This window comes from Argiope bruennichi, chromosome 7 (genome assembly GCF_947563725.1).
Source record: "Argiope bruennichi chromosome 7, qqArgBrue1.1, whole genome shotgun sequence".
Classification (NCBI taxonomy): Eukaryota; Metazoa; Arthropoda; class Arachnida; order Araneae; family Araneidae; genus Argiope; species Argiope bruennichi.
Window position 1 is genome coordinate 63,941,114 of NC_079157.1, and position 72,089 is coordinate 64,013,202.

The following is a 72,089-nucleotide window of genomic DNA, read 5'->3' on the forward strand; positions in this document are numbered from 1 at the left end:
CATCGAAAATCAAAATAAATGATTTCAATTAGTTTGGGCAAACGCCGAAGAACTAGATACTGGGGATTTGTTTTAGTGGGTTTGATATCAATGGGTTAAGTATAAGAAAAGGGCGTATCAAATAAAATGTGCAACGGAGGTTTAATGGAACACAAATCTGTAATAGCACAAAATGTCATGGATTAAAAAAAATATTGAAGAAACAATTGGAAGAAGCTCAAGTTTTCAAATTTATTTCCTTAATTCCTATGTTACATCCATTAAAACATTTAACTAAATAATAATTTTCCGAAACGCATACTGAGGTTCTTCACAATTCTACACAGCAATATATTTTGTTTGCAAAGATTACTGTAGCATATGAGTTAACACATGTCCAATAAAAATATTAAACATATTTTTTTTATGCAAATCATGGTAACTAAAATTAAAAATTATGAGAATCAGAAAAAAAAAAACCCCATTATTGTTGAAAAATTATTGATCAGAAAAGAGTAAAAAAATCGTTTTCTTTTGATAATACCTTCCAATATTACCAAAGAAAAACATCAAATTTACGAAATTCAAAAACGACTTTTAAGAATAAAAATAATCTTTTCATATTAACGGTGAAAAATAGTGAAAAAAATTGGATCAGAGAGTTATTCTCTGACTCCTGAAGGGAATCAAAATCGGAAGGCAGATCATACGGATATTTTATATGTTATATATGCAAGCTGGTCAAAATTAAAACCCCCCTTCTATGAGCTCTTCATACGAACTACTCAGTGTAAAAGCTCCAAAATTGTTGAACATTCGATTCAAAACTTGGGGAGACAGATTATAAGAATAAAAAAAAAGAACTAGTTCCAGAAACACCGATAGATGGCGCTGTACAACAGAAAATATGATAAAAAGACACAAATAATCACACACACACACACACACACACACACACACACACACACACACACACACACACACACACACACACACACACACACACACACACACACACACACACACACACACACACACATGGTATGAAATTTTTACTTTCTAATTTCTATTGCTGATATGAAAAAAGATAAAAAAGTGAATAAATTTAAATTCTTATTGTAACTACAATTTCGCACTATAAGCACAAAAATTTGCCTAAACCCTTGACTTGCTGTTACTGTTCTAAGCATAAAAGGGATAAAGCTAGGCAAATGTCGTTCTTGTCAGCAATAGCTTCGCGCTTTGCTTGTGAAGTTGTTTTATGAAAACAAAGGAAATGCTGCAGCTACACTTCGAAAGTTTCGTCGACTTGGGAATTTACTCAAAGTACCAGGAGGTACCAAAACATGCTCGAAAATTTTGTTGTACCCCAAATTCAACAGCTCCAATGTCTTGATTCAATTACTTTTATGCAGGATGCAGAGCTGCCACACATTAGATTCTCTGTACAGCAGTTTTTTCAGCAACATTTTACTAATAATAGAATAATTAATCGTGTGTTGCCGGCAACCTAATCATCTCGTTTTATACATCTTAATCCCTGTGATTTTTGGCTTTGAGGATACTTAAAATATTTTGCTTATTGAGGACGCCTGGTAACATTGACAGATTTGAAAGACAGTATCACCCTGCATGTGAGAAGCATCTCAATCGACCGATTATGATCCACGGTTGAACAAGCTGTCCACAGAATGCAAACTTTACATCTAAACCATATTGTGCAATTTCCCTTGTATCGATAAGGTCTTTGTGACTGAATGTTTCATATTTTCGAATAAAATATATTACAAAGTGTATTTTGTGTCTTTTCAGCAAATTTTTTTTGTTGCAAAGCGCCATCTATCGGTGTTTCTAGAACTAATTTTTTTTTCTCGCGTAATCCTTTTCCCCATGTTCAATAATTTTGGAGCCTTTATACTGAGTAGTTCGCTGTATAGAGAGCTCAGAATAGGGATATTTTAATTTTGATCACCTTGTATATTATGTGAAAACATAATAGGATCAATAATTGACTGATACAGTTCCAGTTAAGCTATAAAATCAACTTTAGCAAATGAATTTTTTGGAAATTTTAATTTATGTGCTATATTTTTTCATTTTAATATTTCTCTTATTAATAAATAAAAATTATAAATTAAAAAAAAGAATTTTACTTTGAAAGTTCGCACAAATACAAATTGACAGACTTAATGCCTAATAAAGTAATAACTCGGAAACACAAGGAACTAGATGAATGAATGAGTCTTTTTAACCTTTAGATAACACCAAAAAATTATAAATTTTAATCTTTGTAAGTCAACGGAAGGAATCCAAAATGTTTAATTCTCCCCAATGTTTTAGGAAACTAAAATGTAGAAGCTGAGTTTACGAGAAAATCACGAACAAACTTCTGTTGGTTTTAAGTTACAGTATTAAATACAATATTAGATTCAAGGAATTTTAAGTACATCTTTAAATTAACACATTTATAATCTTCCCCACTGCTTTTAAAAGGGTAAAACCTTTTTCTTTAATAAGCTACGCACTTTGGGCGAATGGCTAACATATTTATGAAATTGTTTTCAAATAGAAAATCACCGAGGGCTATAATTTCATTGTTCTTTAACAGAAGGTCATAAAATTAACGTCAATTTGAGAATGGAATGTTCTATAAAGAAAGGAGGCACGCGCTTGAGCATGCTTTAAGAAAGCGTGACGAAAGATTTGCTCGAGAATTGTAGACTATATGAAGTCCGATCAATAATCATCTGGTGGTTATTGGGAGACAGCTGAGTGGTTTGACAAAGGTGAGTGTAAGCTTCCTGATTTTCTTTTTATGATTTCAGCGATAGAGTTTTTTAAAGGTGTATTTAGTAGAGAAGTTGAAGTTATTCGATTTCCTTTGTTGCAAAATTATAGAAATGTGCTTGGAATATTTGAAAAGAGAATAATTTAAGAAAGTCAGCGGGAACATTTCTTCTTCTGCTTGGTACAATATTTTCATAGATTAATCACCCAAGGGCTATTTTAGGAGGACCCTCGTTATTTCGAACAAACCCGGATGAAGAATAAGAGATTCTTTGACTATTGATTGATTTAGGTTGCACCAAGCCCATATATGACAATGATATTCCATGGTATCAAGTCTTGAAGACAGGAATCTGCAATCGTGAAACAAAGATTCGGATATTAGGTCATTATGGCCTTCGTATAATTTTATAATTCGTTCTATATTTTAACATATTCCTACATGGCATAAACTTTTTAACATATTCATATCAATACATGACAAACTTTTTAACATATTCATATCAATAGGTTGACATGCTATCTAAGAGAAGTAGATCACTTTATTTTTAATTACATTTATACAGGAGAATTTCATTTGAACAGACTTACAGATACCAACAAAGTTGCATGGTCTAAAATTTTAGTTAACTATAAATATAATTAAACTGAAAGAAATTTTTAGTGTTTCTTGTTGCGTTGGTAATGAACTCTCTGAATAAAAGAGGTTTTTATGGAAAAAAAATGTAGCCTTGCTTTTTTTAATACTAGTGGGTTGTTTTAAATTTTTTTCAGACTATAAAGCTTTTCATCTCTATTTTGAAAGATATTTCAGAATTTATGTTGACTAATCATTCCTGTTAAAAATGTTATATATTTTGATTTTTTTTTAACTTTTGAAAAATTTATGTTTTAATCTGATATTGTTACAAAATTTGTTATTTAGTCCTTGCTTTGGTTTTTGATTTCATTTCATTTTTGCTTAATCTTTGATGTCACTTTTTTCACTTTATTGAATTCATCATTGATGCAACAGTTTGTTAGTATTTGTTTTGTAATTTTGTTTTTATATTCAAATCCTTCGCCGTTTAAAGCGGTTGCCTTAAGTTCTCTTGGATTGGGTAAATATATCTCTAAACTGAAACATATATGATGGAAAAATGATTTAAAATGCTAGACAGGGCTATTTCGTCATAGATGTACAAAATGTAGCATTATTTAATTCTTGGATTGTAGTTATATATTAAATAGTTGCTTTTAAAATTTAAATTATATTTTCAATTAAAACTTGAAATTTGAATGTTTTCTCTCGATAACTTCTGAGAACAGTATCGCACATTTTACTAATCCTTTTTATGTTACTTTAAAATGAAATGAGAATAAAAAAAAACTGTTCAGGGAAAAAAACTTATCACTATATAATTTTTCTCTAATTCTAATGAACTTAAAAAATATTTTACAAGAATAATTTACATTTTGGTTATCAGATTTATACTAGTGTGTTTTGTGACGGTATATATTTAAGAGTAAATGTTAAAAATAAAATAAAGATAGACAAACAAAACCTAAAGCGTTATCGCGTTCAAATTTTCATACTAGAAGTTGTAAGTTCTAATCCTCCGCCCCCATTTAGAGGAGAAAATAAAATGCACATTTTGGACGTATGATTGGACGGATTTTTGAAACAGATATATAGTGTGGTTTAAAACTACATGCAAAGTTTAAACTATCTCTCTCATTTGGATTTTTTGAGTTGTGTTCGCAAAAAGACGGATAAACAGACTTCCTTTTTAGGATTTTTCTTTCGAAAATTTTATATAGATCCTCCATTTTAACGTTAAGTATTAAATGTCAAGTGTTTAGCTCTGTCCTTTTTGTGATTTATCACGCTTAGATAAAAGTAAAGCACACATCACGTATTTTCCCACCACAGCATACGAAAATTTTATTGCAGAAAAACGAATTTTACACCGTTTGAAAATTTAAAAAGATGTGTGTTTCATAATATCAATTTAATAGTCTTGCAAATTCTTCTTGAACCTTAGCAATTTTTAAAAATTATTTTTTTTCCCAATTTCCAACCATAAATTATATAGTTTCTCTGAAACTAAAATCGTTTTCATTATTCCATCATATATTTTCCATCACATAGTTTCCATTGTTGAAAGTTAGAAAGTTTTAATACCTGCTTAGTTTACAAAATGAATTAAAAAGGGAAGTTAAATTTGAAAGCTAGTTGAACTTACATTTGTCAGTTGAGAGTTATCGCGCAATTTAAAAGATAGTTGAACCGTACCTTTTATGCTTTTAATCATGCTATAATGTAATGGGATTAGTCTCTTTTAGAAAGTACTTAATAAGTAGAATCTATTTCATGGACACAATAAGTAGAATTTAAATAAGACAAATAAAATAGCATAACTTTCATGTCTGAATCATAGACAGGACATTATATTTAAACGATTTATTTGAAATAAGTATATCCAACATTTCCGGCGAGCCTGGTGGTCTTCAAAGGCTACTAGTTCAAAATAATTAGAAAAACTAAGAAACCAGCCCCTCTAGTGCATTTTTCACCACTAATTGAATTGAATTAATTTTTATTTCATATGGAAGCTCATGATTCCCTTGGCACATCAAGAATAATCATCTGCGCTCTTTGTTCGCCACTTTTTTAGACAAATTTCAAAGCCACTACTCACAGTGCATTTTCTATGGAGAAAAACTCTTTACAGAATCCCTTTCTCGAATGATTGTATTGATTTCGCCGATTTTTAATTCATTTGAAAGGGCATAACATCCTGATTAGGACTAGGTGAAAGTCGATCTTCATCATTTTTGAAATATTTCATATAAATCGAAATATTTCGATATTTCGGGATTTTGTTATTAATTTATTTATTGCGGTTATAAATTATAAATGATTTTTCTTAAAATGCTGACTAATCAGAACTTCTCCAAATGAAAAGAAACTATTTTGTTGAATATTCACTTTATTTACTTAAAATATTCATGTTTTATCTTCCAATAATATAATTAAAAAATTGTTTTAAAATCATTTCAGTAAAATATATTGATCTAAATAATGTCATCCTTTTACATTTTATCATAATATTTCATTTCCCAATAATGAAATAATTTATAAAATTATATATTTTTTTTACTGCTGATTTTAAAAAAAGTCAGTTTTTGTTATTGTTCACTCAACAACAACAAAAACAATATATTGATACCTTTCACAAGCAACATTAAGTGGTTTTAGAAAATTTCGAATACGAAATCTGAAGTCTATTGTCATGAAAATCATTACTTTTTGTATGATTTTTTTTTTACTTTAAAAGCATTAAACTAAGTTACTAACTAAATTACTTTAAAAGTAGATTTAAATTTAAACATGCAATTAGAATTTTAAGTCGATAGGTACATAAGATAATTAGAATTAAAATAATACTAATGTAATTTACAAGTTCAGAAAAAAAAAGAGACTCAGAATTGTAATCTTGAAATAATAAGTATTATGGAATATAAGCGCATTTATAGAAGAATAATGAATCAAAATCACAGAAAATGTTTTCCAGTATTCAGGTAATTAGGAAACAATCTAATAAATAAAAGAAAAACACGCCATTATACATTATCAACAATATAAACTCATTGAAAAAATAGTAACATAACTCAAACATCGCTTATTTCTCTGAAAATTAATAGTATATTCGTTATTCTATCTATAATAATTTAAATCTATTTAGGTGCATTATGGAATTTTAAATTTTAAATTAAATATAAAAAAGAGTAATGTAAAAGATAATTATAGATTGAAAATAATTTTTATCTTACAAATAAACAAAATTCAGAAGGTGTACGTACACAATAGAAGAATTTTTTTTAAAATTTTAACTTTAAAAATCCATTTTTTTACAGTAGGTCATTAATATATGTTTAAACTCATTTCGGTGCGAAAAGATCATATTACACTAATTATTAATTAATTAAATAATATTTAAGGAGCTAATTAGCCTATTTTTTGAAACGTGGTATCTTAAATTCTAATTTGTACAGACACATAATTCTAGTTGGAAATGATGCCTGATATTAGTCTTCAAGTTGTCTGCTTCAATCAAGTTATAAAAATATATAGTTTTTTAAAACAATTTTTTCGTCAACGATGAGTAGAAAAAGCGAGATTTTTTCTGCAATTTTAACTTTTAAATAGCTATTAAAAATTTATTTCTATAAATATAACTTTGATTGAGGCACAAAACATCCGCTATTTCATACAGATAATTTTGGTACATAAATAATTGTATTTGGTTCATTTCTTGTTGAGTCATGATTGTTTGAATGAAGCAACATAGTGGGAAAATATTCTTCATAAAATGAGTTTTAAAAAATCCGTAACTAGAGTTTTTAATGAAAATACCTCAAGAAAAATAATTATAACTTGAGAAATATTTCGAATATTGACAACATTTTGGTATCGTTTGAAAGCTAAAGGATCAAAGAATATTATTAACCAAAAAAAAAAAAAAAAAAAATTCGATATTTTGAACGATTTTCGAATTTTCAAGTGTGTACATACACCTTAAATAGGGGTATTTTTTAAAAAAATTCGAAATACAGGATGTTCGAAAAGAAAAAGAATTAAAATCTGTGAGAATAAAAAAATACAGTAACATACATTCCAATCGTATAAACAGAAATAAATCCGAGTGATAAATATTTATTATCCCGCCAACATATATCAACATCCTCATTTCATCAACATAAAACAGCTTCATTAGCAAGCTTCCAAATTTAACACTCCTCATATATTCCACTCGCATACAATATGAAATAAACCCGAATAATAGCGAGCTATTATTTCATGAACAAATTCGTCTTTTTCTAAGACTGTTCTAAACATATATTTTTAAATAAAATCTGAAGATGTTGATCAAGACTGACTCTCAATCATCTTGAAAACTCGGCTCAATAAGCATCAATAAGCATAAAGATCAATAAGCATTAGTAAGCATAAGGATCAAGCTCAATAAGCATCAGTAAGCATAAGGATCAAGCTCAATAAGCATCAGTAAGCATAAGGATCAAGGTCAAGCTCAATAAGCATCACTAAGCATAAGGATCAAGGTCAAGCTCAATAAGCATCACTAAGCATAAGGATCAAGCTCAATAAGCATCAGTAAGCATAAGGATCAAGCTCAATAAGCATCAAAAGTTCAGTCAGAATGATAATTTAGATATCTATCAAATGATGGATAAAATTTTCTATTATTAAAAGTAATCTTTATTTTAAATGTAAAATAAAATAATTTAATAAAAAATATAATATGAAATGGAAACGAAGAATTTTTTTTTTAAATTTATAAATTTCGAAAAATTATACATTTTTGAAAATATAATAGAATAATATTCTACAGAAAAGAATAAAAAGTAAAAAAAGAAAAAACATGCCACTTCACATTCCATTCATACACAGTCTGAAGTAAATCCGACTTAACAAAGAATTATCATTCCATCAACCAATTAGTCTTTTCCCGAAATTGTTCCAAATCGGAATGTTCGAATCTAATCGGAAGATAGAGCTAGGAATGATTATCGACGATCATGAGGATTCGATCAGAATTGAAAGTTCGACTACAATCGAAAGCTCGATCAGCATCGAACGTTCCATCTAGCTCTGAAAGGAAGTGAAATTTCTAAGAGTCACCAATAGTCAACGACTTAGGGGGTGTAATTATCTTAGGGATTGGTTTCTTTCTTATTGTTCATTACTGTATCTGTTCGTTCTAGTGATTATTTCCGTTCATTCAGTTGTCCAGTCCTATCTTCCATTCTCATTCTATTGTTCCTTTCATGTCCTTTAAAGTGACAGATGAGGATTTTCATTTACGAAAAGGGTATTTACACTAAGCTTCCGTTCGCATGTCTTGTTATTATTTATGCAGAAATCACATGCTAGAACAAGTATACAGCATGCGTTATCACATGTAGAAAAGATCTCATAGAAACCAATAAAATTTAAGCATTGTGATGGTATTTTAGGGTTAAAAGAACTGATGCCAATTTTAGCATATTCAAGCACCTGTCAAGACTTTCGATTTTGAATAGAAAATAGCGCTGCTAGTTATTGTCAGAAACTGGAAAGACTTCGAAGTCAGTTTCATTTTTTACCCCAGATTTTTTTTTACCATTATTTCGGGAAGATATTTCGTATGTTTAAAATAAATAGAACATAAAAAAAATTGAATTGTAAATATTTCTGAAAATAAAAGATATATAATTCTTTTATATTTAAATATTAGTTGCACACACTTTCAGTGTAGAAAACGGAACACAATTTATTCCAAAATGGCATGATTAAAAAGCAAGTGTTTTAATAAAATGTTATAGGAATTTTATAGATTCTAGAATTATAGATTATTTTTTTTCCCTTCACAAAAATTGTGTAGAAAAAATAATCCCCTCGCTTTTGAATACAATTAAATTTTTTTCAAGCAATCATTTAATATCTTTTTATACCATCTTTGTTTCGCTTTTCTCAAAACCTTCAAGTAATAATCTCTCAAAAATGAAGAGCAACAAAAATAAACATTCACATTTTTCAAAATTCCGTTGTACTTTAGTTTTCGGAAGGTGGGCAACTGCGTCCGTAATAGAAGTTTCGAGTAAATATCTCATGAGCATCAAAATTAAATTGTGTGTATCGATTCACAAATATTTGATTCATCTTCATAATATCGAGAGTCTAATTTTCTGAAAAATTAAAAAAAAAATAATTTAAGAATAAATTTTCTGAAATATCGTTCTTGTTCGTGTAAATTGGAAACTGGAACACTCTTACTCTAAATACGCGAATAATGGTCCCCTTTATCCTCTTTTTTTTTATAGACACCGCAAAATTAAGACTTGTCATAGCACAAATACTCAACAATTGAAAAATTTCCTCAGTTAATTTTCCCCTTAGTTTATATAACTAACCAATTATAACTTTATTTATTAAGAAACCAAATTTTATTATGATTATTTAAACTAATGTTTTCCTTTGGTTGTTAAAATGTAATTTATTAAAATTGGTTTTCATTGAAAAATTAATGCTATTAATATAATTGTCGAATAGCTGATTGCCAAAGGTTACTAATAATTACTTAATATCCGTTATTAATAAAGTTAAATGTATATGTCCCTGTGTGTGTTCACGCTCTACAAAACAGACCTTTTGACTTAGAATTATCAACTTTGGTATTATGCTTTAATAGATAGAAATATGAACAGTGGAGAGAATTTTTTTTGAAATTACAGTTAAAATTAAGAAAGATTTTGATATTATGCAACGTAGTTACAGAAATATTATACTAAAAATGATTTTTCCATCTTAAATTTCACAAATTTATCTTTTCATTTTGATGCTATTGATAGGTTGATGTAAATTTTGTTGCCGTACATTTTGTTATTAATTTATAATAATTTTTAAAAAATATTTTTAAGCTCATTTTACAGCAATATATTTCATTACTGACAAGAAATTTAAGTCGCTTTCATTGTTGCGACAAATATTTCTTCTTGGATTTTTCTGCCATTTTTTTTCATGAAATTTTATGTTATGTTATTATTTTTCATTGTCCCATGTTAGGTAAGTTTCTGTTAATATATGTTTTTAATAAATTTTTGAAATTTTGTTGTCTTTACAAATAAAACTTCAATTAATTATTGATAAATGATTAATTAAATAAACTTAACATCAAAAATAAGTGAAAGTCAGTTGTAAATCAAAATTGTATCTGATGACAGAAAAAACGTAATACTTTACCCTTTACCTTTACCCTTTTTTCATCTCAAGATCAGAGAAAGATTTCTTAAAGAGTCTATTAAAATCTGTCTATCAAAATTAGAAATACCCACAAAAATTTGAAAATTAAAAATACTTTGTTGTGGAAGTCATTAAGGCCTAGTTATATTAAATATTTAATTTGAAGTTTTTATTAAGGATTAATCTTAGTAAACCTACTGGCTGTTAAATGCGGCTAGTTTTTAAAAAAGTTATGAAAGGTTCCAATTTAAATGTATGTATATTATTAATGCAAAGGAAAATATAAGAATTTTATTAATATAATATAAAATATCAAACCAAATATGTTGAGTAAATAGCTTCAGAAATGCAATAAGTTTTGTGTCTCAATTATTCAAAAGCAACTTTGTACTTTTCTTTGATTTATCCTAATAGTAAACTTTAGTGACAAACAGGGAAGGATTAAATTTTCTAAGGATCATTAGGCAATCAATATAAAAGATCCTTTTTCTCTCTACAAACGTTCAAAGTTAAATATTTTTTAATAAATATTTAAATTTATTTTTATATACAAGTAGTTTTAAGAAGAAAATTTTGTCAAACTGAAACAGCAAAACGCTTATTTGCAGATCACTTTAAAAAAAAAATTATTTCAGCATAACGGGTATCAAAAAATATGAATGAATTTTATGAATGATGAAGAAATTTTAAAGTAATTTTAAACAAAATAGTAAAAAAAGCGGCGGAACGTTTTTTAATGTAATATAAATAAATTTAATAATAGAATCGTACGTTTTTTTAAATTATAAAGTACAGCATTTTTTAGAAATTTAAGGTAACATAATATGAAATTATCAAATGGGAATTAACTAGAATAATGTTTCAAAATTAAGTTAAACATTACCCGATTTTAATTTGAATAAATTTTGTTGTAAGGTCTTTATAGTTAAGTATATAAAGCGCAGAACTAAATAGCTTTCAAAGTACTACAAGACAGGCTTGAGGCCCCGTAAATTTGTGGCCAGTGCACTATTTCATTTATTTAATAATGTAACCCTGGTTTTAAAGCAAAAACCCCCTTGCTTCCTCCTTTGGCCTTTGATTTCAAATTATTTTCTTGATTCGAATTTGCAAATAAAATAACATAAGATGAAATTAAAATCATATGGATACCATAAGCAAGAAATTTCTGAACATTCATAAAAAATATCGTTTTCCTCAAATTTATTATCAGAAGGTGCCAAGTATATAGAATCAAAATTTTATTTAGATTATGAATTAAAATTAATATAATTAACTTGTAAATGAATTCTTAAAATATTATTTATAGTACATTTTATTGAGAAAATTTAAGAAATGTATTATATCAAAAATTGAGTGGAAAAATTTCGATTATGAACTTCCACCTTTACAAATATGAACAAATATAGCTAAACCAAAGAATATCTCCCCCCCCCCCCGAAATCAATGACAGGTTCTTAATTCACGTGATTTTTTTTTCCTTGAATGGAAAAGATTGAAGATGAACGCTAATTTCGAATACAAAGGAAATAGCTTTACAATGGATTGAACTTAATAAATAATTCAACACAACAGTAGACCGAGGTCATATAAATTTAGATCGGCAATCAGCGACAATTTTAAAGATATTTTTTAACAAATAAGGAATACATTTGCTTATTGTTATTACCTCATTAAATTAAGATATTACCTTTTACAAGTTCATTGTGGCCTTGAGAATTATTCGTAGTTTTTTAAAACCGTAATGCATTTTGAATGTATGAAAGGAAAAAAATTTGGACACAAATTCTGGGTCACACAATGGAGCTGGTATAATCTGGAAATTGGTGTAATTGGGTTCTAATTATAAGTAAATTTGCTGTTACATATATTTTTAGAGTAATAATGTTTCATCAGTTTCTAATAACTACCTTGCATTTAATAGAAGGTCTTTGTCCCAAATAAATATTAAATAGTTTTTTTTAAATACAGAAATGCCATTAAAGTAACTTTTCCTGTTTGAAGGCCTCTATAACTAAAACTAATGTATGAAATGAAACTAGATTTCATTTGTAGTCTTTGAGAAGCAATGGGGAAATGAATTCAGGACAAAAAAAAACTTGAAAAAAAAGAGAGAAGATATATTTTAGTTTTTATTTATTGTCGTGATCTAAATTACCTTTCATATCTTCTGTACAGATCAAAAATTTAGAAATATCCTCATCAGTGTAATAGTGGGCTTTATAAAGTGCTATATCACAGGCTATTGCCTTTAAACTCCCGCTGAAGCCATAAATGCACACATAATGTCCACATATGACAGAGAGTATAATGTCCATACTTTTTATCCTTGTAAATGAATAAAGGCCTATCTTATGATTGTTCTCTAAAAGTAACACTGAAGTGAAAATCAGCGGGAGTAGTCTCTACAAAACTTCCTCGATACTCTAATAAACTTGTCATACCAAAAAACGTCTTGCATGGCATTGGCATACAATAGCTACGAAATATTAACTTTCGACATGAATTTAACATTTTCACTGAATCTATAATGTAATCCTTGGCGAGTATTTTTTTTGGCGATTAATCCTTGACATGTGATTAATAGTATCTGAAAATCGAATTTAATTTTAAACGTATTTTTCACCAACGATTTAAACAAAAATTTGACATAAAACTGTACTTGATGTCACAAAATCCCATACCAAATTTGATATATTAAAGTCATTGCGTTTTTGAATTGTCATGTTTACATGTTTCTAAAAGTACAGATAGACAGTCAACCCATAATTGGATTTGGCTCCAAATTTGAAAAGTGTCTACACGATAGATGTTAAATCTGTGTACCTAATTTCATCTACTTAACTCTCTTCGTTTTGTAATTATCGTGTTAACTTATATTAGAACAGCCAGACAGACGGACGGACTTTCTCCGAAAAGAGTTTCCTCAAAATTTGATAGAAATCTGTAACTTTGGTGTAAAGACCGCACACTAAATTTCAACCGTCTCGCTCAAAGCATTTTTGAGATGTGTTTTTCAAACTCGGACAGATTCGTCAAAATCTCGAGTTCAAATTTCTTGACGATTACTATACTTTCTCTATTCTACGTATACAAGAAAGTAATTAACTCCAGCATGATTATTTCAATATAAGACTTAGTTTAGATCACAACTTTATGGACAATAGGAGTGACATATACACATTTAGTAAATAACGAACGTGGTTGCAACCATTGTTTTTGAAACGAACGACATTTCACGGTCTGCATCGGGATGATGATCGAACTTCACGTTCAACTCTGATGGTCATTAGATTGGAATTAGAAATGGATTCGTAGTTTGATGACCTTGCAAAACCGTTCTCTGGATCTGGATGCTGGATTTCAGGACATAGATCCTTGACTTTTTTGGTTGCGATGATTTCTCCATTCAATTCTTAAGGTTAAAGCTTGTTAATAAATCTTATCACAACTTCTGATTTAGTTGATTAGTTCGATACCATTCTTCCTAAAGGTTACTATATTATTCTAATTATTATTACTATATTCTTCTACTATATTAATTCCAGATTAAAGGAAAATACTTTATTTTAGAATTATAGATTTTGTTTCAAACTGCAGCTTAAATATTGTGTACGTACTTAAAGAATCAATTATATAATTGACTCAAATATTATTTGAAAAATCTGACTTGTAAATCAGACACCTGTCTTTTTTAATGCATAAGGCGTTTTTTAAATTTTTTTTCTTGTTAGTCCATCGTATCACTATAGCAAGTTTAGAATCTTCAATATTCAATAGATTTAAAGGTATATTTTGGTCCTCAGGTGGGATAAATGCAAACGAAAGAGTTATTCCTCGGAGTACGAATGACTACTGTGATTGAGAATCCAGAGGTAAAAGCATACAGTTTTCTTCAAAGAAGAACAAATAACCTTCAGGCAAAAAGTTTCTTTTAATTAATAAAAAAATCCAATTAAAAATTTGGAAACTTCTTATGATGAGCGTCTTCTATTCTAGTCGTAAATATGTACTAAACTTGGCAGATAATTTCAATAACTGAAATTTTGCATGAATTTCTTCTTACTATCTGTATGCCACATGTGGTTTATAGATAGTATAAAAACCTATAAACATTATCACATTAATATACAGCTTGTCAAGTGACATAAAGCTTACAGATTTATAATTAATATTCCCACATGATAGTCAATTCCCATTTTTATGAAAGAGGTGAAACTTTCTGAAATACAAATATATATATATTTTATTTTTGCATTTATTTTTCTTGCAACAGAAAGTTAAGAAAGTTAACATCAAACTAAATTTTAAAAAAATCCTTAATTAAAAAAAACCCAGCAGGAATGGTCGCTTTGAAATTCTAATAAAGATTATATCTCATTCCGATCACATATAGTTGTGAACCTTATGTGATGTCGCGAATGTCTTGCACGGTATTGACAAACGATAATTATGAAATATTCCTTTTTGGCATGAATTGGCATTTTTATTGAATCTATTGTACGAATATATATTTTAGATGTTTTTTTACCTACCGTTTGAAACTGAAATTTGTCACAAAACTAGAGTTTTATTCATAAAGTTCCATACCGAATAATGGGCTAAATACTGGGAAGAAAAAACTTTAGCTCCAACGATTTTCTATATAGATGTTGAATCAATTTTTAGACATATAGAGATAATCGAGACCCAATGCTTCTGAAATTTGAAGGCAAAAATTTCCATGAACTTGTGATAATACGACCTTTAACAAATATTTGCATAGCAAGTTTGAATATATTCCAGATTTTTTTTGTTTAGAATTATTCAATGGTGCTTATTATATAACTTTATTTGCAGATATTGTATAATTATTTCCTTCTTACATTGCTACTGATTTTCATTTCCTATGATTTCTTGAAATCACTCACTGAGAAAAAAATATTCCCCTAAATAAAAAAAAAAAAAAAATGAAAAAAAAAAATAGTATCAGTGAAAAAATGCATAGAAAAAATAATTAAAGTGTTTTCAAAATAAACTTGCCGGCGTTCTGGCATAGGGGTAGCGCGTCTTCCCCGTGATCTGGGCGTCCTGGGTTCGAGTCCCGGTTCCTGGCATGGTTGTTCATCTGTTCTATCTGTGAGATGTGTGAATGTGCCCCCCTGTAAAAAGGGGCTGTGCAAGCGAATGTGACGCGCGAGTAGCAAAATCGTACTCTTGGCCCTAGTTGGCGCTACTAAAACAAGAGACGCTCTCTCACGGCTTAAAATCGCTGACTTATTATCAGCGGGCTTGTCCATGGCAAGTCCCATCAGAAACAACAAAATAAACTTATATTTTCAAAAAAATTAGGGGAATTTTGTAGTCTGTATAAATTTAGAGCTTGTTAGCTGCATGTGCTAGTATTTCAATTTGAAACCTCTGTCGTAGAGAGACAAATTTATCGATTTTAGATAAACGAATTTTTTTTTTATTCTACATAATTTGATCTTGTGTAGATAAAAAAAACTGATATTATTAGGAAATTAGTGTTGCTCGACTCATTTTAATAACCAAATAATGTTTGTATCTAGCATATCAGTAAATTGCAAAATGTTTGATGTGAAACCTGTAGGAATGATCTCCACGAAACTTTCTCGCATAATTTCCAATGAAGATCCTATCCCCATCTTCTAAATGAGATCGCGGATCTTGGGTAAGACTGCAAATGACTTGCATGGTACCGACGATCAATAGTAATGGAATATAGATCTTTGACATGAATCCAGCGTTTTTATTGAATATATCATACGAATATGTATTTTAGATGCGTTTTCCCAACTGACTGAAATCAAGTTTTGACATGAAATTACAGTAATCATCTCAAGAAAACATACCGGATTTCATTGATTTCAGTCTTTGCGCTTATTGCTTGTACCTGGACGTGAAAGTAGAGACCAACTGATGATCGACCTTTTGAACGATTTGATTCAAAATTTGATACAACTGTATACATTTTAGTGATTAAACCTACGCGCGAAATTTTGCAATTTTTATAGTTATCTTTGTACTTACAGTTTTGTCGATTTGTTTGTCTATTTGTAGCTTGTACTAGAACAGCTCAAAAGAGACACTTTTTCGGTAGATTTTATTTAAAATTTAATAGAAATTTAAAAATTTGATTTTAAATCTTTATATCAAATTCCATCAGAGCGTCCTTGAGTTGTCTTCTTCACAGACAGTTAAATATTATTTCAAAAATGTGATTTTCTGACTTGGGGAAATCTAAAATTTGGAATTTCGTCAAAATCTCGATTTCGAAATTGTTGACGATTATAATAATTTCTCTATATTCCGTATATAAGAAAAAACATTTTCCACAACAAGTACAACGATCGCGTAATGCTTTGGATTAATTTGAAACTAATATTGAAGTCATTGATGCGAAGAACAAAAAGATTGCTCTTTGAGTCTCAGCACTAATGGATCGAACTTTCTATTATTATCCCATTCTATAAAATTATGTAATGTTTTCTACCAAACTGGCCAGCGTGGAATGCAACGACAAATGAGTAGTTGCGGATTCAGTCAAGAATAATATCTTTTCCTGAAATCATCACTGAACTTTCGAGAACATTCTTTTTCCTTGATAAAATGTCAAAAGTTATCTAATATTGACGTCGTTTTAAAAAATGGCAATTGAGCTCAAAAATACTCAATTTGGATCGTTTTCCTCTTCAAATTAGGAAGCGTCGAACACCAGCATTATTCCTCTCAGTCTCAATTCTCGTATGGAGATGAATAATGGAGAATTTCTGACCCCATATGATGATTTAGAAAAACGATCACAATAAAACATTATGAATAAAAGGAAAAATAAAGTAACTGAATTTAATTTGAAATTTAAAATAACACCTACGCAGTTATTTCCAGATTAGCCAATAAACAGAAATAAAAAATAAATAAAGTGCGTGACATGAAAACGAAAATAGCTTGATGCAATCAGTTTCAACGTGTCGCCACATTCTTATCGGAGGTAGACATCACAGTAAAAATAGAAAAAGGTTTCCTTTTTCATTTTTGTACTTTATCGTATATGTGGTATAGAGAAAATATTGAAGTCGTCAAAAAATTCGAACTCGAGATTTTGAAAAATCACCACTTTTTAGATCCTACCGAGTTCGAAAAACACATCTTTGGAAAATGTCCATCTGTCTGTCTGAGACAAAGATAAAAAGTCTTTGAGCTAGACGCATGAATTTTGGTATATAGTCTATACACCTCATTTGCGGATTTCTGTCAAATTTTGAGTAAAATCGATTAAGAGGATTCTATATAAGTTAACGCGATATAGTTCGACTGTTCGAATATAAGTTAACATGATAATTACAAAGCGAAGAGAGCTAGATAGATAAAATTCGGTTACTCAGATTTAACACCTACTCAGATTTAACACTTGTCAAATTTTGAGACAAATCCAACTATGGGTTGATTGTCAGTCGGTCTGCATTTTCAGAAACATGTAAAAGCGATAATTAAAAAAAATTCAATGATTTAAATCTATCAAATTTGGTACGGGATTTAGTGACTGCAAGTGCAGTTTTGTGTCGAATTTTGGTTTTCAATCGATTGACAGAAACATGTCTAAAACAGAAATACGACTTTCGGATACTATAAAAATGCATGCCAGGGTTTAATCGCCAAATAAGTCGCCAAGGATGACACGATGAATTCAGTATAAATGCTAAATTCATGTCAAAAGTTAATATTTCGTAATTATTGTACGCCAATAAGACATTATCTGGCATGGCAAGTTTATTAGAGATTATATTAGAAAGTTTCGAAACTTGTTTTGAAGAGTAAATCGAAGAAGGTATGTATATCCTGTATAACGTAGGTTTCAATTTTCAATTAATTTGCTTTCCTTGTTTCTAAGATTTGAAGCCTGACTGCCGCCTATTATACTGACAGACATATCAGTACTGGAATTTTTCTGTCAAATAGATTTATGTCTAATTTACATATTTAACCACTTGCGAGGGAAAGAAATGCCAATGCCACGCATACCGAGATGTTTTTGTTACAGAATCGCCAACAAAGCGCTACACACGTCAGCAGACAATTGCCCGAGAAGTAGAAATGATGTTCGCACCCCATCGCTCCCGTTAACTGGTGGAACACAGTTCACCGGAGCACAGTCCTCAGGCCGAAAATGAATTCATAGAGAAAATGTAAATCTTTTTCAAATTTCTATAAGGTATCGGATACTTTGTGTGGCCTTGCTGCGAGTTATAGAGGACTGTTTTGCCACTCATAATTCGGAATTTCTTTCCGCCGAAAGTGATTAAGTACCACTGTAACAAAAAAGAAAGAGATTTTACAGAGCTAGTCTGTCAATATTTTGATTCACCTACGAATAGACAAAATCGAAAGCAATATAAAAAAAAATTAAATAAAATCTACGATCGAAAATTTCAAGTTATCATGTGAGAACATTATTACTTTTTAAGTCATTATTTGTTTAAGTTATTAACCAGTTTAAACCGGTTTGAAACAATCACGAAACTTTTCTATCGGTCTCTACCTTCTCTCTCTCTCTCTCTCTCTCTCTCTCTAAACTTTCATTTTCACTGTTTCTAGCTGGCAAACAATTTTTAGTGCTCGGCCGATTTTGAGATGAAATAACAACTATGAAGTCATAGTTAAACATCAACCTTTCAAAAACTCATCTGCTTTCAAAGAAGCATACGTAATAATAATGCAATACTGGTAAAAGCAGGTAAAAAAAAATATATGCGATTAAAAGATGATGATGAAAATTGCCATTTATGCTTTATTCATTGCCTACGCGATTTCGAGCATCAAAACCCCTAACCAAAACAACATCATGTTCTCGCATGATAATATTGTTACAAAATATACTGAGTATTTTTTAAATATTTATTAAAATTAGAGAGCCAGCGGAAGTAGTCTTCTCAAAATTTTCTCTTTATTCTCAAATGAAGATGTTAGCCGCTCCCCCCGCATAAATTTGTAGACCATGGGTATGGGCGCGAATGCCTTACATGGTATTTATTTCTGATTTGATTGATTTTAATAGTATTTTGATTTGATGAGTGGAAATTAATGAATCTATCAATTTATTAAAATGGAAATAATGATGTTTAATTTGATCATATTGTGCTTGTAGTTACGCTTTAAGGTTTTATTACTCTCTTTGAATATATTATATTAAATATATATATATATATATTAATCGATTTTAATCATTTTAATGGACACCTCCAGGAAGATCCAACAATCAACGGTGGCCTTTTGCTCAAAGCGGTCTTTTATTCGCTTAGAACAATTAAATTCAATTCGATCAGAAGAGTGGGGCAGTTTAAAATGTTAGCGAATGAAGAAAAATTTTACTGAATGAAGTTATATGAGTGGGAAGCAATATTACAAATTAAATTTTTCTTCTTAACTAGAAAGCAACATTGCGCATAAAACATAACAACAATCAAACAGCATAAAATATTATTTTTTACTTCATTTAAAATATTTTCAAGCAAGTGGAAGTATATGCCTACTTGTAACTGTTAAGGAAAAAAAACTATTTTACCAATTAGTGTGGGTACTTTGTAGATCAACCCTTTTCTTCAGAAGAAGTCTATTTTGCAGGGGGAGGGGTGTTGCAAAAGCTTCTGTCTCATCAACAAGATACCTGAAATTCCCAAATGCAATGACATCAGAAAAATTTATGCTTCATAACATGAAACAAATTTAATTATTACACATCAACGACTGCCTTTTTAATAATTCTTAGATTTTGCGAATATATTGTGTTATTTCTCTTCTCCCCTCTCTTATTTCTTCCCTCTCGATTACATTGATCTGAGCTGAAAGCTAATGTCAAACTGATCAAAAATATATATCACTGGGATTTAATCTGTGCATATAATCTATGTATGTATTACCTTTTTTTTAATAGTCTTGTTAATAATCAAAAATTCTATATCGCTTTCCAGATAATTTTTAATAATGTTTTGCAGCTCCGTTAATTAGCGAAGTGTTGAAATAAGTGTAAGAATTAAAATCAGGGTTCGGTTTCTCACAGAGCATGACAAAATCATCCTGCCGTCGAAAATACGCCTAAAGTCAGTTATCTTGAAGAGCTATAAGAACAGATGGCTTTTAAAGTAACAATTAAAAATAAATGAATTACATACTGCAAGTAATCATTCCAAAATAACTTGAAAAATCAGATATTAATCCCAAATCTAGCCGAATTAAGTGCAGAACGCTTGTAAAAACGTTCTATGAAGTAGTCAAACTTTTGTATAGCGATTTATTTTAATTTAATTGTTATTTTTTTACAGTCTCTATCTCTACATATAATAAAAATGAATGCGTGTGTGTTGGAGCTCTACAAGCTAGATTGTTTGACCTGAAGTTATTAAATTTAGTACATATATACCTTTGATGATGGTATGATACTTCGGAGTGAATTTTTTTTTTGAAATTTTAAATAGAACTAATAAAAATGTTAAGCAGAATTTTGGAATTTTTTGTGACAATTTTCGAAAATATTATTTTGGAATAAATTTTACAAAGTTTCAAATTTAAAAAAAAAATATCTTTTTAATGATGCGAATTTCATTATGTAAATTTTTTGAACATTTTGGCTAATTTAAAAAATAATAATTTTTTGCTTAATTTCCAGCAATTGATTACATTGTTGCCCAAAAAATTCAAGCCATTTTTATTGTTTCACCAAACATTTAATCTACTGATCTAAATTTTACTCGTTTTCTTCCATTATTGAAAACCAAAGGAGACGAATTTAGTATAATATCTGTGAAATTTACAAAACGAATAAAAAAGTGTATTTATAATATCGTGAAAGTTACAAGATGGATGGACCGAACATTTAAGTTTTTAATGCCGCTGTGATATCATGGGACTGGTTTCCAGTAGAAAAGTTCAAGTACATAATGAAAAGTAAATGTAAAAAGTAATTAGTAATGCGTGTCATTTTTTTTGTCACCGCTGGCAAATAATGTATTATTTTGACCAATAAATATATTATCGGTTAATGAATCTAGACGGAGATGGTTTGAACAGAAATACTATAGAATTTTTCTCGCACTCATCAAAGCTCACTGCAATTTTTTATGAGGTTGGTTGGTTTGTTTTTTTGGCGCAAGAGCCAATCTTGGCCATAATGCGCCAAGCATATGGTTTTACATCTGGCAAGATTAAAATTAATCAGTTATAAAAGGTAAAAAAAATGTAGGATAATTAAGTCCCAAGAATATTTGTGTAGCATTGAGTATATAAAATTTTAAGTAGGAAATGGGCAATGATTCTGAAACAGAAATCAGATATTACAATTTAAAAAAGTATAAGCAACGAACACGTAATAAATGCACGCATAAAAGCCAATAGCCTTTAAAAAGTTAAAAAGATTCTGGTGGTATTTCTCACCCACCAAGTCATGCAAGTCCAGAGAAGGTGAATGAAAAAATATTGACGATGAGAATTAAAAACTGGACATTCAATTAAAATGTGCTTCACACTAAAGTCAATATTACATACAGCACAGATCGGCGCTCTCTCACCGAAAAGGAGATGACGATGCGTGAGTCGAGTATGCCCTATACGAAGGCGAGTCACTTGACATCAACCTCTCGTATAGGGATTATAGGCCAGAAATCAATTGTAGGTCTGACAAAATGTAACTTATTGTTAGTTTGCATGTCCCTAGCTTTCTGCCATGTTAAGAGGAAATGATTATTGACGGACTTTCTCGCATCATAATCCGGCATGGTGGTTGGATCTCGCCCCCCTGGAGGGTACACTAATAGGTAGGGGGATCTGACTCCTCCCATCGATGACGGGACGTACTTTCTTCGGGGAGGGTTGTACCGTGGCCGGTGACGGCCCTTAGGACTCAACCACAGTTCCCGGCAATGTTGCTGTTGTGGCGGTCCGGTCATTCAGTTTTTATGGTTTAAATCCGTGTGTCTTCGTGGCGGGTCGGAGAGTTAGATGGCTGACTTATCGCATCATAATATGGAAGGCCACATGTCAGAAAAGATATAGCCTGTTTAGCAGCTTTTCTTTAATGATACATTAGTGTGAATTCCAGTGTACCTATATTTATGCAAATGAATGCTTGTATCTAAAGATTTAGATTTAGTTACTGGGAAACAATTATGATGGTCAACTTCAAATAAAGACAATTTGTTGCATATTAACAATAAAATTAGCTCATGTTCACCTGAAACTCATCAATGCGCTGTGTTGATTTAATTTTGAAATCCATTACGCATATCGCAAGTGGAAGAAAAGCATGATGTCACTGAAGAATGTAAGATAATACGCAGTTAGTTGATGTACAGGTTAGACGATTACTTTTGCTTTATTATTGCAAATCACGTAATGTTAGTCGCATGTCCACATGTTCATTGACATAAAAGAGTAGTGCTCCTAGATTGTTAAAATCTTATAATTATTTATAAATCACAATAAATCTTGGTGAGAATAATGGAACTCTTATCAAATTCCAAACTTATTGAAGCTTGGAGGAAATCCTGTCGCCTTTCACTGATTTTGATGATATCTGCGTAATAAGTTCGTTATCAAATAATTGATCAAATTACCTTAGAGACGCATTTCTAGTTGCTATCAATTTGCCATATGAAATTTGATACAGAAAAATGTTTTGTGATATTTCTATGATTGGAAAATGTTCGAAAAAAAGGTATAGCATTTTTTCGAAAGCATCTTTATGTGCAATTTCTACTAAATTGAGTTACATTAGTTCAACAGTCAGAAAGGGGAAATTTTTGTCTTCGTATTTGAAAAAAAAACATTAGGTCTCACTTAATTATATTTGTACATATCTAAAAATTGATATATCTGCAAAGAAAGTCAATGAAGACAAAGCTTTTTGTCCTTAGGATTTAGCTCATTATCGAGGCGGGCTTTTATGTAGAAACTGTTGCGTGTGGTCTGTGGATTTTCTAAAAGTGACTAATAATTCCGATATGATAAGGAGCATATTACTTAATAAACAATAATTTTGACTCTTAACGACCATTTTATAAGTTATTATATTCAATAACTACACCATGCAATTTTGTAACGTTTTCTATGTTAAATAAAATGTTGCTTTCAATTCAATTTTTCCTGGAGAAAGGAAAAATTTTTTGAAGCACCATAAATATTGTTTTCATTTTAAGAGTCATTATAAATCACAAAGGTTTTTTTTGTCATTTTTGTTGATTTGATATTCATATAATCAAAATTAGAACTGTATTAAGCGTGATATCCTCGGAACTACGTCGCATATTCTTTAATAAATGTGCTATCTTCCTAATCCCGCATAATTTTGGACCTAGGGTAAGTTTGAGAATAGCTTTCATGACATTATTGAACAATAGTCACGAATTATTGGCCTTTGGCATTTTTACTAAATCTATTGTGCTATCTTTGGCGAGTTTTTTTGGCGATTAATCCCTGGCACGAAGTTAACATTACTAGGAAATCTAATTTGTGTTTAAAGCTCTTTTCTACAACCGACTGGAACCGAAACACAGAACTGCAATTGACGCAGTCACAAAGTTACATACAAAATTTGACAAATTTAAATCATTATGTTTTTATGAATTATCGCGTTTACATACTTAAGAATGCACCAAACTACAGAAAGTCAAGCCCTTGATGGATTTCATACCAAATTTGATAGACATGCATTTTATGTTAAATATGGGTACTGATATATTACCCACCTTTCTTTTTTCTGTAATTTTAATATGAACCTATATTCGGAGAACCGGACAACCAGACTCTCACCGCGAGTGGATTTCGCTTAAAATTTGATGAAATCTAAAAGTTTGATGTAAAAATCGTATACTGTATGCCAATTATGTAATCGTAATCGTATGCCAAAAGTCTTTTTTTCTAACCAAGGGAGATCTAAAACGTGGGTCACGATCTTCGCCTGAATTTTTGATTATTACAATACTTTCTTTGTGGTTTCTATACGGGAGAGTAAAAAATTATCATTTTATGAATCTCTGAAATAGATGTCACTTGGAAAATCAGATAAATCATTACAAAATTGAGCGGAAAATTTTCCTTCACTAAAAAATTCATGAAATGCCATTTTTAGAAATTTTATGATAATGATCAATCAAATGCGTGTCATATGACGTCTTTTGATAATGGAACATAATTGACTAGGATGCTGTTGACGAACATGATGATGCTTTTGTTATATTCCGTTATATTTGATGGCCTACAAAAAGCCCGCCTGTGGCATTCAGCGTAAGAGTTAATTTCCGATTTCTGATGCAGTATTGTTAATTTCTCAAATAGTATTCCGTAAATCAAACCTCTTTACAATTACTTATAATTTTAATTAAACATTGTTGATAGCCCGTTGGTTTTGGGAAAATAATGATTATATTTAATTTCAGTTAAATCTTTTATGTATAACTTCATACTCACATTTCTTGCAACAAATTACTTTTTAATATCAAATAATGTGAGGCATTAAAGTCCTATTGTTTTAACCCTTTCTAGGGCCATGGGAAGTATGCTTCCCACCAAATTTATCAATCTTTGTATGAAATTATGTCGGTTGGCATCAGTTCTGACAAATTTTTTTAATAAGTCAGAATCTTAGATGCTTCAGTTCTTTATCTCAGACAAAATGATGTGTCTTGATTTGTTACTTAATTATTAATTAACCAAATTAATTAATCACATTAAATTAAATTTATCTAATAAGCTCAATGAATCCCTTTTCTTATTCTGATTTCAAATCTAAATATATTTTAACATTATATGACTAGAAAAAAATGGCCCTTTAAAGGGTTAATTGCCTTAAACCTAATTTACTTTCTCGTATACGTAATATCGAGAAAATATAGTAATTGTCAAAAAAATTTGAACTCGAGATTTTAACGAATCCACGCATTTTAGACCTCCCGGTGTTCAGAAAACACATTTTTGGAAGAGGTCCGTCTGTCTATTTGTAACAAAGATAACTCAAAAACGTTTTGATCTAGACGGATGGAGTTTGATACACAACCTTTATACCAAATTTACAAAATTCTTATCAAGTTTTGAAAAAAATCCATTCAGTGTATGTCTGTCTGTCCAGCTGTTCGAATATAGTTGAACATGAAACGGAGAGAGCTAAATTCGATACACAGAATTAACATTTATAATCGACACACCTTTCAAATTTAGAGCCAAATCCAGCAAGAGATTGCCTGTCTGTACTTTCAGTAATATGCAAACGTGATAACCCTAAAAGGTAATGACTTAAATATCTCAAATTTGGTATGGGATTTTATGACTACAAGTGTAGTTCTGCATCAAATTTTAGTTTTAATGAGTTGAGAAAAAAGTGTTTAAAACACAAATTCAATTTTCGGATACTATAAGCCGCATCCCAGGGATTAATTGCCAAATAATTCCCCAAGGATTACACGATAAATTCAGTAAAATTGTTACGCCATGCCATAGGTAATTATTTCGTAACTATTGTTCGCCAAAGCAATGCAAAGCGTTCTCTGTGATAACACCTTTATTTGATAGTATACGAGAAAGTTTTGGGAAGACCACCCCCACTAGTTTATTGTGAACATGAATCTTCCAAATGGAGTTCAGTCCGTGAAATTTCTGAGAAATCTATCATAATTTCAACTTGTTTTTTGAAATAAATACTATCACAAATTCTTATTTTTCACTTAAATAAGGAAATAAGCAGAATCTCTCCCCTTTAGATTTCAACGACGGTGAAAACTTAAGCAATTAAATATTAGGCGAAACAATGAAAACGTTGTGAATTTCATCTTAATAAGGAAATCTACTGCTAAAATAAATAATTCTTTAAAATTGTCAAAATACAGGAAAGTTTGTATGACAAATTATTATCAATTAAAAAAAAGTGATTTGTTAAATTTTTAAAATGCTGAAAAAAACAAGTATGAGAAACTTGTTTTTTGTGGCAATATTATTGCATTTTCTTATTTTTCACCTAAACTGTGGAAAGAAATAAGAAGAATATCTCCTCTTTTAGATTTCAAAGACGGAGAAAACTCAAGCATTTAAATATTAGGTAAAACAATGGAAACGTTTTGAGTTTCATCTTAATAACGAAATCTATCGCTGAAATAAATGTATTTTTTTTTTTAAATTGCCAACTTATAGGAAAATTTGAACAGCATTTAAATTAATGTAATAAAAATGTGATTTGTTAGATTTTTAAAATGTTGAAAAATCAATTGTGAGAAATTTTTGGAAGTTACCTTCGCAAAAATGCTTAAATACTTATTTTTAAATAATTAAAATTCTAATTAAAATGTAAAAAGATCGCTCAAAGATGCCCATTTCCACTCTCAAAAAGTTTTTTTTGTTGCTAAATTTAGTATTTCTCGTTCAAATGATCCGGCCTGATGAACGCCAATAAAGGCCGCGGTGGTCTGGTGGTAAGGTCTCGGCTTCGGAACCGGAGGGTTTCAGGTTCGAGACTCGATTCCACCGAAGAACCGTCGTGTGAGGGGGTCTGTTGCACGTTAAATCCGTCCTGATTAAACTTCCTCCCATTGGTGTGGAGAGGGGGTGCCAGCTCAGGTGTCGTCCTCGTCATCTGACAGCGGTTCAAAATGACGAGGTCCGTCCCAAAATAGCCCTAGTGTTGCTTCAAACGGGGCGTTAATATAACTAAACTATGAACGCCAATAAACATAGACACAGTCTTTTGTATTATTAGTAGAGGTAGATATACAATGAATTGATTAAATCTATCAGATTAGGTTCGGTAAGTTAGCGACAATTCAATTATTAACCATCAAAACTGTAAAATTTCCTATTATTCTTACATATTTTAAAGATAATATCGCATTCCCAAGTTAAAATTTTAGTAATCTCCAAAATCGAAAATAAATTTTATAGAATATGAATGTTCATATATTTTTTTTTGATTCAAGTACGCTGATGAAATATAAAATATTACGATTTCTCTTCTTTCCTGTAATGAATTAAAAGATAAGCATATTAAGCCGGCAAATAGAGTTATGCATGTAATAGTTTCTTCATGAGGAAATTACGCTTCCATAAATCTGCCATTTTCCTCTAAATATGGGATTCTCGACACGCTTTCTTTAGTTTAAAACAATAGAATGACCGTAATTACGATACTTGAAGCTCATGATTTTAAAAATGCACCTAATTTCTTAACTTGACTAGATTTAAGGATGATATGTAGATATTCTTAAAAGATTATTGCGAAAGACTTGTTTGGAATTCGAACGGAAAAATCCTCTGCGCTTCAGACATTTTTCTAATAGAACTTGATGACGCTTTCAACAACAGACCTTTTTTTAAAAAAATGGAAACCGGGAAAACTTGATTTGATTTAATTCATGACACGTGGGACTGATTTTTTGATTGATTATGAAACGCCGGTCTGACCGCCTCTTATATTTACTTGTAGTCGGATTGTTATTCGTTATTATTACCCTACGGGAGGAAAAGAACCATCGCAGTTATAAGGTTGTTACTGTGGGATGTATTTCAGAACGTATTTTTACAAGTACTAGTCAGGAACTTTTTGGTCAATAGTGCTGATTGTTTGTTAGTGAGGCTAAGACAGGACTTTATCATTTTGAAAGAAATCATTGGAGTTTTGCTTAATATCAACAAATAGGTAAGGGATTTAAAACTATAAATATTTTGTAGGGAGGGGGTATTCTCTTGGTATTCTTGTGTTCTGAAGGCTTCTCTTATAGTATATATCTAAATAAACATAAAAATATTCTTAGATTATGCAACTAATCTTGACTAATATTAATAAAAATAACCCCGAATTGCCTTTCCTTTAAGACTAATTCTTTCTCGCCGTGGACCATTTCAAATATGGTAAGTTCTGTAAGTAAATGGATAAAAGTAGTTTTTGCACTTTTATTGAGATAATTTACGAAAATACTGCAGTACATACATAATTTTTGAATTTTAAAACAATGTAAAATGGAAATGGTCCATAATGTCTTTGCAATTATTTCAATTTTTTTTCTATATAATTCTTTTATATTTTTGATTAGTTTTTAAAAGTTATTTTAAGTCTGTTTTAGAAAAATTTATTTCATTGTTGAAGTGAAACTCAAAACGTTTTCATTGTTGATACTAATATTACATTTTGGTTTATTCCATTGTTGATGATCAGGAAATGAAGATTCGGCTTATTTTTCCATGTTGAGAAATTTTCAGTATAGGCCACACTTTTATTAAAATTTTTGAATTTTTGTTGTCTTTATAATAAATGTTTAACTTGAGAACGAAGCAATGGCGAAATATATTTAAAGTGCGGGAATTTCAAAATACAAATGTTTTTTTTCTGTGATATAATCGGAAAATAAAAATAGATAAAATAATGAATGAAATACATAATATAACGAATCGAATAGTGTATGGTTTGCAAAGTAGTATGAATTATATATTCATCAGAATTTGAAACATAAAAATATTTTCCTAAAGAAGCCATTAAAACATAGCTATTCAAAATATTTTTTTGAAATTTTTATCAATCATTTAATCTCTGAAAACCAACAGATTACCAAAGGCATCTCGTAATTATTGTTATGTAACACAATTTGTTCACTGTTAGTGTATTAATTCAAAAGAAAAAAGAAACCACTGGAATTTTGTTTAAAACCAACAATTACAAAAGGCATTTAAGTTGATGGAAAAATACTTAGTAATTTCATTAGTTCAATAATGATGAAAAACCTTTATTGTTATTCTCTCTATTGTCTAGTGTTTTGACAAATAAAGGCACCTTTTATAATATACATCTAAATAATAAAAAATAAATACGCCTAAATTATGAAATGAATTTTCTCTATTAATATTAATAAAAATTCCCAGAGTTGCATTTGCCTTTATTTTAAGGTTAGTTCTTCCCCATTGGGGCCCATTTCAAATACGAGAAGTTAATGTATAAGTAAATAGATTTTCGAAATCCTTTAGAGGTTTAATGATAGTGTTGTAACTGATTAATGGATGCCATCCCGATGACAAGGATGCATTTGCCTGCGATTGTCCTATATATGCATCAAAAATTCATTACAATTTTGATGCTTCTTAATAAAGTTTTGTGCTATAGTGAAGAATATCGATTACTTATTTCCGAAAAGTTGTTTTCAGTAATTCTTGTATTGATTTAAAAGACATTAATCTAACTAGATTCAATAAAATTAAGCCCAAAAGATCCTCTTTTTAATTGACGGACCTGCTTGAACCTTTATCGTCAAGTCTGTAAATAAGGTGCAAAGAATAAATGCAAAATTTGTCACATATACCAGTAACATTTAGCATATATCATATTATATATTCACGTAAGGACTGACAGACACACATATGTATTTTGAAAATCCTTTCATCTGAAGAAAAAAGTCTAAAATTACGAAATTTATCAAAGTATCGAGATGAAGTTGTTTACAGTTTTATATTTGTTTATACTTAACAGAGAAAAATGAGGATAATTAATATCCTCAATTCTTAGATAATTAAAAAAAATGTTCTTTAGCGCATATGGATGCATTTATTTAATTGAAATCTGTAATCAAATTTTGATTCATTTCATGTCGCTTGAAAGCTTTATGTCACATTAGTCTGCACGACAACATTACTTTATTTCAACATTTTTGGAACATAATTAAGAAGCAATAGATTCATTTATTTAAATTTTGATTCATTACGAATGGCACCACAAAGGAAATTGAAAAAATAAACTGCCAGGGTGAATACTATTTATATTAATAAATTAAGAATTAAAGACTAAATAGTGGAAAATAAATAAAAATATTTTTTTTTCAATACAATAATAAAAATATGTCTTAAAAATCTATTTTTATTAAATTTATTGAAGAATAGCATTCAGTTATATAAAGTGTAAATTTTTTTTCGAAAATCGGGAAAAAAGGAAGTTGAATTAAAAATTTGTTGTAAATACGCTAACGATGAACTCTAGAAATTATATATCTTAAGCCTAAACGTTTCGGTTTGTGTTCAAAATTCAAATTAAATCGATGAAATGTTGATTTTATACAAGGTATTTTGTTCATAATTTATAAAAACTTGATAAACCTGATTTACTTGCATTAGAATTTTACTTGTATTACTTGTTTTAGAATTTTTGAATGTAATATAGAATTAGAAAGTATTAAAAAAACCCTACACAATTAGAAAATAATTTGGATGTTAAATAATTCATTACATTAAGAGTATAAATGTTTAAATTGTGCAATGAATTTCGCTTCTAAAAATAATGTTTTCAAATGTATGATGCAGATGGAAGAAATAAAAGAAAAATCCAGCTTTAAATTCTGAAAAAAAGATTTGACACAAAATTTCTATAAAAGAAAAATTTGTTCTTATAGATACTTTTAAAAAGTTGTGATGTCATTTAATACTTTTAAAAGAGGAGAAAAGAGTGCTTTGATGTTGAAAACCTAGCTTAAAAGAGTTCACAATTTAAATTTTAAGATTGATGTAAAATGCATCAAAACTGTTATATATATTTTTAAGAAAGAAAAAAAACTTGATTTCTTAGCTCAACTTGAGACAATGTACAATCCGATACTGGATGGCATACGCACACATCTATAACTTGACAGTCTTTACAGCGCCATTTCACTTGCTTTCATTCTGAGGTCCGATCTTAAAATACCTTATTGGTTAATTTCTCATACATATAGAGCATAAAGAGAAAGTATTACAATAGTCAAAAGATTTATACTTGAGATCTTCTTGAGATATACTTATAATGTGTATCTCAAGGTTACTTATCTTGAGATACGCATTTCAGATTTTCCTGAGAGAGAAATCAACTGAAATAGTCTACCTTACGTGTTCTCGCATAGTCCATACTCGAGTATTATCTCTTTCCTTCTCGTATAAAAGGAAAACGGCATCTCTAGCATCACAATTGAAAATTTCTGTCAAATTTTAGATGAAATGCACCCGACGAATGTCTGTCTGTCTTTGTGCATGTGAACACTATCACTCGAAAAAGCAAAGAGCTAGAAATGTGAAGCTTATACAGTTTTATCATTAAAAATTTAGTTGTATATTAAATTTTGAATCAAATTCGTCAGCAAAACAATCATTTATCGGCTGTATATTTACATGTATATCAATATGCAGATCCATACATAGCAACGATGGTCGATAGAATGCAACAATTTAAATGAATGAAATATGGAAAGTCATTTTGTGATCAAAATTGTAGATTTGTATTGATATATGGTTTCAATTGGTCGGAAGATAGGTGCTCAAAATTCATGATCGATTTTTTTTCATTATACCATGAAGCATAAAATTCTATATTGAATTCATAGAGTGCTTGGGCTTGTGGATTTTGCTGTGAATTTTGGGGGTTTTATGCCTTCTTTATCACTACAAGCCCTCGATATGATCAAGGCATTCAGATTTTAACAAAGAAACCAAAAAAAAAAAATAATAAATAAAACCTGTGCTATATTATCTACTAGACGATTTTGATGACCAGTTGTTTCGACGAAATAATTAGTTAGATAAAATTTCAATTGAAGCTCTTGTTGGTTAAATTAGTATTAATGGCTTTTCCGGCAAAATTTTATTGTTAAATTTCAAGTTTTAATAATTTATAAGTTTCATGCAACCCGCGCTGTTATAGAAGTCTTATACAGTAAGGTCAACTTTCTAACTTATTACACTAATCCCTCTACAGCCCTTCAATTATTTGCTAATTTATAAGCCTGTCTTATTTTGAATCATTTAACCTAAAATTTGGTTTTTAGTTTTGAAAGGAAAATGATTACATTAATTGATTAAATTAATCCAAAAACATGCTTATTGAATCAAAGTTCAGAAAAAAAATAAGGTCAGGAAAAATAATCATTTAGCATTGAAGCTTTGTTGTGCTAAAGAATATATTTTATGATTGACATAATATGTAGGAAGATTATTTAATAAAAAAATTCTCTAATTCAATGAAATAGAATCCACTTTCTTCAATGCGAAAGCAAAATGCCAAATTCAGTGAATGATATTATAAAAATGTTTAAAAATACTCGTATTTTTTAAAACAAATTCTCATTACTTACTTTTAAAGTTAAAAGTTGGCCGCAATTGTTACTATATTTAAAAATATTATTAAAAGTATGCTTTAAACAAAAATCTCTTCAAAATAAGAAAAGAAGTCAATATTCTTTACTTGATCGTCAACAATGGTAAAGATGAAATATTAATAGCAAAATGAAAACGATTTTGTCCTCATTCACACCGATGAAAATATTGTTTTAAAGTATACTTGAAATATTTTTAAAAAGTAATTGAATTTAGACCAAAGATTTTATAGTACTTATCCTTTATAGTACCGTTGAAATAATATATATATTTTAAAACTTTGAAACGATACAAAAATCATTTCCGTAAATAAATATTTTAGAAGTTATCTCGAAAAAACACCAAAATAACGCTTTATTTTTAATTAAAATTCGAATTAAAAATAGGTTCTAGGTGTAGAATTTCAAACTCCAAAATACATATGGGCCAATTTTATATCACTAGATTAAATAATCTTGTTTTCTTTTTGAGAAGTATAAGATTCGGGAGGAGAATATGCCAGCTAGTTTCTATGTGGAATGTTAATTACTAAATTAAACCTAAGGTTTTTTTTATTGGCATCCAAACCACGCTTATAAATGAGAGAAAATAAATAATACCTAAAATAACTGTTTAAATTTAAAAATAATGCTGTATTTGAAATTAAAAACGGAAGGATTTTTTTGTGGATGCTGTTTTCGCCCAAGTTCTAGTAGATCATTAATTAGGTTTAAGCTCACTGTTTGTACTACTTCTAAATTTCCTTTAAGACTTGGAGATTAAAATAAATTAGGTGCTTTCAGTAACATCTTTTCATCCTCCATATTAATAATATGAGTTTAGTTATGTTGACTTATTACAACGAACTCTTATCACATTAATATTATTTTAAACTAGGGACCCGCTCCCTGACAACTACCGGAGGATTCCATAACAATCCTCCCACGTTTTCAACGCAAACCTTGACAATGAAGACCAACTTTCACAAATAAAATGTATTCATTAATAAAAATAAATTTCAAATTGTATGGATTTCTAACAATTTCAAATCAATAATTAAAACTAAACTAAGATTTTCTAGTAATATGATTATGTTACCGTTAAAGTATATAATGCAGTTATTTCATAGAATACCTAGTTATTCCATGAAATAACTGATCGTGTCCGTTCAAGTGTGTAATATGTTATTAATTTGACACTTTAACTAGTTATTCTATGAAATAACTAGGTATTCTATAAATTAACCAATGAGAGACAGTTAAAGTGTAAAATAAACAATTTATCTAAAATGAAATTAATGATAGACAATTAAAATGGAAAAGAAGCAATTTATCTAATTTATGCAGAGTATAAATGATATTTATGGAAACGTACCATAAAATCATTTGTTACAACAAGGATGACTAAAATGTCACTTGGAGTTACAAAGAACATTATTTCTAAAACAAAAACATTTTTTACACGAATATTTTTTAAATCCCTGACCAGTACCTAAACTTTGAGCTGTAGCAACCGACCAGAGCGATATTTCTACATTCGGTACTTCTTCAATTTTAATTAATTTTTGTTCGCAGACACTGAACAGGGATCGGAAATATAATTGTTTTTTGCGGCCGTTTCTTGTTATATAAATTATTTTACACTTTAACGGACCGCAGATCGTTATTCTATGAAATAACTAGTTAAACCATGAAATACAAGAGTTTTACACTTTAACGGACACGATCAGTTATTTCATGGAATAACGAAGTATTCTATAAAATAACGGATTTCATACTTTAACGTTAACATATATACATAATTGTTAGAATGCAAAAATATTCGAAGATATTTAGAAATAAAGACTATTTTGATAAGATGCATTTCATAAAATTAATCCACTTAATAAAATTGAAATATCCGCCACGAGTGTTAATAAGTATAATTTATTAACGTCAAGCAACTTTGATGAATACATCTTATCACAAAGAAATACCACATTATTTTAATTATTTAATGTTATACTTACATTATTTATATTATTTAAAATTATACTTGAGTAATAATGACCGAACATTCTGAATGGTTACCTATATTCAAAGTGACGAAATTAGTTGGCGATGCTTCTGTACTTCGAAAACTTCGTTCTGTAAACTAAAACATTTATACCTTTATTTCGTACATTCCGACTGGATATTCTTATGGAGAATTCTTCAAAATTTCCATTTGCCAATTAAATTCATTTTATTTGATTATTTTGTTCATAATTCGGTTGTGATGCATGTTTAAGTAATAATAATTAAGTGATAAATAAAAGTAAGTATTCGAAACGAGGATCGCATTTGCTTGTGTTTTGAAACAGAAATCACGATTACGTCTGCAGTGTTGCCAAATTCTATAACTAAATAAAGCGATTTTTGGTAGCCATATGCGAGAAATATTTATATCGATTATAAACTGGCATAATAAACTTAGTAATTTATGATTGGTTAGCTATGTAAGCAAAATAGAAAAATTAATTTGCGAAAAAAATTGTTGAAATCGATCCAACTGTTAAGACCGAAGAACTTTATCCAGGAAAGTTTATTGTGGAGGATAGCAGGCGATCGTTGATGACATATCTAAATATCATGAGGTTTCAAATGAAATAAGAATCAGTGAAATTGAACCAGTCATAAGACTGGTTTGTCGTCCTCCCCCCCCCCTCCACCAAAAAGAATATATAATGAAAGTGTGTTTTTCAGATTTCATTTGGAAAAAAGCGGGGGACGACGACCAATGCTGACATAGCTATACATAATGAGTTTTCAAATGAAATAAAAGTTGATGAAATTGGAATAGTTGTTAAGGCTGGAAACTCTTTTTTCTTACCATAAAGAATATATAGTGAATTAGTGCTTTCTTATATAGTGAATTAGTGCTATTGTCCTTGAAAATATAGGGCATTCATTACGGCACTCCATCCCAACACCGTGCACGAAGCACATCGTTGGCGGAGATGATGGAGACCGGTAAATTATCTTCTATGAGCTACCCACATAGGTCTTTGCCAAGGGAAACACCCAACCCACCCGTTAGGCAGAGCTAACAGCGGTGGCTAACTAGAGCCTAGGAAAGTGATCATTAACCCACGTTATAATTTGTTGAATAACGTGTAGGTTCTTTGGATCTTGTATCATATGATCTTTTGATGGAATGATGTTAAGTTTTTGACGGAGTGACTGTGTTAAAACACACTCAAAAACATAGTGGTCAGCTGTGCCGACATCACCGCAATCGCAGAGCGGATTATCGGTGATGCCGAACTTCTTGAAATAAGACGGGGACCTTCCGTGACCAGAAAGGAATTGAATGATTGAAGGATGAAATGTTTTAATCTTGGTAGAAACCTTGGGCAAGTATTGATGGGTCTGTGGACCTTTGGTGGTAGACGCCCATTCATTTTGCCACTCTTCAATTATGTGACGGCGAATGTCTGACTTGAGTGTATTGTGTGACCTAGGGACACGCGAATCAACTGTATCCTTGCGTGTTGCAAGTTTTGCTTGTTTATCCGCTTCCTCGTTTCCTGTAATACCGATATGTGCCTTAACCCAGAAGAACTTGGGCCGGTGGTCGGCACTGACAATTTTAATTTTGTCAATGAGTTGTTTTAAAACCCAGGTTTTTCTTTTTGGGGAAGCGAGAGCAGTTAGAAGCGAGAGCGAATCTGAAAATATTGAGGTGTTACTCCAAGAGTTTGTATTTACAATAAAATCAAGTGCCATGTATAGAGCATAGGCTTCGGCTTGGAAAACAGTGGCGTGGTCTTCCAGCCTATGCGACTCGATATGGACAAGTTTGTTAAAGTAGTAACAGGCAATGGCTGAACCTACTTTGTTGTCAATTTTGGAGCCATCTGTGTAAATTTCAATGTCGTCACCGGAAGGTGGAGTTTTACCAAAAGGATATGTAGCCCACTCACAAGGGTGTTGCTCGTAAGGGTTAAGGGTAGGTTCGTATAAGTCTGGATCAAGGATAGAATCATTAAACTTAACTTGAATCTTTTGGGTTTTGACAAGGAAGTTGGCAAACAGCTCTTTGGCTCTTAGGTGGAGGGGTAGAATGCCTGCCAAAACTTGAAGGGCATGAGTACTAGTTGTTCGGTATGCCTTCAAAATTTTGACAAGAGGTCTTCTCTGAATGATCTCAAATGTTCTTTTTATTTGCTTGTATTTAAGTCTGTGGCCCCAGGCCCCATAGCCGAAAAGGACATATGGTTCGAAGGCCCCAGAGTAAATACGTTTGAGTAGGTGGTGGTGCCTTGAGAAAAATTTGTTAGCAACAGTATTGAGATTATATATGAGGAGGTCACTTTTTCGACGGACCAGCCGAAAGTGCTCGGTAAAGGTTAGTTTGCTATCCCAGACGACACCCAGGTAGCGAAAAGATGTTGCAACTTTGATGAAAGAATTTTGAAATGATATGCGCGGAGGATCAGCTGCGTCGAGTCTGTTACCGAAAGTAATTGGCATTAGAATCGTTTTGTCTAGGCCAAAAGTCAATTTGTGCGTTTTGCCCCACTGGAAAAGGGTGTGTAAGATTTCAGTTCCCTTAGTTTCCAGATCAGTTTTGCTTGTTCCCCTAATTACCACTACCAGATCATCAGCATAGGCTTGAATGAAGCAGCCAGCCGGAAGCGGAAGATTAAGGGCAGTGTCAGCAATTAAGTTCCAGAAAACCGGCTCACAACAGGAGCCCTGTGGAACGCCTCTTTCAATTTGGAAACTCCAGGAGTTTCCCTGTATTTTTACAGTGCCTTGACGTTGGCGGAAGTAATCTTTAATGATGTTAAACAGATTTTGAGGGCAGCCAGCGAGAGTGAGCTGGTGCAGAATACTTTCTCGCCAGACGTTATCGAATGCACCACTTACGTCAACAGACAGGATGCAGGCTTTGCCTTTGTGCCGGAGGGCATTTTGAACTGTTTGCCAAAGTTGGAATTGGGCAGTCTCACAGGAACGGCCTGTTTTAAAACCATGCTGATTTTGATGCAGGAGATGTTTTTTGTTGAGAAGGAACGTAATTCTCTGGGTGATTAATTTGTCCAAAATTTTGCCTAGGATGGAGAGAAGACAAATTGGTCTGTAAGAATTGGCTAGTTGTAGGTTCTTATCCGGCTTAGGAATTAAAACAACTTTAGCTTCTTTCCAAGAGGAAGGGAAGTGTCCTAAACTTAAGCAGGTATTGAATAAATATTCAATAACCCCTGGATTGTGACGGAAAAGGATTTTGATGGTGTCCAGTGTAAGTTGATCCGGACCAGGAGACTTTTTTGGTTTAAAAGTATGGATTACCTGGCGGATCTCTTGCCGAGTGAATTTAGGATCAGAAAATTGAGAGAAGTAAAGTTTGTTGGTATGCCTGATTATTTTCTGCGACTGAGTTTCGTCCAGAAGCTCATCCCTTGGAAATAGTGTATTGATAATTTCCTGGATGGTGTCTTGCAGACCAGAGGTCAATTGCCCCGACTGATTTTTAACTGTTTGAAAAGCTGTTTGTGGTCTGATTTTTCCTCTGGCGATTTTGTAAGGAAGTTCAAAAGGGTTGAACTTAGTCGTTTCGACACAGAGATTCTCCAGGGCTTGTCTGCTTTTGGTACCGATTAACCATTTATACTTAGCTTCCTCCCTTTTAAAGGTCTGACGCCTTTTGGCTCTTTCCGCAGGGTTTTTGCACCTCTTTTACCTCGAGCGAAGTGCTCTGGTCAATTTTCTTTGAGTCTCAAGCGTAGAATCCCACCAGGGGACTACGTGTGGTTTTGAGTTTGTTACAGAGGAAAAGCAAGTACTGTGTATAAGGGAAGTGAGATGAGAAATGAAATTATCCACTTCGGATTTTGATTTAAGTTTTTGGACTGTGTCCAAGTGAGTTCTATAATAATTTTCAATAGTTATTGCGAGCTGTTTAAGTTTACGCTTGCTGATGTGGAGTTGTTTAGGAGGAGAAAAGACTTGACCAGCAAGGGAAAAAAGAATGTAAGAGTGATCACTGAGCGTGGATCTCTCGAGTTGCCACGAATCTTTGCGATCATAGAGGGATGATGTAGATAGTGTGACATCTATCCAGCTACGACCGTTATTGGTTTGAAAGGTTGGACCAGCAGTGGAGTCATTCCACACAAGGAGATTCTGGAACAGGATGAAATCAATCATTGGCCCGCCAAAATCCCGTTTGCGCTTGATATCGTCTCTGTCTGGTCCCCACAGCCCTGACTGAATATTGCCGTCCCCGACAAGGAACCACTGCTTTGGTCGGATTGCGTCTATTAACTCGCTAAGTTCTTGGAATAAGTTGTTTTTATTTGAAGATGGTGGAAAATAAAATGAGATGATTGAGAAGGTATCGAGACCTTTGCTAACTTCAACACAGACAAAGTGTTTATTAATATGACTAGTGACTACTGCAATGTTGGTGTTTCGGATGGAAATTAACACCCTACCTTCAGGGTGGAAGATAGTACGCCATTTTGTGGGGAGAAAAGTGGATCCTGCGTAGATATAGGGCTCTTGAATACAGTAAATGTCCGGGATGTTACTGCAGAAGAGATTTGGCAATTCTTTGGTTGCTTTATATGAATGGCCAAGATTACCCTGAAAAATAGACCAAGCAAAAAAGTTGGAGGATGGTGTACTAGTCATAGTTGGTAAATGCTCTGAGTTTTTCGATGTTCTTCTTATAGAAGGGACAATTTAGAGAGGTGGCAGAGTGGTCTGTTTTGAAAGTAGTTTTTTGTTTTCTGTTACTTTCGCGACAGAACCGACATGTTTTGTTGTTTTTATTGCAAGTTTTAGTTGCGTGATTTTCGCAACACTTGCTGCAAGCTGTTGGTGCGTTACAGGTGTTTTTGGAATGGCCAAATCTGAGGCAGTTTTGGCATCGGATCGGCTCAAGATGCTCTTTAAATTTCTTGGATCCGAATCCGTAATGCAGCCTTTTGTCATTTTTTATGACCTTGTATATGTTGGGGGAGAGAGACAGGACCCAGTGTGATCTTGCGCCCCTGCCTGGTTTCCTGAACAGCACTCTAATTTTACCAGCTGGTAAATTGTTGTCTGCCTTAATTCTGTTAATGAAGTTTTCCTCTTCAACATTTTTGTCTTGATTGGTGTTGTCAACATCGTAGATAATAATTTGCGGGTCACGCTTTTGTGGAAAGCGTGCCTCACAAATAGTTTTGAGGTAGGTATGTACATTAATCGCCTCCAAGAGTTTTGAGGCCATTTCCTGGGTGGGGACCGAGATCAGGATGTTTTTCGATCTTGCCTCCCTACAAGAAATGATTCTGACCCCCAGAGCTTTGGGGCTTATATTAGACTCAAGGAGAGATTTTATATTGAGTTTAGAAGTGTTTGCCTCCTCCATTGGATCTGAGATTAGAGGAGCTACAAGGATTGTGGGCAAGGCCACAAATTCTGCCTTCTCTGTTATTTTCTGTCTATTGGCGGGCTCAGGAGCCCGTTGTCTAACTGGTTGTTTAGCTGGTGGTTTAGCTGATGGTTTAGTTGGTTGTTTAGCTGGTTGCTTAGCTGTACTAGGTTTGGGAGGGTTATGATCCCTATTCTGAATTTGCAAATTTGGCGTGGGCAGGAGACCCTGCGACCACTGCTGAGCCACTGAGGCATATGTTTTTGTTGTTGCTGGTTGGGCTGGAGGTGACTCTGGAATGCCCACTTTTTGTTCTAAAGTTTTAATTCTCTTGTTTATTTCTCCCATGTCGAAGCTTTCAACAAGACGGGTAAAAATCCCCATTAACTCTTCTGCAGCATTGCTTTTGAGCTTGTGTTTGGCAATGAAAGTCTGCAGATCGTTCACTGCGGAGAAGTGGGACCTCTCAAAGTTGTTAATGATTCCCTGTTGGGACTCCGGGGTACCCGGGATGAGGTCCTCACTTTCCATATTGTCATTGTCAGTACAACTGACCTTAGGGAGGGTTGAAGCGAAACACCCTCTGGAAAGAGATTTAGATGTTTTTCCGTAAGTTTTTGTTTCGCCTTTTTCAAAGATTTGGCCAGGCGCTTTTTACGCTTCTTTTGCTTCGTAGAGTCTGCGGTGGTAGCAGTCTTTTTGGCCTTGTCCGCAAGAAACCGGGAGCTGAGCGAGTGTTTCTTGTGTTTAGTTTTCTCCACAACTGCCGAAGTAGTTGGAGGATTGCGCAGAGGAGAATCTGCCGCAAGAATAGCATTTTCCTTAGCATTGTCGTAAATGTCGCTATCATCTGATAGAAAGTTTAAGCTTGAGCGGGAGTCGCTTTTCGCCATAATCTCATTTACTTGATTTGTAGCCATATTTGAAATTTGGGACAGGGTTTGTTCTTCTTTTTACGGTAGATGAAAGCAGAACCGCCCCGTTCCTCTGGACCCCTAGTCAGAAAAAAGTTTCCAACGAGAAAGTCCCTGGAGTCTACGAAGGCAAACTAACAGGGCCCTTACCAAAACTGACGCGTCTCAACGTGCCGTCCCAGCACGATCCGAGGGTACCTCCTCACCAAGCTTACGCGCAGCAAGGGACTCCCCCCAGAGGATTTCTCGAAGAGATCAAGTAAGTCAGGAACGTGGAGCCGTCCGTCTCCCCTTCTAAGAGCAAGGGAACACAACAGGTACCGAGCTAGAGGTGTCACTCCGAAAGTCTCCATCTGTCTTACCGCCATCCCTGTTCTGCCGAAGGGCCTGGGTCACCCCAGTGATTCCCAACAGTGGCGCGAGATGGCTGCCATTGAAGGGCAGGTAAGACAGATTTCCTCTTCCTCGGTTTTTACGACTAGCCCAGTCACCACACAACGTGCATAATAGCTTCCGTGGTGCGGAATTTTATTTTATTTTTGTGTTTTTAAAATTTTAAAATGTTTTTGTATTTTTCGTGCGGAACTTAAACTGAACAGAAGTCTAGAGGTGCTAATACGCACAGAAGAAGAAAAACTAACTAACTAAGGATATTTACAGTATTTACAATTTTGAAAAAGTTAATGAAATATTTATCGCGAAAAGGATCTAACACGCGAGCAAAATAACTAAAAAGGAAAGAGTTTGCATGTGTAAAATGTGTTTAAACCTGCAATTTAAGCTATTTATTTTTACCTGCAGAGGCCTGATATTTCAAAGTTAAGTCAAAGGGAACTTGTAGAAAATTTTTGAAAATGATTAAACAAGTATCTAACTGCACTACATTAAATGCGAAACCCATTGAATGAGTAACGAGAGACCGTAAAGGCCACTTAACGAGAGAGACCCCCTCCCAGGCTCCACACTACAGAGAAGACTGCTTAGACTGGTTAAGCACAAACAGCAGAGGTTGGTCCGCGAGGGCTCCATTCTCCAACTGTCCGGCACACACAGCCTAGACTGACGTCTCCTCCCAGCCCAGAACTGAGAGAGGGATGCGGGGGAACCAGAGGTTGGTTGTTCAGCAGCTTCCAATCGCAGACGGAGTTCAAGCTAACGCCTACTACGGGATTTCGCATCGTAGAAGTGCCAACTAGGGCGCCCGGTCGTCAACAAGAACAGAACCGCCGCTATGGTTTTCGCAGCTGAAGCTCCTCGCAACTGGTATCCAGTGGAAATTTAGTTTGGAGTAAGAAGACTCTGCTACGCCAAGACAAGTTGGCGGAGTGTCTTCCTCCGTAACGTCTCGCGCCACGAGAAGGCATTTCCACTTTGGGTGAGGAGAGCCTATTTGAGACGGAATCACTCACCCTCCTCTCCTTTCGGAGAGGCGAGACGAAAATATAGGGCAGTGGGGAAAGGTAACCATTGTTGGCATATTTGAGGGTCATATACTTTCACAGAAAACAACAATTGATGAAAGCAGACCATCGACTGGGACTGGGGCATTGGTTCTTTGATTTTTAAAAAAGATATTTTTATTAAACATGTTAAAATTTTTACAGTAATAACAATATAAAAGTTTGTGTTTCAAAAATAAAAAAATACATATTTGATCATATGTTCCTCAATATTTGTTTTTAAAAGTTCTTGATTTAATAACTGTAAGCTCTTAATCTTTCAGCTTTTAGACATTCAAGATGCCTATACCAGTGTGGGAAGAAGAGATGACCCCAGAAATCCGGAAAATAGCGGAGAAAGAACTGGGGGAAACGCCTGAAATTAAGGAAAAGGCACTTAAGGAACTGCGAAGGCTTATAAACGGTATGAATTAGTTTTAACAGGTCATAGGATATGCCTCGGATCCCCATGGCTGTGCATGTCGTGTATGTTCATCACGTTGATTTTCGGTACAATTATCCAGGATGTGGGTGAATACTTTACTACGCAGTAATAGAAATATCCGTTGAGAGGATTGGCACCTTTGATTTGGATTTCTATCTAATTAGATGACCCCTTTGTTATTTCATAATTGCTGTAAGAAAAGGGTCATCTAATTAGATAGCATGTGTGAATTACACGTGATTCACACAGAAATCAACGTATTAAATTTTCAACGACATGAGAGTAAAATGTTAGGCTTTTTTTTATTTAGATTCAATACCACACCACCGATGGTATTAGGTGAATTTTATGAAGACATGAGAGTGAAAAATTAGGCTTTTTTTTAGATTCAATACCATGCCACCGATGGTATTAGGTGAATTTTATGAATATATGAGAGTGAAATATTAGGCTTTTTTTAGATTCAATACCACACCACTAATTGGATGAGAAGAATTTGAGAACCAGAAAGTCGGTTATTTTTTAAAATACTGAATAAATACTGTTTATTTACTTTTGGCCCAGATATAATAAGCAGATGATCGTGTTTCATATCTTTCCTACTAAAAAAATGACCATTGCTGAAAAGTGAATTAATATAATGATACAAAATAATGATGTCCTTCTCCAAGAGATCTTATTTAATTTCGAAAGAGGAGTTAATATAGCAAATGTGATGTATAACCGACTACTATTTACTATTTGTTTTCCCTCATTGTAATTCATAAACTGAAGACAATAATATAACAGAGATTGATTTCTTCATTCAAATTACTCACGGGAGGTCATTGAGAAATATTTGTTTTTGTCAAGATTTCAAAATCTAGGAATTCTGACCCTAAGCTCGGCAACACTTAAGAATTCAGATATCCATGGTTTAATTTAATTATATTAACGTACCGTTTTAAAACAATACTACGGCTGTTTTGGGAGGGAACTAGTAATTTTGAATCGCGGTTAGATGACAAGGACGATACCTGAGCTGGTAACCCCCTTTTCAAGCTTCCGGACCACACCAGCGAGTGGACATTTGGCAGCGACGGACTTAACTGCACCAGACCCGCTGACACGACGGTTCTTCAGGGGGATCGGGTCTCGAATATGTAACCCTCCGGTCCCGAAAACGAAACCTTACCACCAGGTCACCACGGCCCTTTTGTATTTATGGAGGAGGGAAGAAAGTACTGACGAAATCAAATTTTATGCACGACTCTCTCAGATTCTTCATTGCCAGAAATAAAAATAGTTAAAGAAGTTAGAATCAATATTTAATTAAATCATTTAATTTAATTTCATCCAAAAATAAGAGAGAATGAGTGGTGTTCGTACAAGTGTGTTGGCATTCTACAGGCTAGGCCACTCGATTTATAAATATCTAAGTTTTGCATCGATATACTTTGGAATAATAAATGTGCATCTCAGAGAGATTTTTTTAAAATGTCGATTAGAAATTTAATTTTTTTAAGAAGAAATTGAGCAATATTTTTTCTCTTACGTGATAAAGTCTTAAAATATAGTATAAAGATGAGTTTTGCTACATTTTATAGCTTAAAAATTATTGCCATATGGTAAATATTTCAATTATTTACTATGCGGTTAATTATGCATAATTTATTTTTACATAATTTTCAACAACAGATTTGTTACAACGTAAATCATACCATTTTCACTGTTTCATCAAACATTAAAAAATAGTTTGAAACGTATAAATTCGTCAAAATCTCGAGCTCGAATTTTTTGACGATTTCTGTACTTTCTTTATACTTCGTATAAGAGAAAGTAGAAAAGATTGCTACAGAGACTAGTCCAAAATACCTGCTCAAAGATGGCAAACTATTACTACTCATTTATGAATTAAAAACGGTAAATTATATAAACGACCCAAATTGAATTTTTACTTCACTTCATAGGCAATAAATTTTAGTCGACAGATTTATTTTTTAAACTGTATAAAACATTTTTAATCGCTGACAGTTCGTCAGCGAACTTGTAAAGTGCTGTAAGTAACAACAACAACAACAAACATTTTAAAAGACTTCTTGCTATCGTTTGGATTTGTATGTTTTTTATATTTTGTACATTTCGGTTTGTTGTAAGCTGATAAATTAAACTTTCTTTTCAGAGGAAAGTGATTTTCGACCCCAAACGAACGACACTTTTCTTCTCCGTTTCCTTCGTGCCAAAAAGTACGATGTGAAAAGAGCCTTCAAAACCCTTCAAAACTACTATATCTTCAAGGCTCGCTATTCCGGGATCATGACTGACTTTACTCCAAAAGATGTGAAAAATGTGATAGAGATGAACAACATGTTGCTCATGCCATACAGACATCCATCAGGAGCGGCAGTGGGGTACGCAAGATTAGGTAATAATTATTTCATACTTTTCTGCTGATTTTTCAAAATATTGTTGCGAATCTGTAATGTTGCTTTCCAGCGCAGTTAGTTCCATGGTAAGGAAGACAATTTTATAGATTGCTTTGATAGATGCTGGATTAATGATCTCCGGCCTTGGCGACAACTTACAAATCATTTCGCAACTTTGGCGATAAAATGGGAGATTTCAGAATCTATAGGTATTATGGCGATAAATCCATTATAATGATCTTTTTAGAACCTTCTTTGCCCTGTCACAACCTTTTTTTAAAATTGAAGGAATTTCTGGACGGTAAAAGTTTTGGATGTGATAAAGATTTGGAGAATGCAGTGACCACCTGGTTTAATGAACTTGCCATAGAAGAGTATAACATGAGAATTCTGAAACTCGTGACTAGATACGACAAATACTTAAATGCAGTTAATTATGTAGAGAAGTAAAAGAAAATTCAGGTGTTAACAAAATTTCTTTTCCAATAAATATTGTATTTGTATAACTAAACGGTTTTATTTTCTGGATGTTGCTCATACTATTATGATACCACGATTTCTTTCTTTCAATAAGCTCTTGAGGAAGATAATATGATTGTTCATATGTGTGGGACAGTATAGCCCTTTCTGGATCTTGTGCCATTAAAACAAAAATTCCATTCAATATATTCTGTGGCAGTTCTGCATCGACCTAAAAATCTCCCATATTTAGCCTAGATTTGAAACAGATATTCATTATGAGAGACATACTTGCTAAGGCAGTTAAAGACACATAATAGACAGAATTAGAGATTTAACTGTCTGGGACATCCACACTATCTCAGTTGTAAAAGTTTAATGCATTCTTGTGAAGAGAAACCACGAAAAGATCCTTTTTCTTTAATCCATTTCGAAACTGAAAATTGCCAATTTTGGATACATTACCAAAAAATGATTACACAATATCTTATACTATTTGATGTTAAGAATGTGATGCTCTATTTGAAAAGCTCTTATTTACAATTTTAATCTGTTTTCACAAAATTTTAATTTAATGTTATTCAACAACATTCATTTATTTTCAGCACACTTCGACATCGAAAAGGTTACCAAAGAAGAAATTTTCGCCACCGCGCTCATAGGATTGGAATACCTCCTGCAGTTTGAAGCAAGTCAAGTGTGTGGCTACATTATAATCTTAGATTGGAACAAAATATCCATGCGGATTTTGAAACACTGGCTGTCTCCTACTTTCCTATACCGTGGTATCCGTCTTGTGCAAGTGAGTTGAAAATTATTCCTTTCACACTAATGCCATCTTTAACGGCTTTTCAGCTACTCCAGCTTTGAAGAATTCACTAATTATTTTGATCTACATTACAAAAGATAAAGGGTACGTCTAGCTATTAGAAAACAGATGAATTATCTCGGAATAACAAGAAAAGAGGGTTTCTTTATAGTTTTCTTTTTCATTTTGGAGATGGAACATCAGTTTAAAAGAGGAAGAACTAAAGCTCTGTCTTGCTGTCTTGAAGAAAGTTCATCATTATAATCAAATTTTTCAAGAAACTGTAGGATAATTTTCTAATACTGTAGGAAGGAATAAGCAGCGGCTTAAATTATAATAAAAGGTACTTAAAAATCGCAAAATGAACAGCAAATCAAAATCAAAACTCTGCATTAAGATCGTTTGTTGCTTTCGTCAAAATTATAAGACTAATAGTTAACAAACCTTGTTGCTGTTATTTCTTATCCCCTTTGGATTGAACTCCAATTCAAACCAAGTCGAAGAGATCGGGGAAAGAAGGGTGCAGTAGCTTCTGAGGGTAAGGAAGACCCCTGAGCATCCGAGGGCAGAAGTCTGAATTTAGCTCATATGAAGATGACACTCACGCATTCGCTTGCACAACCCCTTTTTACTGGGGAGATCTTTCACACACCTCACAGATAGAACAACCATGCCCGAACCAGGACTCGAATCCAGGACACCCAGATCACGGGGAAGACGCACTACCCCTAGGCCAGAACGCCGGCTTAACAAGCCTTTGGCTAAATAAATATTAAAGCAATTCAGAATATAAATTAAGATATTGCGATGATTCCTAAATTCAGATAACGATATTTAATGCAAAGTTTAGTACAGTATAGTAAAATGTTATAATAGCAGTTTTGCCTGTCCGTGCTAAAAGAACATTGTAACTTCTTTTAGTTATGCTATGCTTCGAAAATCATAGCTTAGCTATGATTTTCTACATTATATTTTAGGAACTATGGAATATTATTTTTTCCTAAGTTAAATGTTATAAAAGCAGTTAAAGGCTATAAAGTGTTGTGAGTATTTTATATGATATTCATATCTCTCATAATAATAAGCTAAAATGTGAGAGTTTGTGTCTTAGAACTCTATGAGCCCGATCAAGAGTTACCAATTTTGGTATAGGTATACTTTAGAACCTGGAGAGTTTTTTTTAAACAAAACAATTTTATTAAAAGTTAATTGTGATTTTAGATTTCTTTTCACAATAATTACCGAAAATATTATTGCACAAAACTGATTTATACACCATTTTTATGAATTTCAAAAATTATCTTTTAATGATACTTATATAACTGTCGTACGATTTTGCCCTGAATTTTAACAAATTTTCAAAATATTTTTTGGCCTAATTTTTATAAGTACAGTTTATTTTTGCAATGGAATTCAAAAAGTTTTCATTGTTGCATCAAATATCAAATTACTTGATTTTCTTCCGTTATTGAAAATTAAAAGAAGAAAGAGTCTTCTAATTATCAATGCACTTTACATACAAAATAAAAAAAAGTACAGTTATGAAATCTCGGAAAATAAAGTGAATTAAAGAATAACTATCAGAACTGTAACGTTTTCAATGGTACTATGATATCATGGGACTCGAATCCATTAGGAATGTTCATATACGCAAAAAACAGAACAGGTGTAAAACTATTGGGTGACCTTCAAGGTTTTACAAGGTTTCGGGTAGGCGAGTTGTCGTGAAGTGTACACCAAGCTTCAATGCCTGTCCCGACTTAATTGTTGAGAGAATCATGATCCTGAAATCCTGCGTAAAACATTTAATTAATATTAAATATAATTATAATTTCAAATAAATACATATCCTGTTACAAGAATCTAATATCTATTCTATTTTCATAATTGTATTTCCAGCGAACCAGTTGGTCGCCAAAGTCCATTATTTTATAATATAAGGCGTTTCGTAAATTTGTATTTTTAAGTAATTAATTTTTTTATTTATTAGATTAGTAAATTGTAGATATAGGTTTGGGACATTCTGTACGCTATGAGTATTTAGCACATATTCCAGTGATAAATTTTCTAAACATTTTAAAATTAACCCATAAAGAAATTCTTTTACTTCACAGGATTGTGTACCTTGCCGTGCCAAAGGCTTTCACGTCATCAACGAACCTTTCTTTTTCAACGTTGCTATCAACCTAGTCAAGAGTTTATTATCTGAAAAACTCATGAAACGAGTAAGTACAATTTTAAGTTAAAACTTTTTCTTATTAATTAAATAAATGAAAAATTATACGAGGTTCGTTTTTCTTTCAAACTCCGATGGGCCGTAAAAAGAAACAAGAGTCGAAAACAAAATTAAACTTTTTTTACTGAGTTTTGTAATGATGTGAAAAGGATTGCGTGTGTTTAGGAATTATGTGCCTTTTTTCAAAAAGAAAATTGTTCAAAATTTCGATACAGATCTATATTTTTGATCTAAAAACCGCATGCCAAATTTTGTGCTTTCATCTTACTGTGCTTTTAATTGCACAGTTCAAAAAATCCGTCAGATATAATTGCAGAAATGGAAATTTTGCTGTTCTTTTTTTGGCGATTACAATATTTTCTCCATCTATGATTAAACAATGAGGGGGAGTCAAAAAGTAAAGGGACATTTGAAAAAGTTGAATTTATTCTAATGACAGAAAACTGAAACATAGATCATTTTTCTACACTATTTGACAATTGCTAAGGAACAGTTACGTTTTTGGGAATAATTAAGTATAGACAATGATTAAAGAAATGAAACTAAGTACATATTTAGAAGAGAGGATGTGCATTTATTATAGTGCAAAATGGTGCAGATATCGACACATCGAAGAATTAAAAACTTAAAAGTAAAAAAGATGTTCCTCGGATGATTTCTAAACAGCCCCACAAAAATTGACTTTCAAGTGAGAATGATGCATACATGAGTACCTTAGTAAGATGTGAGATGACTGACCACGGATATTAATGCACATTTTGCATCTGTTCTCCATGATCTCCACTGAACTATCGAGGATTTCTTGGGGATATTGTCCCACTTCTCTCTCAAGGTGATTTTGAGCTCTTGCACTGTTCGGGGAGGGATGATTCTTTGTGAAACACGTCTGCCAAGAGCATCCCAGGCATATTCAATGGGATTTAGATCTGGAGAGTAAGCAGGACATTGAATTCGGACAATATTTTCACTTTGCAGTGTGTCCAATACCTCAACACTTTTGTGTGGCCGCGCATTATCGTCTATAAACAAAACGTCTGAATCTACAGCACCCCTAAAAAGACGAACATGATCCAGAATAACCTCTCTGGAATAGCATTGCGATGTAAAGCTTCCTCGCTCAAAGATGTGAAGCGGTGTTCTGCCATTGTGCATGATGCCTGCCCACACTATCACGCCTGGGCCATACCGATCACGTTCACTAATAAACTGTTGTGTATAACTTGTTCCACCCTCTCTTCACAGTAATTGGTGGCCAGAATCCCTTGTCGCACTGAAACAAGATTCGTCTGAGAACATCACTCTAGACCAATTTTGTAAACCAACCAACATGTTCCTTACACCAGCATAATCTCTCACGACGATGGCGTGGTTGAAGCGGGATGCAAGGAATAGGCTTCTGCGCATACAAACCAACTTGATTTAATCGCCGTGAGATGATTCTTGAAACTTGCGTATCGGTAGCGGTTGCAAAGTTTGCAGCTATCTGGCCAGGAGTTAAATTTCTTTTCCTTTTTGCCACGAGGGCCTACATAGCGATTCCCTAAAGATGTGGTGTTCCTACCACGACCCCAGCATGCTTTTACAAAGCATTTTCACCTTCAGCGGCCTTCTTTAATCACGCGATGACACTCTATGATACACCCATTGCAGCTGCTACAGTGGTGACACTTTGACCTGCTTCCAGTCGTCCAACTACTCGTTCACGATCGTAGGCACTTAAATGATGTCTTGCTGACATTTTGCTCTTAATAATTGCAAGAATCAAACATAATTTCAGAGAAAAAACTTTTATAACATCCTGCACTATTTTGGGTCAAACATCATGAATTTTCATATGAATCGTGAGATTGTATACAATGTCTTTTATATGGATAACGAATCCTAGTCTTCCACGCTCTCTCACTTTGAATTTACTTTTATTAGTGAGCTATCAGAGACGCAATTTTGCATAAATCACTTGTTCCTTATCAATTGTCAAGCAGTGTACATAACTATCCTGGACTGAAACGCACTTTCGCCAAAGTTTCCCAATTTTTTTGGTTCCATGGGAAAGCTTTTCGGTTGTATCTATAACCAATTTTGCATAGCAACAATGCTTTCTTCATCGGTTCCAAACATTCTTTCCCTTAGCGCTTTCTTAAGAGGTTCAAACATATGAGAATCACTTGGAGCCAGATCTGGGCTGTATGGCGGGCACTTCAAATTCCAATTTCTTTATTGTTTTGGCCGGCCGAGAAAGTAGCTGAGCGTTATCTTGCTGCAGGATGACACCTTTTCGCATTTTTTCACCACATATTGATTCATCTGTTTTTTATCACCGTATCCTCAACGAATTTCAAATTGTCTCAGCGGTTGGTCTGCCCAATCTTTCGTCGTCACATACAGAAGGAAATTCTTCCCTGTTTGAAGCGCTCTATCTTTTCGTAAATCTTGCTTCGCGATAAACATCTGCCACCATATTGCGCTTGTATTCGATTAATATTACCCGCAAGCTCGATACCTTTCTCAAACAAAAAGCGAATCACTGCCTCATTTTTTCCTCGGTGCAGATTTTGATAATGGAACTGCCATATCTGACGGTCCGCTGCATCCAACGACTAACGCGAGATAAGAGTGACGCGTTGCATGGAAGTGTTTCGACTACAATAATTCAGCGCTGGATATTAGCAGTGTTACCAAACCCTATAAAGAGAAATTGCAAAAGTCCCTTTACTTTTTGACTTTCTCTAGCATAAGGAAGTAATTAAATTAAAAATTAAGGAAGTAAAGAAAATTTTTAAACCAAAAAAATTATTGATCAAATTTATTAATTTGATTTTATTGATCTAAATATTTGATTTTCCCCCCTCTTGTTTCAGATCTTCTTCCACGGCAGCAATTTGAAGAGTTTGCACAAGCACATACCTCCAAGCATTCTACCTGAAGAGCTGGGTGGTGAAATAGGACCTCTCAGTTCTCACGTCCCAAATATGTACTCTAATATTTTAGATCGAGAGAATGCCTACGAAAAACTGAATAAATATGGGTTCCAGGAAAAGAAGATACAACATTTGAAAAAGCAAAATACCAGGAATGTCTTCTTGTAGCATTTTCGCCATTTTTTTTCCCCGTGTGTTTTTGCCATTCAAGCCAGAAGAACTTTCAAAATCATTCATTCAATATTTCTTACTAATTATGGCAACTGAGAACTTTTAATACTTTCTTTACCAGTTATGAAAAGATTGCTTGTACATAGTCAGAAAAGCAAGATGCTATAATGAGAGTATGAAGTAAGAAAAAACGTAATAAAATTCAAATATATCATTTTTTTCCTTTCTTTTTTTACATATATACAAAGGAATTGTAAATGTAAATGAGATATTATAAACTTTCATGTTACATACATAGGGTGGTAAGATATGAAAATCATTGACCGTAATGATGGTAAATTATGGTAGTATGCATTTGATGAGACATGATCAATGATTGTAATAATAGTAAATCTCAGTGATATGCTTTTGATCAATGAAAACAAATAATAAAAGAAAGAGAGAGAGAGAGAAATAGTTAAGAACAAAGTATCTTTTTTAAATAAACATTTTTTAATATTAGAAATTTTTAATTAAGATTTATTAATTAGAAATGAGATTTTAGTGTCTAGAATAATTGCTACCATATGTTCTACTTTTGTTCTGCTTATAAATTTCGATTAATTATGCATTATGATAGTGATTGAATTATTAACTGAAAACAATTGAATTATGCCTTTATTAAGAATTATTCACCTGTTTTCATGGATGACTCGTAATTTGTAATGAATTATGAATTCGGGTAATATATGAATCACTATATGAGAGTTAACTGAATTATGTTTATATTAAGAACTTTTAATTTGTCTTTATGCAACGCTCTCAATTCGTAATTAATTATGAATCAGATCAGTGTCTGAATCACTATATGAGTTAACTGAATTATGTTTATATTAAGAATTTTTAATTTGTCTTCATAAAACGAGCTCAATTTGCAATTAATTATAAATTTGAACTGCAAATGAATTATATGACTATAATTGAATTATTGCCTATACCGATGACTACTTTTTTCCATTGCTCAGTTTAGGTGCCAGTGATTTGTACCATTATAAAATGCATACTAATAAAATTTTGTATTTCATGAAAATTATTTGTTTTACCTCAGTGAGTTGAATAAATAACATTAATTCTAATCACTGAAAATTTTCGCGTTTCATACAAATCCAAAACTAATTTCTGTAATCTTCGAATCTATTGGTTTGTAAAACAATGATAATTAAATAAATTCTATTCACTATTTTTATATGTAGTTTTCGTCAAATCTATCATGATTTTAGATTAAAAGAATAACATTATACTGTTCTTGTCATCTCTAAGATTCTTAGATTTAAAACCAACAAGATTATCTTACAAAATAATATTTTTCTTCTTAATTACTGAAGCGGAACTTGAATGGAATTTCTCATGACATGATGGATATCAGTGGTATCAAAATTACACTAATATAATGTATAGCTATGAGAATGAAATAAAAATAAATAATATTAATTTTGTTCACCAAACGATAATAATATCGTTTGCTGAATTGAAAACGATAAAAAACAAAACAGATTAATGAAAACTCACTAAAAAAAGAAATAAAATGAAATTCTAAAGTTTGTTTGAAGCGAAGATATTAGAATTTTAATTATATAAAAGTAATTTTTATGATTTTTGATTTCATAATTTCTTTTCTTGAAAAATCAGTGTAGAATTTTCTCGCAAACACACGTTTTTTGTCTCAATCTTTGAACTCACCAGGAAATATTAACTAAACATCATTGGAAAAAAAAGCTATTTTATTTGTTATTATTTTAAATTAGAAAGAAATATTGGAATAAGAACTCTCAAAGAATGAAAAAAAAAGACAACAGAATTAGAATGCTAAATGTAGGAATTTTAGTTTTAAGCTTTAAAATTTATTGTAAAAGATGAAAAATTTCTTTAAATATTAAAATTCAACAAATTATATGTTATGATAAGGGTGCAAAATAAATTTTCTTATAAAAACAACTGTTTTGTTCTTGTTGATGCTGTAGTGATTATTTTTTTAAATCATTGGAAACAAATCCTATCACAAGCAAATGCAAAAAGAAAAAATCGTATCAAAAATCAAATTAAATATTTTTTTTATAATTAATTAAAAAAATTATTCCTTAAAGAGTATTGAGTCGCAATCATGACCGTCTATGTACCAAATTTCATGACTGTAAGTGATCTGAAGACTACAGACACGCATGCATGAATGCACACGATTATAAAAAAACAAGTTTCACTTATAATTTTTGATTAATTAGAGAAATTAAGTTCTCTATAAATTATTTTTCATAAAACGAAAGCTTATATTAGGTGTTGATTTCTATAATGTTTACTTTATACTATTGCGCACAGCGTTGTCTGAGGCAAAACATCCAACAGGAAAAATTAGATTTAATTTAAAGTCCAGCCTCCACCCGATATGACAGGAACATGCCACGCAGCATCAAACAAACAAAAAAATATATTTAGAAATCATCAAAAATAACAACAAAACAATTTTTTATAGCACACATTCAGAAATATTTAAATTGTTAAAAGGGTCAAAATATGATATGTTCATAGACAAAAAATATACAATAGAATAGCTGTTTTAAAATTTAAAAATATACAAATAAGTCATTGTACCCACTGTTCCACACTTGTTTATCAATTTTGTATAATCTTATATGAAAATAAAATTCAGCTAGCTTCATAATATTTCTTTGTAAAGTATATTGGCTGGACGGTCACTTCGCTCCTCATGAGATTTATTATTTCTCTGTAATTCAGTTGCAGTGTGATTTAAAGAAAGACTGAGACTTCTCTCAACAGAAGACTCTATTCCCCAAGTGTGGACATTCTTTCTCTGATATTCGCTAACCGAACGTTTCTTTCCTCTACATTTTCATTGTCGCACAACAAACGAAGCTGTTTGGCATTTAATGTGCTCCGCCAAGGTTGGGACCCCTTTTGGACATAATGAGTTTTGAATCGTTGTTTAAAATCAGACATAAACAAAGAAATGTATCACATATGCATACTACATCTCTTGCTATTTGCGCATGCGCAGTTACAGATTTTCACACATGTGTGGATAAGTGCAATGCACAAATACTGCTGTTTTAGGTATGCGCTAATCGTAGTAGAAAAATAATTAAAATCGCAATTATAAAACTCCTTTTTCTATTTTGATTTGACTTCAATATACTAAAACCGTCCCCAATAAATGACCTACAAAATGGTACAAATATCTCCAATAGCAGTTAAGTATATCCCGAATTTTTCGCTTTCAAACATACAGAGGTTTTCGGGAGACTTCATTTTATACTATGTATAGGTATAAAAAAATACAAATTGAACTTGAACTTTTTATATCAATTTCTTTTATTAAAGTGGAAGTAGTAAACATTTCACCGATTATCAATCTTAAGTGTAAAGAAGTAAATAAAATTAAGTTAAACATTCGAAATACGCATTGGTTTATTTTTTCTTTTATCAGCATTGTTCTTAAAACCCTATGTGATCCAGCCTATTTTCTTTTTCCATACGTAATATACAAGGAAATATAGTCGAAATCGTCAAAAAGTTCGAATGAATGATTTTAACGAATTCCGTATTTTAGACCTTCCTGAGCCAGAAAATTATATATTTGGGATTATGTCTGTCTGTTGTGAAATGATAGTTCAAAAATTCCTTGAGCCCAACAGATTAAATGTGATACATGGCCTTTATACCAAATTTGTAAATTTCTCTCAAATTTTGAAATCCATTCACAAGAAGTTTGTCTCTCCGTGAACACTATTATTGCAAAACGACAAGCGCAATGTGGATAAAATTTAGAATACAGCTTTAACATCTAAAATGAAGACTTGCATCAAATTTTGAACCAAATTCATTAAGAGGTTGATCGTATATCGATATCTGTTTTGGCCTATATTTAAATGCGATGACATGAAAAATAATCCAAGATTGCAAGAACTCTAATAAGTGAATCTTATGATCAAGTAATTATGGTTGAAAATAAAATTAATTATAGTTCTATAATTAATTTTATTTTCAACCGGTTGAAAAAAAAGGCACTGGAAATATATATTATAAAATATATACATAAGTATTCCGCAGTTTTTTTCTACTGCAATACAAATTCTCAAAAGACCAGAAAACGTAAACAAAAATGCAATAAATACTTCCCGGTAAATTATATGTAATTCTAAGCACCTAATCTATAAATTCTTCCTTTCTGAACTTCAGAAAAAGTTTTTAATTTCCAAATTAGCTTAATTTCAGATTTTTTTTACAGTGAACATTCTCGATAAATGAAAATATTTACTTTAGAAATAACAGTTCAATTATATAGAATAAAAAATAAAATAAAGAGAGATTAAAAAAATAAAAACGCTGTATTTCATTGTATATATATATATATATATATATATATATATATATATATATATATATATATATATATATATATATATATATATATATATACAATGAAAACGAAACGAAATAGTTTCGGAATCGCAACTATAAATTATTTCTTATTCAAACTAAAACCAAAAATGGAACAGGAAAAACATCATAGTATTTAGAGAGAGCAACTGCAGCTACATCTAAAACACAGATGAATTGAGACAAAAGTATTAAAAATCAAGTTAATAGGAAATTCAAATTAAACCAAATAAAAAAAGAATCCGGCCTGAAGACTTTTTTAAGGATCATCCTCAGGCAGGGATTTAAAAAAAAAGGATTATTTTCTGTGAAGGAATGCAGACTGAAAAGTCAAATAATGATTCCTCGTGACCCGAAAATCTCTTGAAATTAGGCCCAAGAGATATACCTTTTTAACAGAAAGGAAAATACGAAACAACAAATTAGAAGAATACATCCACTAATAAGCAAAAATACAATTAAAAAAATAACAATAAAACAAAAAAAACCCCTTGTAATAACACTCAAACCAGTAATGGAAGACAAAAAGGAAAGAACCTACCAGCCGCAGGCAAAGAAATTTTAAGCTATCGATTGTGATTCCCGCTTTTTTAACACACCCAATTAAACGCATTTAAGGTAAAAAACAATTGTAGTTTTTTTGTCTACTCTATTGTAGTTTTTTTTGCCTTCAAAATGTCTACTCCAGACTTAATATATACCTCAGTAATAAAAATATGCAATAACAGACATATCCCCCAAATCAAAGAATTTTTGAGACTAACTCTTTTTAATAAAGAGACTCACAATTCTGGGATCAAAAGTAATGGAGTTATGAAGCTTTGCAATCTTTTCTGTGATTTTTGAAGCCATTCAAGGCGCGTCGAACTAGCGTCAATTTCAAATTTGAGGATCTTTTGCTTAGTATCATTGGAGCGGTCTAAAATCATCTAAAATAATGATATTCGAAGTTTCGTAATATAGTTTAGTTGCAAAAGCATTGAATTGTTTTTTTAAATTAACCAAGTTAGAAATATTTTATTAAAATGGCTCATTAAGTATTAATCTCTGTAGGGACCAAATAGTTTGACAAAAAGATAAGTTGTATTTAATTTAATCTACGAATTGTTAATGCAAAAATATGCTATAAAGTCAAAAGGCAGGGGCACCCCCTAAAGTTTTCGATACAGTATTTGCATCAAACAATTAATGCTGAATGCATTGTTAAAACATCATCTTTATATAAATCAGAACAAATCGATGTAATTGTTGGAGATAATGGAAAAAAGCACCAAAATAGTTGTTGTGATAAATAACATCAAATTTTAATAATGAATTCATTATTTCAAAGATGTCTATTGTTGAAAGCAGAATATTGTTTAATCTGAAAAACAGAAAAAAAAATTCAGAATGTAAATTTACATTGTGACGAACGCAACATAGCCTTCTCACAGCGAATTATTATTTTATTTGAACTTGAAAAATCTGAAATTATATTGAAAAAATGGATGTAAAAAAACTGGAAAATGTTGTGCTGCTCTTATGGATCTGGTTCGCTATAAGACTCTTTACTTTCTCATATTTCGACCTTATAATCAATTTGGCACTCCTTTTGGTAATTGAGATCTGTGACGTAAAACAAGAAACTGGACCAACTCAGCATCAGAAGATTTCTAGAAAAGACATAAAAAAAGAAGATTCAAAATTAAACGCTGAAGAAGAAGATTGCATTTCATTAGACTGCCGTTTAGTTCCGATTGAGATTTTAATGCTCAGAGAAATTCAAAAATTTGAAGAATCAACAAGAAAAAAAAAATACAAATAAAAAACTGCAGCAATCCTGCGAAAAAAATATTAAAAAAGCCCAAAAAAATGCCAAGAAAAAAACTAATAAATGAAAAGGAAGAAAAAAATAAATTCACCAAAATTGAAAATTCCAAAAGATTGTAAAAATTTTTCAATAGACATTTTCCAGCAAAGCAAAATTTCCAAAGCTCAAAATTTAAAACTATGTAAAATAACAAAATTGTAACAGAAGACGAAAAAAAAAAATCAATCCAAGAAATCACCGAAAAAAACACAACATAAAAAATACCAGTACCAAGGCCAGAACCAGAGGAACAGCAACAACTCAAAAAAAAAAAAAAAAAAACCTAAATTTTTTTGAGAAGCTATGTTATCTTAAAAAGAATTTTAAAAAATTTGTATATATTGTAAATATTTTTGTTTTTGTATTTTTTGTAAAAAGTTGTATAGATTGTAAATATTTGTGCTTTTGTATTTTTTAAAACTTGTATATATTGTAAATAATTTGTAAATATTTTTTTTTGTTTATATGTATATAATTTTGTAATCTTTTCTTAAAAACAATTAATTTAGTAATTTATAATATTAAAAAATAAATAAAAATGTAAAAGTACTGAAAAACTATATAAACTTAAACATTAAAAAATTATAAAATTAAAATTTTAGTAAAAAAAAAATTACAAAATGCAAATATATAAAATTAATAAAAAGAACCAAACATAAATGTGAAAAAAAACACAAAAAATAAAAAATATAAGTAACAAAAACTATATAAACTAAAAAAATTAAGCAGAAAAAAATTGAAAATGTAAAACTAAAATGATAAAAAATAAAAAAATGAAAAAGATACAAATTATTTACGTTTTTTAACGTATGCTTGTATATTGTTGGTGTATAATAAATATACACGTAAAAATATGAGTGTTGTGTCGTTCGTTTTGAGTTGTTGTGTGAAGTTATTTATATAAGTTATAATTTTATGTTTCAAGAATTTGTTCCATTGTTAAATAGCTGCACATAAAAATTCGAAAGAAAAAATAGAATATCAAAGGAAAATGTATTGAAATATGTTTTTTCAAATTCACAGGTTACCTTAAATAATGCATTATGAAATATATATTTTATAATGCAGGTTGCATTATAAAATCCTAATTTTAATAACTAAACAATTCAGGTTCATATTATAACACATTTTTATTTGAGCCACATTTTAATGTTAATTAATATTTTAATTTAAGTTTTAAATATTAGCAGCCTTGTGAAAAAGTAATTTCTTCATATATTTTTTTGTATCAATTTTATCATGGAAATAACGATTAGAGATAAAATTTTTGAAAATCAGAAGTGATTATTAGTTAATAAATTATTAACTAATAATAATTAGTAATTATTTGAAAATTATTAGTAAATCATTTGAAAATAAAAGCATTTAATTATGGTAAATTTTAGGGAAATTATAGACTTGCACAAATGCAACATTAAAAACTATTAAAACACCGAAACATCACGTTCCCATTGCCTGTGTTACCATGGAAACTGGCGCATGTGCAGTGTTTCTAGAACTTTGATTCGGATTTTTTTTTTGCTTCTTTTTTATGCTTAGCTATTGAGATTTGCAATGTCTAATTAGAGATGTAACTGTGAACATTTTTGTGTTCGCGTGTATTTTCGTGCCCGTATATAAATGCTATACTGTGTTCAATATTTGATTATTGAGAATTAGATGTTAGATCATACATAATTAAAACCACTGAACCACGCAATAGATTTAGAATGGCACGATTGCTCTTATATTTAGTTGTTGAAAGCTTTAGTATCGCAGACATTTGCAATAATTTTTAATTCAAAGTTTCCTTGATCTTAAAGATCTGATAACCGAGAAGTTCACATTTTCAGGCAGTGAAAATTCCTCTTAGTTCACTCCCTGGAACTTTAATAATGTTAAACAAGTTCGTTCTATCTTATAAAAACTATGATAATTTTTGTAAGCAGATTATTAATTTTTTTTATATAAATCAGTATTTTAAATGATAGCCTGGCATTGTGTTTCTGTAATAAAAATAAAGACATCAGATCTGGTGATCCAAAACAAATGGCATACTCTAATATCGGACTTTGATTTATGGCCTGTTCTTATATGTGAGATTTATAGAATGCATTAACTTTTCTCACAAACGTCTCGTTTTTAGCGAAAACACTTCTATTTGTAATAGATGTCAATTGTATTTTACTGTTCACCATATTTTAATTGAATTATCCTTTTTTTAATCCATACCCCCTTTGCTTTTTTTGTCTCATCTTCCTTATCCTTACAAGAATATCACTCCTCCACCCCCACCCCCCAATTTTTTTTTTAACTGGTTAGAAATTATTGTTTTTATACTTGCATTTAACAGTTTTTAATTTCAGTTTGTGTTTGAAATCTTTTTTAAATTGCTTCATTTGTGCGTTTTTTTTTAAATAATTTTTTCACTTTCAGATGCTAAAAATTTATAACATTGCCCATTTATTATTTGTATCGTAATATGTTATGCGTTTTTAAGTTGATATCTTTGATTTTATATTTTAATAAACTTGTTACTTCTAATTTATTCTGATTTTACAATTTGCTTCGTGCAATATAAATAAGTTTAACTCTTGCGCTTATAATCTATACAAACAATAAGAACAGCATATAACAATATATTTTATCTAGATGATAAACTGCAGCACTCGCCTGGATTAAACACCTTTCATGTGTAATAATAAATATAAAAATATTTAAAAAAATTAGGTTTTTAATACTATTAATACAAAAAATATTTTTGAAAAAAATATAATCCTTTTATCGTCTGCAATCCTGTCTTTTTGCAGAACCAACTCTAATGATTTGTATCTATTAAGATATCTATCTAATAGGATATTACAATAATCTGTAATGTTGTAATAATTATAATTTAAATAATTTTAATAATTTGTAATAATAGTAACTATAGTAATTTGCATAATTAACGCTTGTAATAATATAGATTTATAAACATATAGTATTATAGTATATCGATTCCATAGTATTATAGTATTGAAGAGTTTTTTAATTAAAAGTAAATATCAAAGAAATTTAAAATATCAATAATATTTCTGAAGCAGACGATTTCAAAAATCTCAGACAGCTGATTTTTCTGTGCAAGGCTGAAATGTTTGCTCTATTAGCAAGGCAAATTTTGTTCATAAATGTTGAAATATATGAAAGGTTTAAAGAACATTTTGAAACGCTATTCATTAGTCAATTTTTCATTAAAAATTGAAAGTGAACTAAATCTATAGTTTTTTTTGATGCAAATTGTTAATCATCTCTGGTTCTAAAATTTTATCTTAGAATTTTCTCATGTGCTCTGGTAACAGCTCTTCTCATGAATTCTTGTACGTCAGCAATGAATAATATTTCATTTGCACATGAAAGATTTTCCTCCCGTGTTTCAGTTTGAATTTGATGGTACGTATTAACATAAAAGACAAATTAAAAAAAATAATGGCTAAGTCATTATGTTCCTTAGCCAAGGACTAGGAATACCTATATATATCCTTATTAATAAACTTTAGAAACAGAAATTGCACAGAAAGGAAATTAGCATTGTTAAGAATACAAAATTTTTGAATTTAGAATGGTGAAATTTTTTTTCGAAATAATTTCCTCCAAATATAATGGAATATGCGGAATGACCTTCATTTAAACGATTAATGACTCATTTAAACGATAGTAAAAAATATCGATAAAATACGATTTTGTGTTCATTTTTTTTTATTAAAATGAGCCAAGCTAGAAAATTTATCGAAGTGACAAATTTGAAATATAAAGAAGTAAATACTACTGAGTTAAACATTCGGATACGCTGTGGTTTATGTTTTGTGTTAACAGCGTTATTCTTAAAACTTATCTATATTTTTGGAAGTAAAAGGATGATGTACTGTTTGAAATTAAATATATTTTTTATTAAATTTAATATAAAGCATTTTATTTAAAATTTTTAATATTGTTACGGCAACTTCAATTCCTCTACTAAGTCCGTAAAGTCACTAGGTTCGCTTATAATGGGTGTATGGTGTGAAAACAATCACCAGGCCTCAGTAACAAACGACGACGATTTTTATTAAACACGAAGACTACACAGAGACGACAAATGTACACAGGCGAGGCGAATACAGGCAACAAACAGCACACTACAACAAACTGTAGCCCACAAATCTTAATCGGTAGCAATAAAACTACATCACACAAAGCGGCCAGACAGAATTCAGCAGGAGAGGAAATATTTGTAGCTTTATTCTACGGTCTCTCCAAACGACAGCAATTCTCTACTATCAACCCGTTTAAATGTATCCAGCTGCCGACACACTACTACACTACTGGCTACTCCACACACAGCACGATGTTGCTTCTACAATAAAGGCCAGAACTTGGCACACAGCTCAGTTCAACAATCACTCCAGCTCACACAAGGCTTTTTCTTCGTTGCTTCGTTATCCCCTGGACGACTCGATAATTGTCAATGACTTCGACTTGTCAATGACTCCAAAAACTGCATATTTATATGAAATTTGAAATGAAACTCTTTAAAGAGAACATTTTCTGCCTTCCTTTTTTATATAGGTGATTAATATAACTCGAAAATATAAGAAGTTCGATAGATGAAATTTGGTATAATAATTTGTTAGTAATAATATAAATATTTCTGAAATATTGGACTAATACCGTTATCTAGAAGTCCAACTAGCTGTTTGTTGCAATGATTGCAGAAAAGGATTTCAAAAAGACCACAAGACAACTCGTTAGGTTTTATTATGCGATTTTTACACCAAAATTGTTAATAGATTGCAAATTTTTCGATAAATTTCTTCAATATTAAAATGCAATAATTTTTTTATACATGTGAGAACAATGAAGGGATGCAGCAACCAACTAGCTATATGAATTTTGGTGCACAATTTTTGCACCAAATTGTAAATTTATATTTCGGATTGTATTAAATAACGGTAAAATTCCAAAAAGCACACTGATTTATCTTCATCAAGCAAAATAATAAAATATAAAATGTTCCATATATCAAAAATATGCGATAAAGGGGCGTACACCCCTATAATTTTCGGAAAATATCAGTCCCATCTAATAATTATTGCTGAATACATTGTTAAAATATCACCATTATATAAATAAGAACAAATCCTTTTAATTGTTGGAAATAATGGAAACCCAGCTTCCAAATAATTGTAGTGGACAATAATATTTAATTCCAAAAACCAATTCATTATTTCAATTACGTCTATTGTTGAAAGCTGAACATTGTTTATTTTTCAAAACACAATAAAATTCAGAATGTAAATTTACATTGAGAGAAAAGCAACATAGCCTTCTCACTGCGATATAATATATTATTTGGACTTGAAAAACAAACTATTTTGAAAAAAAAAAAAAAAATGAATGTGAAAGAGATGGAAAATACTGTGCTGCTCCTCTGGGTCTGGTTTATCATCAGAATGTTTTATTTCTCTTTTTCCGATCTCATAATCAATTTGGCACTTTTACTCATAATAGAAAGCTGCGGTAAAAAAGAAGACATCCTAACAGAAAATCATCAGCAGATTTCAAGAAAAGACAAAAAAGAAGAAGCAAAATTAAACAACGAAGAAGAAGATTTCATTTCAATAGACTGCAGATTGGTACCTATCGAAATTTTGATGTATAGAGAAATTTTAAAATTTGAAGAATCAACAATAGGAAAAACTTTATAAAAAATGCAGCAACTCTGCGAAAAAAAATTATAAAAGCAAAAAAAAAAGGACAAAAAAATTAAATAAATAAAAAGGAAAAAAAAAAAAGACTCGTCTAAATTGAAAATTACAAAACAGAGCAGAAATATTTCAACGAATCAAAATTTCCGAAAATTGAAATTCAAAATCAATATGAGATTAAGAAAATTGCGAAAAAAGAAGAAAATAAATTTTAAGAAACATAAAATATCCATTCCAGAAATCAACATAAAAAAAAAAAAATGAGCACCTAGACCAGATCCAGACGAGCAGCTACAACTAAAAAAAACACCTCTAAATTTTTTTTTTGAGAAGCTATGTTATTTAAAAAACGATTTTAAAAAATTTGTATATATTGTAAATATTTGTGTTTTTCTATTCTTTTGTAAAATTTGTATATACTGTAAATAACTGTGCTTTTGTGTCCTTTTGTAAATTTTGTATATAATGTAAATATTTGTGATTTTCCGTCCTTTTGTAAAAAACTGTATATATTGCAAATAATCTGTAAATATTTTTTGTGTGTATAATTATGTAGTTTTTAATTTAAAATATTACAAAAAGGAACCAAATATATAAAAATGATAAAATAAGTAAAACAGGAACAAAAAATGTAAAAAATATATAATATAATTAACAAAAACCACAAAAAAATATTAAAAATATTAAAAAAATTAAAACTAAAATGATAAAAAATAATAAAAATGTAAAAATATCGAAATTATTTACGTTTTTGTAACGTATGCGTGTATACTGTTGGTGTATAATAAATATACACAAAAAAATATGTGTTTGTCATTTTTTTGTTGTTTTGTGAAATTATTTTTTATAAGCTCTCTTATAATCTTTCTTCTTAATAAATTACTTTTATTTCTAGATAAACAGCATTCTTTATCAGAAGTGAATCCGATAGAAAGGCCATTTAACATATTTTTTTTTGTTGCTGTATTGTTAGACAGCTGATGATAAAAATTAGAATAGAATTAAGAAAGTATTCAAGAAAAATGTTAGCAATACGTTTATTCAAGTAATTCAAATTCTTTGGCGACCGAAAGCATTTCAAATTGTGAATCCCAAATTTCGACAATTAGTAAAAGCTGTTTTCATATTTAAAATACTTTTAATCAGAGCCAAATGCTTACGATTCGTTATAGTTTTATTTTTTAAAAATATTAATAATCTTGTAAAAAATATTTCAGGCATTTTTTTACCATTTTTATTACGACAAAATAATAAAAGAAGTAAAATTCAATTACAATCATTAATTCATGAATTCTTATAAGAAATAAAAGTATTTAATTAATTTAACAAATGATAAGGAAATAATTGGCTTCACCCAAATATAGTATTAAAATTATTATTTTACATGAATTGTAAAAAAAATAATGAAATATAACTTGTTAAATGATAATTATCATTAAAATTTTTTATGATTGAGTATTAATAATATTTTAATATATTCAAAGATGATTTTAATAAATCGTTGTAAATATATATTGTAATCCTGATATTTTATAATTCATAGAATATAAGTTTTTACGATTTCATTTATTTGAAATAAAAAAAAATAACATTTTTTAAAATTAATCAGCCTGCTTTAAAGTTTCCCCCGCCAGAAATCAGCCATAATATAAATTGGGTTAAAGTTTTTATAAAATATTCTAATATCATGAGGGTCCTATTATGTATTCTAATATCGTTTTAAGAGATACCAAAACGTGTGTGTGTATTTATTCGAGAATTTTATCTGAGAGATCCTGAGAAAAAAAAACTAATTAGCAGGGGTTAACTGCAGTACTTGCTCTTACATAGTATATCATGAGTATGGCCAAAGGGTTCCGCTATTCCCAAATATGTAGTTATCTAATCATTCACACCACAAAGCAACGAAGTGAATATACAATATACATTGTACTACACAATAAACCACTACATAATACACATTGCGGTAGAGGCTTTTATTCATTTACCTGAGCTTAATTTACCAATCGTGTTCTCATATGAGATGCATGAGTGTGTTTACACGAAAGTGATTGACCATATTGGATTGTATGGTCGGCCTGAGCAAAACGAAGGCTCGGCTGAAGGCTTGTCTCTTCACATCGAATATCGCTGATTAGTTTCAGAGTTAAATGGGTACAAGCAATACGTGAAATGTTACTTGGTCATGTACGAAACACGAAAACGAAAAGGTTTCGTATTTCTCAGTTTTTATTCTTAGAATCTTTATTGTTGTCTTTTTTTTCTATTCCTACTATTATCTCACTCTCTCTCTCTAGATATATATCTTGTTCAAATTTTCAGTCGTTAATAAAATACTTTTTATTTATCCACTCAAGTTCAAATACGTTTTTTAAACTTGTAGTGGATGACACTTGATGTTAATACAGTTTTTTATTTTAAATATTAATTTATTAATTGAATTTGTCCAGTAATTTCAATTTGGTCGCCAGAGTCGTCAAATCCGTCGTCATGTCGCCAAACGGTCGATAAGTTTGTCGCCAAGCTCTATTTTCTCACTTAATATTGTAAGTCTGTCATATGTATATACATATTTATATTAATTGTAATTATTTAATAAAAAGTAACTAAAATAAAAAAAAAATGTTGTTGACCTAAGTAGGAATTGACTTAATTTTTTTTTATTTATTACTTGTTTACAAAGAAAGTAATATCCACATTCACTCTATATTCAGAATTTTATTAACGAAATCGTTGAATATATCACTAAATCGTGAAATAGGACAAAAAAAGTTTCTTTTACCAACGAAGAAATATTTGATTTTCATATAAAGTAAGTCGATAACTGCTAATTGTAAACACACTGATTTAGGAAATGAAGAATGGTAATAGAATCAGTGAGATGGGTGAAATTAGTTAACACGATTAAAGCATCGCGTTTCTAACCGGATCTTTTATCAATGCATGCAGTTGGGGCAATGTGGAAGTTTATATATCAAGAAAATAAGTCCAGTAGTTATTCTTTTTATTCAAAATTCTTCTGAATTCATGACTACATCCTTAGAATTCTAAAATGCAATTACTTAATACCGATTACTTGATACATCATTAATAGCTTGGAACATAAAAAAAATGAAACTGATTTGACAGGTGACACCTACCAAATTTTTTAGCCAAATCAACAACGGAGTTGATTGTCTGTCGGTCTGTACTTTCAGACTGACATTTTACTGTGACATGTAAACGCGATAATTCAAAAACGCAATATCTCAAATATATCAGATATTGTATTTGATTTTGTGACTACAAATTCAGCTTTATGTCAAATCTTTGTTTCAATCGATTGAGAAAAGCGTGTCTAAACCACAAATTCGATTATTGGACACTATCGCCAAAAATCTCGCCAAGGATGACACGATAGGTTCGCTAAAAGAACTAAATTCACGCCAAATGTTGATATCTCGAAAGTATTGTATGCCAATGCCATGCAAGTTGTTCTCTGTCATGACTAGCTTATTTGAGAGTATGCGAGAAAATGTTGGGGAAATCACTCTCGCTGAACTACTTATTAATAAGCTTATTTTCTCCCTCATGCTTTAAAGATTTCCATTTAGATGCCAGGTCCAATATAAGAAAACTGAAACTGTACTAATTTTAAGGTAATAAATCTCACTTGAAGCTAGAAAAAAAAGGGATTGTTTGATACACATGCAATGTATGATACACATGTAAGTCTCTATTTCGTTTTTGTAAACGCCTTCCGGTATTTTGAGAATTTCTATTGCAGTAGAAATCGGTATAATACATTTTTTTCTTCTTATTTACATTGCATTCCTTTTTAGAACAGAAGTTTCATTTTCTATAGTCACGGTTCGACTTTAAAAGATGCATATTATTTTTTTATGCTAAAATTTGTCCAATAGTACGGAATTTTATTCGAAATTTAGAAGATTTTTTCTGTTGAATATACGAAATTCCTAAACTACATTTTGCACATTGAGATTTTTGTTATGTAGAAGTTCCCCACATGGTCTATTTTCAAATTTCGGATCTTCCCGAATCTGAAAAGAACATTTTTGGAATAAGGTGTGCTTACCAATGTTATAACTCGATAATGGAACGAAGAAACAAAAGAAATTTGATGCAATTTTTATACATTGTACGCTGTGCTATTTCGTTCTAAATTTGATATAGATTGCAGATATATACCAAATATAGGAGGAAAAAGAGAAGTTGTCTTTCTTATCCGTATATGTAATCATAATAAAAAAAATGTGTAAGAATTCAGATGGATAAATATGTTTAAAATTATGAACTAACTCAAACACGTGGTTAATTGTCTAACCGTCTGTCTGTTCGCAAACATGAAATTTCAAAAAGACAAGAAGCCAACACAAGAGTTTTTAATATGTAATTTTTATACTAAAATTGTTAATTGTTTTCAACTTTTTGACAAATTTGAAGAATAGTAAATTGTATTAGTTTTTTTTTCACGTACGTGCTAACGCAATAAATGAAAAAAAGGACCTAACTAGTTAGATGCAAAATAATATAATATTTTTAGATTAAAATTAAGTCTGTTTTAAATCTGGGGGCCTAATACTTAAAGAAAAAACAATTCTAAAAAGGACATTGAATTTTCCGCGCAATGCAATTACAAGAAATGTCCAATACTCTAAAAATATATCCCCTACGATTTCCGCTTCTTTACAGATTGGTAGGAAAATATTATTGCTAAATACATTATGAAAACACTACCCTCATATAAATCAAAATAATTATCTGGGGGCACGGCAGTGCCCCCGCAAAGTCGAGCAAAAACAAGCGGTATGCCGTACCATCCTTTTCTCGAAGCAGTTCAGGCCATTTTCGACCCCCTATAACTTCGTTGTGAATAAAACTAGAAGCCTGAATTTTCAGAAACCAAGCAGGCATTATATAAACACGTTATATTTCAAATTTCATTAAATTTGAACCAGTAATTTAAGAATTATAACTAGTCAAAGTTTGTGAATTTTGTCACTGACTGACTGACTGACCGATCATCAAAACTAAAGCACTTCTAGCAGACATTGAAGCTTCAAATTTAGAATACAATTAGTGTTTAGTGTATAAATCAAGGAAAAACTAAAATATGCGTGTAATAATGGACGTATCAATAAATTTCTCGAAGTTTCGAGCATTATCTATTTTGTCGGCAAATTCATCGCCAAGTCGCCAAATGGTCTCCAAGTTTATCACCAAGCTCTGGGATCACTGGCTCGGCATCCGACAGCATCCAATACAGATTAATATAAAACGGTGTTTCTTATGATGACACTATTCTCGCTGGGAAGCAAAATTACAGGTTTGTAACAATACCTAATTTGAAATAATTCAATTTGAAGCTGTGGAAGCTGCAAACGCAATGGATGACTTTCAGAGAATCAATCTGGTAGAAGAAGAGCAAACTGATCTTCAAAGTATGATCGTAAAACTTAATGCCGATCAAAAAAGAGTCTTCGATATGATCACAAATAAAATGGACACAACTGATAATAATGCTGACGTTTTACGCTGTTTTATGAGTGGAACTGGTGGCACTGGAAAGAGCTTTTTAATAAAAACTCTGAAAGTTTGGGTTAAGACGTATTTAAACAAAAAAGTGGCAGTTAGTGCTCCAACAGGAATAGCTGCATTCAATGTGAATGGATTGACTATACATAGACTATTGCAGCTGCCTGTAGAACACAAGCAAACACCGAAGTACAAGCCACTTTCTGATGAAGTGCTCCAAGTTCTGAGATCAGATTTGAAAGAAGTAGTGTTGTTTATCATAGACGAAGTATCGATGATATCCAATGTTACTTTAACATATATTCATTTACGCTTATCTGAAATATTCGACACAAGCGACGATCATAATGGGTGGTTTGGAAAAAAACATCTTGTACTTTTCGGAGATCTTTTACAGCTTCCGCCGGTAAGAGAAAAGTCACCTTTTGAAAAACTATCAACTGCTGAAACTAACAAATTTTTAGGTTCCTTCAGTATACCGAATTTATGGCTTGAACTGTTCATATACGATGAACTTACAATTAACATGAGACAGTTCAATGATTCTAACTTTGTTGAAATGGTAAATAGAATATGATTAGGTGTGACTACAGAAAAAGACCGCGACTTAGTCTCGACTAGATTAATAACTCTCAAATCCAATTCAAATGAAAACAGATTAATTGAATAACACCTCTCGAAACTTCCTGATGATACCGTTTGCTTATTACCTACAAAAAACATGTGTCAACAATTAAATACTGCAATGCTTAAATCTCTTACACACCCAGAAATAAAACTTACAGCTGTAGATAGCTTAGATTGCCCCAGATACCTAACAAAAAGAGCTCGTGAATGCATAAAAAAATATGAAGACGATGCTTCTGTGACTGAAGGCCTCGAAGAGAACATAATTATAAAAATAGCAGCAAAAGTCATGTTAAGGCGAAATATTGATGTGCGTCTTGGTTTAGTTAATGGTTCTATCGGTATAGTGCAAAGAATAAAGGTTGATCCGGAAAATACAAAAATAATTAAGAAAATATACATTACATTTAATAAAGAATAAGTTTACGAGCTTAGTCCGGTCAAAGCTAAATTAGAAATTATTAATAGAGCTTATGTTCATCTCGAACAGTTTCCCATATGTATAGCCTATGCTATAACCATACACAAAAGTCAAGGCCTAAGTCTAAATAATGCACTGATGGATATAGGTTCTGCAGTATTCACATCCGGTCAAGCTTACGTGGCACTTTCGAGAGTTACAAGTATGGATGGCTTACATTTAATTAATGTCGACTTTGGAAGTATTAAAGCGCAGGAATCCTCAATTTGTGAATACAACAGACTAAGAAGCATTTACCGTCCAGACTTGTCAAAAATTGTAACATCAAAGCTTACGAGAAAAACCTATAGAGACAGGGAGTGGGCTTTAAGAAAATATGTAGCTGAAGCTCAAGAAGTTGTACCGAGAAAAGAAAAAGAGGAAGACTACATACAAAAAGAAATGAGATGCCATCAAAAACATAACTTGTAAAAAAAAACCAAGTCTCGCAACTCAGTTCTTCTATCGTAAAAAGTTGTGAGATCCATGTAATACCAAGTCGGTCAATTTATTCAGTCCCTACTTAAGGGTCCTTCTGTCTTAGGTTATTACGTAATTAGCTAACTTAACAACATCTTATAGTAACCATATCAATATTAAAAATCTTTTATGGTTAAAATAAATAGATTGACTTGGCAATTGCACTAAATAATCTAATTTAATATAATATGTTAATGTAATCTAATTTAATGTAAAGATACAATGTGATTTCATGCGATGGAGTCTCATCCCGAAGTTCACCGAGAAGCCAAGTCAATCTATGCGATGGCCAAGTCAATCTATTTATTATAACCATAAAAGATTTTTAATATTGATATGGTTACTACAAGATGTTGTTAAGTTAGCTAATTACGTAATAACTTAAGACAGAAGGACCCTTAAGTAGGGACTGAATAAATTGACCGACTTGGTATTACATGGATCTCACAACTTTTTACGATAGAAGAACTGAGTTGCGAGACATGTTTTTTTTTATAAGTTATGTTTTTGATGGCATTTTAATTGTTGGAAACAGTTGAATTTATGGTCTCCAAAAACAATTGCTGTGATAAAAAACAGATGATTCCAATAATGAATTCATTATTTTAATTACGCCTATAGTTGAAGGCAGAATATTGTTTATTCTGCAAAACACAAGAAAACTCAGAATGTAATTTTACATTGAGAGAAACACAACATAGCCTTCTCACTGAGAATTATTATCTCATTTGGACTTGAAAAACTGATACCGTACTGAAAAAAAAAATGAATGTGAAAAATATGGAAAACACCGTGTTGGTCCTCTGGTTCTGGTTTGCTATCAGATTGTTTTATTTCTCATATTTCGATCTTATAGTCAATTTGGCACTCTTACTGATAATAGAAAGCTGCGGCGAAAAACAAGACACCCAAATAGATCATCATCAACAGACTTCAGAAAAAGACAAAGAAAAAGCATCAAAATTAAACGACGAGGAAGAAGATTTCATTTCAATAGATTACAGATTAGTTCCCATCGAATTCTTAATGTACAGAGAAATATTAAAATTTGAAGTATCTACAACAGGAAAATGGAAATAAAATCATAAAAGCAAAGAAAAAGACAAAAAAAAAAATTAAATAAATGGAAAGAAAAAAAAAAAAACAGCATCAAATTAGAAAA

The 72,089-nt window shown here is 31.2% G+C and overlaps 1 protein-coding gene across 2 annotated transcripts; it reads left to right on the forward strand.

The window, feature by feature from the left end:
* The first annotated feature begins 2,674 nt into the window (after positions 1 to 2,674).
* Positions 2,675 to 52,057, forward strand: LOC129975660 (retinaldehyde-binding protein 1-like). 2 transcript variants are annotated; one of them, XM_056088768.1, is made up of 6 exons: positions 2,675 to 2,765; positions 42,686 to 42,825; positions 45,008 to 45,250; positions 46,316 to 46,512; positions 48,633 to 48,743; positions 51,613 to 52,057. In XM_056088768.1, exons 2-6 carry the CDS (start codon positions 42,702 to 42,704, stop codon positions 51,838 to 51,840), a joined length of 903 nt encoding a protein of 300 aa, XP_055944743.1. In that variant the 5' UTR covers positions 2,675 to 2,765; positions 42,686 to 42,701; the 3' UTR covers positions 51,841 to 52,057. The 2 variants fall into 2 exon arrangements, with proteins under 2 accessions (XP_055944743.1, XP_055944742.1); XM_056088767.1 differs by lacking the exon at positions 2,675 to 2,765 and adding an exon at positions 28,029 to 28,223.
* The last annotated feature ends 20,032 nt before the right edge of the window (positions 52,058 to 72,089 follow it).

Excerpts from the sequence above, each read along its gene's own strand:
- LOC129975660 (XM_056088768.1), top strand. The coding sequence starts at position 42,702 with ATGCCTATACCAGTGTGGGAAGAAGAGATGACCCCAGAAATCCGGAAA. Across the intron at positions 42,826-45,007 it reads ACTGCGAAGGCTTATAAACG|AGGAAAGTGATTTTCGACCC; the intron begins GTATGAATTAGT and ends CTTTCTTTTCAG. Across the intron at positions 48,744-51,612 it reads CTGAAAAACTCATGAAACGA|ATCTTCTTCCACGGCAGCAA; the intron begins GTAAGTACAATT and ends CTCTTGTTTCAG.